At 37.6% G+C, this 72,089-nt stretch overlaps 1 protein-coding gene and 2 pseudogenes across 1 annotated transcript; 2 read left to right on the top strand and 1 right to left on the bottom strand.

The window, feature by feature from the left end:
• Positions 1–4,925: 4,925 nt before the first annotated feature.
• LOC134367938 (E3 ubiquitin-protein ligase RLIM-like) lies at positions 4,926–9,382 on the bottom strand (annotated as a pseudogene).
• A 2,662-nt stretch (positions 9,383–12,044) lies between these two features.
• On the top strand, positions 12,045–12,510 carry LOC134367940 (serine/arginine-rich splicing factor 2-like; annotated as a pseudogene).
• A 5,291-nt stretch (positions 12,511–17,801) lies between these two features.
• Positions 17,802–22,632, top strand: LOC134367941 (E3 ubiquitin-protein ligase RLIM-like). The gene is made up of 2 exons (XM_063084590.1): positions 17,802–18,024; positions 21,035–22,632. Exons 1-2 carry the CDS (start codon positions 17,802–17,804, stop codon positions 22,630–22,632), a joined length of 1,821 nt encoding a protein of 606 aa, XP_062940660.1.
• The last annotated feature ends 49,457 nt before the right edge of the window (positions 22,633–72,089 follow it).

Raw genomic sequence — 72,089 nt, forward strand, 5'->3', positions numbered from 1 at the left:
TAAAGCATTTGTCATATGCCTGGTATCTTTATAGGCACTAACATGAAAACTTGTTCTATGAATTCCTCGCATAAGTAGTGGGAGTTGGTGGCTTATCTCTTTGTCCATGTGGGTGTGTATGTGTGTGTGTATTTGTGTGTTCATAATTATACAAATGTATGCATATGTGCATATTAATAAACAAAATCATCTTTTAATGATAGTATTGAGAAGTGATGTATCAATCCAGAATCATTATTATCTGTCTCTGGGCTGTTCACTCTGCATTATCTCATTAACACAGAAACTCTCTGAGTTAATTTTTATTATCACTCATATTTTACAGGTAAAGAAATTTTGAATTAGAAAGTATGTAACACCTTCTCTTTATTATTGTAAGAACATAACATGAGATCTAAGCTTTCAACAAATTCTTAAGTGTACAATACTTTATTGTTGACAATGGGTACAGTGCTCTTCAGCAGATCACTACAGCTTACTTACCTTGCTTAATGGAAACTTTATTTCTGTGGATTAGTAACTCTCCATTGCCCCCTCCCCCTAGCCCCTGGCAACCAAAATTTCACTTTTTGATTCTATGAACTTGACTGTTTTAGATATCTCATAAGTGGAACCATGAAGTATTTGTCTTTCTGTGACTGGCTTATTTCATTTAGCATAATGTGCTCAAGGTTCATCTATGTTGTCACATATTGCCGGATTCCCTTCTTTTTTAAGGCTGAATACTATTCCATGGCATGTGTATATCACATTTTTTATTTCTATTAAACTGTTGATGGAAATTTACATTGAGTTCACATCTTTCAAGCACATAACTTGTAAATAGCAGAGAGTAACACTCTTAGCTGGTCTCTTCCCTAGGTAGTTTTCAAAGTTTGGCAGGACCATGAGCTCCTTTAGGACAAAGATTGTGTTTAATTTGTTCAATGATAAATTCTACATAGTAGGTGCTCAAAAATATGAATTAAATAGTTTAGTGACCTATTACAAGTTTTAGTCTCATAATTTCTCTAAATTAAAACCATGAGTTGGGTTGGATGTTGAGTATGCATGAGTATTTGAACAGTGTTTCTTTTGGAAGAAAAAAAAATCAATGACACACAATGGTGACAAACTGTTATTATAATTATACTTAATTATGCACAAATATAAAACTAGTTATAAAAATCTGTATGCTTAAAGGTATGTTTTTATACCTATAAAACTAACAATTTTACAAATATTACAAATAAAACAGTAACACTAATAAAATTAAGAAATTCCAATTATGCTTCAGATTATGATTTTTGTCTTAAACACAATCACTTCTCACTGAAAACAGATCTAGTTGTAGTGGTGCAAGTTTTATTTTGAGCATGCCATGCCTATGTATCCCTACACACATGGCACATCTCAATTCTTGACCACCCTTCTTCTCTGAAACGATTGACACACTTTAGTTTATACAATGATTCATAATGTAACTTTCCATTCAGGTAGTAAAAGCCATCCTTTAAATATTGGCCATCCGCATTCTTTTTTATTAACTTGAGATGTAAAAAGTGAAAAGTGGTACTTTATTCTGATGCAGTTTGTTGTTTTCATGAATTATCATTTAAAGAGTCTCAATAACTGAAAGTGCTGAAATTTTCTTTTATTAAGTTATTTTTCATTTCCTAATCACAACTGTAGAAGGAAATTTTAGTTTTCCTTTCAGTTTTTGCATCTGGTAAAATAAGTCAACATGACTATAAGAGTGGACACGGAACAGTTGTCATGTTTACACTAGGACATGCCATCTAGCAGCAGTCACACTCAACAAGATTCACAAACACGCTTGCAAATGTGGACACTGAATTTGTGTGGCTTTATTAAGCTATAAAGAGATCGAGATAATCCTGAAAATGCTTGTAGTCATTTTTTATTTAGATGCAAACACAAGAACAGGTCTATGGATATACTCAAATACAGAGAGCTCTAAATTAGAATTGCATGAATACACCATGTATTCAATAACTATTTCTTGAAAATCTAGTGCATGTCAGGCTTTGTGCTAAATGCTGAATGATTGCAGTAGACATTGACTTTAATATCATGGTCTCATGGGCCCAAGAGTTTGTTTCAGTTTACTTTGTTCACCAATAAAATGTGATATATGCATATCATGTGTGTGTGTGTATATATATATATATTACCAATATAAAATTAATTGCTATTAAGTTGATAATATAATATATACTAATATACTTTGAAATATTTGTGTGTATTCAATACTATTTTTTGATGCCTGTACTTCTATTGTTACAGATACAGAAATTGCTACAGAAGTTCTTATACCTTTTCCTACATAGCAGTATTACTTAGAGTAAGTAGATTTGATGGAATTATGTTAATTAACGTAAAGACAGAATTTCTTGGTTGAAGCTATATAATTTTGTTTCACGAAAATCAAGTGTAACTTTTTTGAAACATGCTAGGGAAAAAGCATGAGTCGTATAAAATATTCATTATGTTTCCACACTTTACCACAATATAATCCAGCATGTTAACAGTGTAAGCTTATATTCAGTGTTATCCTTATTCTTCAAAACTTGACACGAGTAATGTTCTTTCATTTTTTAATTTTCTAAAATTTCTTCCACACTCTCAATGCTTTAGTTGCTGATTTCTTCTATCATAAAAATATAGTAATGACCTCAACCAGCCAATGTTAAAACTCAGTGAAAAACACAATTTACAAAAGTAAAAGTTCTGTAAAATATTTCCTATGTGTTATTCACGTTTACTACCTTCCTTCTGAGCTTTTCATTCTTCAAATCCTGCTCACATATGAAAAATTTTAAAAAAGCAATGTCCTTTTGATTTATTTACTTAAAGTCTTTTGCCATTTTCCAGATATATCTCTGAAAGTTGGAGGTTGGTTAAACCTACTCAGGGGGTTTCAAATTTCTAGGAAATATCTGACTTTTAGTAGCTTCCTGCCAAAATGATTTTAAACCTCATTTATTTTAATTTTAATTAATGGCCTGGGAGATACACGCGTGTGCACGTGCACACACACACACACACACACACACACACACACACACATTTATGTATTTTTTGTGTGTGTTTGTATGGCTGACCGGAGCAGGGATAGAACTCTGGACCATTCTCTAACCAACCGAGCTAGACAGCCAGTGGGTATATACTTTAGCTGTAAAGATTATTAACATTTCACTTTTGCTTATGCACACTGTGCTCCTAAGTTATGATTTCTTACGTGACAAACAACCCATAAGGTCAGGTTCATTAATAATCTGCCAACGCTTAGGCCCTATGACTCCATTCTCTATTAGTAATATTAGCCTTTGATTTTCTCTTGCCAGAAGAGTGCTGATTCTTTGAAATGATTAGCAGTAATATGAATTTAAACAGCATGTAGTTGTATGTGCCAGAAGAGGGATTGAGTGCAAAGACAAAACCTAGCATTTCTTCATAGAACATGGATTGAAGACTTGTTCTAGAGCAACTGGTGGTTTGGGGAAGGAAGGTGAGGCCAAAGTCAGCTGATTTGAAAAGGAAGAGGCTGTTGAAACTGGAAAGTGAAGAGAAGGGAACTACTGAAAGGAAGTATGGAAGGTCAAAACTCTTCACTTTGACTGCCCGTGTGTGTGACAAAGTCCCTGGCCTGGAGCAGAAGGGGAAATCTGTGCTGAGATCAGCTTCTGGAGGCAAAGGATGTTATTTTTTGTACATGCAGCTATTGAAACATTGCCTAGCATTCCTCAGATCTTAAATAACCATCAAGGACTAAAATTTGCAATCATAACTGGAAATGTCTGTTCCATATTCAAGATAATCTATCTAAAATTGCTTCCCTATTTCTCCAGGTCTCTATCAAATATCAGTGCTTTTAGTTACCCCTGAATCAAAATTTTGGCTCTGAATCAAATGTATTTCTCAATTACGCTGTAGAGAATAATGCAATTTTCCCTATGCAGGCTTCCCCCCTTAATTTTATCTCCCCCGCATTAATAATCTCTAATATTAGAAAAAAAATAGTTTATAAGTGAATCAAGGTGTACAATTCTCCAAATCATGAAAATCAATTCCTAAATTATTACTGATTGACACATATATTAATTAAATCAGTGTAAATATATCAGTTAATCAGTTTGTCTACAAAGATTGCAACTACAAGAGGAAAAACATGAGGGTACTTCAAAAAGTTCATTAAAAGATTTGTATTATCTTTTTTCTGATTTATTTATTTTGATTACACATATGTATGGAGTAAAGAATTGACTATGAGTATTTATGTACAGTATGTGTTGATCAATTCAATATTATTAGCATGTTCATCTTAAAAATAGTAATATTCTCTGTGTCCCTTGCCCAATTACTCCCTAGACAGCAGTTTTAGTTCTCTCTTATATTGACAGTCCGGAGAAAGCAGGCAGAGACAATGTCGCTCAGGCACACAGTTTCTTTCTTTCCAATTTATTGTTTCACCATTTCTGAGATCAATCCTAAACCAATTTACTAGCAACACATCAGAATTGAAGCCCATAGGAAGGGGGGAAAAAGGAAGCAGAGGGCAAGCAATTTCCTTTAAAACGGTGACCAAGAAAGTCACACATACTCGGATCATGTCCTCTTGGCTCCTGAGGGGTAGAGTTATTTTCTAGTCCCCCTTTTTACTCAGCGTACCTGCTAAGTTTCTATCGAAGTTCCGTGACCTGCCACTGTGTAGAATTGGTCTTTCTTGTCAGATAGAACACATTTTCTTTTGGCTTTTTAATATTTGCTTTTATTTTGAAACAAACTGGAGAATGTACAATCATTCTTCAGGAACCGACAATTAAGGTTCATATTTAATATATGTATCACTTCAAAAGTGGACATAAGGCAAATAACAGTTATGTCTGTCAGTATAGTAGTTTTTATAGATGAGAGTTCACATCTCAGGTAGAATTTTCTCTGTAACTAGAGTCTATTACTTTACGGCAACAAATAGGACGGGTAGAGTTTTCAGGCAGCCAGCGATCAATGCAGTGGACATGATATACATGGGAACAAGGTAGTATGCGAAGCTTGTGGCCTTCTGTGTATTCTGTAATGCAAACACAACAGGTTGTTAATGAATCAATTTCACCAAAAGTTCTTACTGCCAAGTTCTAAATCTGTGCTTTGTTGAGTCCTATAGGTTGGTCATGATCATCTTCATTGAAGATGCAAAACTGAACAAGATTAAGAAAGGGCCAAGAGTCATCTTCATCAAAGGTCCTATGTTGCATTTCTTGCCTGGCGTCTGATGGTGAGTCTGACGATGAGTTTTCTTCATTACTGCTTTCAAACATCATTAAGCTAATTTCTGAATATTCACTACTGGAGCTGGAACTGGACATAGGATGAAAACTGGAACTAGACATATACCTGGAGCTTGACCTGGAAATTGGTGAGGAACTTGATTGGGGTCTAGGATTTGAATCGGAACCAGAACTCCTACTGCCATTGGAACCATCTTTTCCATTCTGTGACTCTGTCCTTTCCATGTTCTGACTTGGGGGTGAGCAAGTAGGCTCTAAATCACTATCACTGCCCGAAAGGTTACTTGACTCATCAAATCCTGTCATTATTTGCCTTAATGTGCTCTGAGTTGCAGCAGATGTTCTATCATTTAAACCAGGATTTGAAATTCCATGAACAGGAATTCTGATGGTTGTGACATAGTTTCTCACTCCTATCTACTCAGAATGTGAAGATGTATTTCTGAGTCCTCCTTGTTCACTTTCTAAAGTGACAGTGTTGTTTGGTGTCTCAAATGTTAACTGAGGATTACTAGCTATGCAGTCTCTCGAAGAAAATTCTCTTCCTTCAACATCAAAGACACTGGAATAGTCTTAGTAATTTTCTCTCTTTTGTTGCCTGTATTTAAGAAAGAAAATCATGAGGCTAATTCCAGTTTAATGACAGTAACATACATTACATGAGACAAAAGGAATAGAAAAGATATTTGTTTACTAAATTGATTAATAAATAAAGATACAGAGCAATAATATTTGTGTGACTGATTAATGCTACAACAAGTAGAACTCTGCCTTGATGATAATTTTATTTTAATTGAATGATTGGATGTTTGAACCAGTTCAATGTTAATCCTGTCAAAGATGTCGGCTTCAGAAAGAATGCAAGTGAAGCAGTACAAAGAAAAAGAACAGCAGCACCTAATCAGATAAATCTGTCAAAGCAATCTAGGATATTTGGGGGTAGCAGAGGCAACAAGCCATGTTTTCCTCAAATTAGATGCTAGTGGCTCAAATATTGCATCACTTTCAGTTCTCTTGTCACAAACATGTAAATACATGTACACATACAGTTACAAAGGAAAACAGTAGAACTTACTAATTCACTAACCATATTTTACTGGAAATTCTTTAGAAAATTAACTATATTTTTAATGGTTTACATATGTAGCATGTGTTATTAACAATTTCAACTAACTGATTTATAAATTACAATTTTAAACAATTTTAAAAACTCAAACATAACTAATAAAATGTACCAATTTTAGAAATGCAATCCTAGTAATGTAAGTGTAAAATTTTTATCGTAAGACATTGAATTAGGAAAAACAACAACAACAATGACAACAAAAATATGATCTCATCTTGAAGAAGTACTCTGTCTTACATGATGAAGTTGTTCAAGGTTCGAATGGGGATAATTTACTTTAGAAAGATATTAGAAAGATCTTAGGGCTTTTCCTGTTTTCTATTTTCTTCTCTCTCTCTGTTTATACATACATTCCCTGTCATAATTCTTTGCCAGTACTTCCTAATAGATGGAAGAAACTAAAGAAACCTAACAAAACAATGTATGGAATCACAAAAGACCAAGAATAGCCAAAGCAATCCTGAGCAAAATATAAAGCTGGAGGCATAACAGTACCTGACATTAAACTATAGTTAAAAGCTATAGTAACCAAAACAGCATGGTACTAGCATAAAAATAGGCACATGGACCAGTGGAACAGAATAGAGAATCCAGAAATCAACCCATACACCTACATTCATCTGAACTTTGACAAAGGCACCAAGTCTATGCACTGCAGAAGAGACTGCCTCTTCAGCAAATGGTGCTGGGAAGAACAATAATTTTTAAAAACCCATCACAAACTATCACATAGATTTGAATTAAGTCAGACCTTACCACAGAAAGAAAATGTAGAGATCAGAAAAAGTCTGTATAGGTTGTGCAAGAATAATACCCAAATTGCCCCTTACCATTTGAAGAGAAAAGGGAAATGGATCCTACATTATCTCATGTTAAATCTAAGGGCTGTTTCCTGTCAGATCCAGACCTCATCTGTTTCCAATTTCAGATTTCTAAATAGCTCTGACAAAAATCTTTAAATGCCTATGAATTCTCATAACACTACTCAAACCACGTTTCATATTCCTAAATTTTCAAATCAGTGAAAACCAATACTTATTAATGCAACTCATTCCTTGGAAATTTTAGTTTTTCATGATAAGAATTAACGTTAACCAAAATAAAAGTAGATATGATCAATTAAATCTCTTAGGAGGAAAAGGTATTATTTTCCACTTAACTCAGTGAATTCATTGCAATTAGAAGAAATATTGTGGCCTAACATGAGTACTGAGAAAAGTATACAGTTTTGACTAGTTGACAAATCTCCATTTGTTATGCAGTAAATCAATGTAACCTAGATTGTAACCGATGGTGTTGCTGCAGCCATAGTGAAGTCTGAAAGGCCAGGTTTGTTCAAGTTACTTGGTCCTCTAATTAGAAGACGAAATATAGTTTTAATGGCCCAGTAGAAAGATTAATGGATAGAAAATTTAAATACCCCATAATCAATATTGAATGATGTTTCAGAATTCTGTATGGAACACAAAAGTTGCATAGCATTTTGAGGCAGAACACTTATTCACTTGGATTCAGGAAAATTTTGATATTGTATTATATGCCAAGATCTATGCTAAGTATGATCTTAATGTACAAATAGAAAAGTAAGAAATCTTGCCTTTGAAGAGCTCATAGAATAGCATATTTTAAAAGTGTGTATAAAAAGATTCTAACACAAATTATAATGGAATCAGCACTATAGAAACATTTCAAGTTGCTATGGATGGGCAGATGATAAAAATAACTTCTTTTGCCTTCTAAAGCTGTAAATGGATTTTTATAGGAGACGGCGTTATTTGAAGGGTCCTTCAGTGACTGACAGCCCTTTCACAGATAGAAGTGGAGCAAAGAGAAATGTAGAAAGATTCACTTTCTTTCCCTTTTAATAATTCATCATACATATTTTTGGGATACAGAGATGAATATCAATAACTGTATACAATGTGTGATGACCAAATCAGGATAATTAACATTCACGTCATTACAAAATGTAATCATTCCTTTTGTCCATTAACCAATTACTCATTAACATCCCACCCCCATCACCCTTTCCCAAGTCTAGTAACCACAGTTCTGTTCTCTCCTTCTGAAAGTTCAATGTATTACTGTGATGATTACATTTCTTTCTTTTCTCTTTTTTCTTTTTTCTTTTCTTTTTGTTTCTTTCCTTCTTTCTTTTACTTTCTGTCCTTTCTTCCTTCCTTGTTACATTCTTTCTTCCTCCCTTTCGTCTCTTTTTCTCTCTCCTTCCTTCCTTCCTTCCTTCTTTTAGCATGTTTTTTCACTTCCTTCTATCTCTCTCTCTCTGTGTGTGTCTCTCTCTCTCTCCTCCCCCACTTGTGAGTAGTGATAGGGATATGCAGTATTTATCTTTCTCTTCCTGGCTTGTTTCACCTGACATAATTTTCTCCGAGCTCATTCATACTGCTGTGAATGGAAGAATTTTGGCTATTGAAATAGAACTGTGATAATCCTGGGAGTGCAGGTTTCTCTGACATATCGAGTTCCATTTCTTTGGGTATATTCCCAGTAGTGGTATTGCCGCATCATATGGTAGTTTTATCGGTAGTTATCTGTCAAACTTCCATACTGACTTCCATAATGACTGTACTAATTTACAATCCCACCAACAGTTTGGAAGTGTTCCCCTTTCTCCTCAACCTTCCCATCATTTATTATTCTCGGTTTATATCATCTATCTATCTATCTATCTATCTATCTATCTATCTATCTATCTATCCATATAATATGTATATATAATAGTATGTCTAACTGTGGTTAAGTGATATATCAGTGTATTTTTGATTTTCATTTCTCTGATGATTAGTGATGTTGACTATTTTTTCATATGCCTGTTGCTCATCTCTGTGTGTTCCTTTGAAAAATGTCTATGCATCACCTTTCACCATTTTGTAATTGGAATATTAGTTTTCTTACTGTGAAGTTGTTTGAGTTCCTTGTATATTCTGGAAATTGATACAACCATGGTGGAAAACAGAGTGGATTTGCCTCAGAGAACTAAAAATACATCTACCTTATGACCCAGCTATTCCACTGCTGGGTATACCCAAAGGAAATGTAATTAGCATATCAGAAATACACCTGCACTACCATGTTCATTTTAATGCTATTCAGAATAGCCAAGAGATGGAATCAACCTAAATGCTCGTCAACAGATGAATGGATAAAAAACTGTGGTGTGTATATACACAAGGAAATACTATTCAGCTAGAAAAAGAAATGATATCCTGTAATTTGCAGCAATATGGATGGAACTGAAAACCATTTTGTTAAGTGAAGTGAGTCAGTCACAGAAAGACAAATACCACCTGATCTCACTCATATGTGATTTATTAAAAACGTAGTTGTCATACAAGTGGAGAGTAGAATAATGGATAGAGAGTCTGGGAGAGGAGTGGGGGTAGAGAGAGGAGAAATGGTGGACTAACGGGTACAAAACTGTGCTATCTACCCTAAGTGAATCATTGTGCAGTGTATGCATGTATTGAAACAATAAATTGAACCAACCAAAAATAAATAGACATAAATTATTTTTTAAAAGGAGAATTTTCCCCCATAAGATCAGGAACAATACAAAAGTGGCCGTTCTTACCACCTCTATTCAATATGGTCCTTGAAGTTCTAGTCAGTTTACTTAGAAAAGAAAATGAAATAAAAGGCATCTAAGCTGGAAAAGAAAAACCAAAACCATCTTTATTCGTGGATGAGAGGATCTTGAATATTGAAAATCCTAAGGAATCCACTGAAAAACAATTAGGACTAGTAAATGAGTTCATTAAGGTTGCAGGATACGAGTTCAATATAGTACCATCAATTGCATTTCCCTATTCTAGAAATATCAATTTCATTTCAATATACTAGTAATGAGCCATTTTAAAACAAAATGTAGAAAAGAATTGCACATGCCATAGTATCAAAAAGAATAAAATTCGTAGGAATAAATTTAACCAAAGATGAGCAAACATACTACATAAACAGTATTACATTGCAAAAAGAAGTTAAAATCCTAAATAAATGGGAAGACATCTCATGATTATGTATAAGAAGACTTAATATTGTTAGGATGGCAATATTCCTCAAATATATCTACCTACTAAATTCAACACCTATCAAAATCCCAGCTGACAGAAGTCACGTTACATACTGACCTGGCCCTCGTCTTTATGCCGAAAGGTACTTCTACTATGGTCTTTTTTTAAGCTTGAGTGGCTATGTAAGAAATCTGTCTACCCTGCAACTGCCAGGCTAAGCTAGACGGATAGGCTGTGGAGAGGGAGTGGGGAGGTGGGAACCAGCCAACGCTTAGTGGTTCCAGACTGATCTATTAGAGTCATCCCAGCTAATTCACCATATATAATGGAGCACAAACAAGCCCTCCTGTCCCCTCTCTGAGTTCCTGAGCCTCAGAATTATGATAAAGTAATGAGGAGTTGCTAGTTTCAGCCACTAAGGTTTGATGTAGGTTTAGTTATGTAGCAAAGGATAACCGGAGCACATAGATATGCATTCGCAATGTGCAGATGATTTTGTGGCTTGCAAAGAGTACACAATGTTCATTGAAGGTGGGAATGTTTAATAAATTACTATTTTTTACTTCTCCCAATCGTCATCAAACTCATTTATTGGAGTGCAATGAATATGATTCTGGAGAAAATATGTCAACGATTTGATGAAATACAGTTATTACCTGTAAAATTATTTTTCTATATTATAGTATTATTGAAGTACAATTGAGAAGTAAAATTTGTACATATTTAAAGTGTACAACTTGAGGTTTTGATATATTATGCATTGTGAACTAATCACCACAGTCCAGCTAATTAATGTATCCATCATCTCTCACAGTTATCATTTTCCTTTTGTTGTGGTGGTGGTGATGGTAAAACACTTTTTAGAAAATGACGGTCCTATCACAGGGACTTACTCCATAAGATAGTACATCGTGCAAATTAACGAGAAAGCAGTGAATTCTAATAATCCGGGTTGTATTCGATTCTATCATTTGGAATCACAGATTAGGACACCTTTGGCTAATTGATTTTTCGAAGCAGCCTATAGCAGAGAAGGAGACCCATACTGAGTTTCTGCCTACAGGTCACACCCTGTAGGTGGCTCTCAATCTTTCTTTGCCTGTTAGTATTATTGAGTCACCCTTAATTGCTCATGATTTGTCTGTTTTATGGTTTTCGATGGAAAAAAGACAGATTCTTCTGGCCTACACGAATCAGCATTGCAAGGAATTTCAAATCACGTCATTATATCTCTATCTATGTGTATACACTGTACCCATAATTAAAACTGCATGTTTGGATTTATGCCGGAAAAGTCATGAAATGTTATATGGTTGTGGACACTCATTACAATAAATGTGTAGAGTTGTCTCTCTGTTCCTCAAGTGGACTCAGCTCTGGAGATGGGTGAGGCTGCAAGGAACACTCTCAGGTCTCTAAGCATCCACACAGGGAAGCCAACTGCCAAAGAGGCAAAGAGGCAGAGCCCGACCACAACGAACCGAGGAAAGCGTCGCAGCCTCCTGCTGTGCTCGCTGCTCGCGTTAGTCCCTGGTGTTGACCTTCTCCTGCTCAGTGTGGAAGAGGGGAGGAGCCCAGGCCACGTTCTCAAAGGCCATGAGTTACAGTCACCCCCCTGTCTATGTGGAGAGCATGACCTCTCTCAAGGTGGGCCACGTGACCTACCGCACCTCAGCCAACACCCTGCGGCGAATCTTTGAGAAGTATAGGTGCATCGGCGGCGTGTACATTCCGCGGGCCGCTTCACTAACGAGCCTCGTGGCTTCGCCTTTGTCTGCTTCCTCTACAAACACCACGCCCAGGACGCCATGGATGCCCTAGACAGGACCGTGTGGGATGGCGCGAGCTGCGAGTGCAGATGGCCCACTGTAGTCACTCCGCATATGGCCACCACAGGTGCCGTCGGGGAACGCCACCCGCAGGTACGAGGGAGACAACTATGAACGTCAGAGCCACAGAACAAGGCCTCGTCTTCCCAGCCGTTCCAGTAGGAGGGGCCGATCCAGATCCCGATGCCGACATGGATCCCGACCCAGGAGTAGATCTCACGTCAGCTGCTTGAGGTCTAGGTCTCGCTCCCACTCTCCTTCTCGCTCTCACCGCAGATCTTCATCAACCCCTAGATCCGGGTCCACCCAAAGATCCATATCCAAGTCCTCCTCGGTGTCCAGATCTCGCTCGTGGACGGGGTCAAGCTCTGGGTCCAGAAGTCTTCCACCTGGGTGCAAGAGGGGTTCCGAGTCCGGATCACGATCCAAGGGTACCTCCAAGTCTCCTGAAGAGGAAAGAGTTGGTTAGTGACTCATCAGCAAGCAACCTGAGGACTGGGCTGCGGGGGGGAGGGGCGGGACGGGAAGGTAGAGTCATTTGATCAAACAGTCCTTGAAACAAGCCACTATGACTTGAAAAGGTGATTTTGTAACGTGTTGTCTAACTTTTTACCTGTTCTAAGCCTTGCCTCAGGTGGTAAACTTCAGTTTTATATGGTATTTTGCAGTTGTTATTTGAATAATAGTTGAAAATCTTGTTAGGGAGGTGAAAGACTTCAATTTTCATTACTGGTTTGAGTATCTGAAATAAGGTTTCATTTTCTTCAGAGTGCTGACTTTTGTGTGTTTGTTTGAAAGTAAACTATTAACCGCATTTGTGGCCTAGTTATTTAAGAAAATGTGTACAGCCATTTCCTATTGAGTAGTGCAAAACTGTCAAGTGATTAAATCATTATGGCCTTCATTCTTTAAAATTATAAACCTATAATAATTGGTGTAAATTCATTTACATGTGCCGTTTACCTTCCGGCATAAATGATAACCTGAACCTGCAATTGTACAAAGACATTTTCGGTGAAAATAATTGATTTTTAAAGGATTATTTATCCAACAAAATTCCAACCTCGTAATAAGTTTTTGTGCACCAGACACAGTTGTATATCCGTTGAGTAAGACTAGTTGGCTGTTAAGGTGATGATTTGTAGTGCAGAGTGCTTGGCGAATTTATGTTTTCTCCTGGTCGTTCCTATATAAGGACGACATGCTGTACAGAAACAGATGGCTGTCCAGTTTACTAAAACGTCTGACAGCTGCACTTCCCTTCTCCCAGACCTTGCATATGTCGTGCAAAGCATACAGTGAACACATCTAGCGGATGACAAATATACCCTTATTTTTCCTTCTCACCCCTAAAATGGTAAATCTCATCATCCTCATTTATGAACTTAAATATGAAAAATGTTAAGAAACCAAATGATTTGTAACTTAATATATACTGATAACATACCTTGAGTTTTTTATTTTTTCTCTTATGCTTATTCTGTACTATAACCACTTTCTGAAGTCTTAAACATTTTTCATATTTCCTGCTGTGTTAAAAAAAATAAAAATTAAAAGTTCAATTTGATTATAGTCTCATTCATAACATTGTGAAACAAAAAACATCGAGATCATCCATCTCAAATGTTTCATTGTAAAAAAAAAATTCTCAAGACAACAGAGCACCAACCTTCTGTGACCTAAGGTAAATATTTTAATTTAGCAAGCTACAAAGGGTCTACTTGGTAAATTTGTAGCTGCCTGACAGCTTTGGTCCCCACAGTTGTCATGACCTTCTCCTAGCTCAGCTCTGAAGCTTCTTGAGTTGCCTTCTACAACTCAATACAACATTTCAAAGTAGTACCTTTGAATTAATGTTCTGGAAGATGGTGGATCCTAGCTTGACTTTGCAGGTTGGGCCAGCTCTGATTCCCTTGTTTCTCTTGTTGCTCAGCATCAGCTGGCACCAACACTTATCCCCACTCAACCTTTCTGCTGTACTTTATGGTTGTCGATTCAGCACCCTGGCTCAGGCATTATTTTCAATCCCCACCGCCCAACTCCCTTTTTCTGAGCAATTGACCTAAATCAAACTTTAACAAATACGTTCAACCTTCTCATATTAGAGTTTATGAAACTGAAATCTGTAGAGATTGAGTGATTGGACAATTACTGGTAGACTTCAGCTTGGGTCTTACAGTTCTCAACTCAGCCTTATTTCCTACATATTGAAGTACCTCATAAATTGCCCTTTCATACATTGAATTGAAATGATGTTAGGAACATCATTTGTGATGCTTGGGAACAAATGTCAGAAGAAGACGTTTAAATAGATAATAGCAGTAATGTTATAAGACCTCAAGTTTTGAAATGAAGTACATTCTCATTGTGAAGAACTTTCAAAACTTAAGTGAAATAAATGTATTACTAGTCGCCAGAAAATACGTTAAAGTCAGTGATTATTAATTTTACTAAACATCTCTTTTAACTCTTTAAACACTCACACCACACACATGCAAATACATGCTCACACATCTTCTTACACTAACTAAGACTTTGCTAAACTTAATCACCTTAGAAATCCCACCAGGGAGCAGATTGGTCATATAACATTATCTCACTTCCTATTGAGCTGTCAGTGACAGACATGCTAATTTCCACCAGGACCATTTTCTTTCTTAAAATAAACCAGAAGTTTTGTGGTCTCTTATGTCAAGATATTGTCTTTACATTCAAAAACTAAATGAGTATCATTGGGCTAAGGCTTCAGAATAAATTACACAATATAGAAAATAATATGCAAAAATAGGAACATGTTGAAAGGACCACTTGGTACAAAGAGCTCGGAAATGGATTTAACAGAACTAAAATTATATGTTATGACCATATTTTGTTCATAATCAGATGAAAAAGGTTGTTCATTTCTTTCAGCTTCGTTATATTCAATTTCAGTGCCTAACAAATACCTGGTAAACAAGTGATTGACAGAAAAAAAAAAATCCATGCTCTTTTCTGATTTTTTTCGTACAAAACCAAGCCCAAATATAGTCTAACTTGTATAAACATGTTGACTTTATAGAATGGACAACAGCAAATAAGTTTTACCTGACAAATATGTTTAAAATGACTTTTTGACATCTGATTAAATCACTGATCATACTACTCTCCTCTTGCATCTATTAGGGTCCTTCCTTGTAATTGACAGAAATCTTTCACAAGCTCACATTTTTAAAAAACGGAATACATTGGCCTACAGATCTAAAATCCTAAGGCACGTTTAGCTTCAGGAATGTTTCAAAAATTTTCTGCATTATCTTTTTCTCTGTATTTGTTTTCCTCTGTCTCTTTATGTCGGTTTCCGGAATTACTGGGTAAACAAGATTTCCAAAAGCATTCTTTAGGTTTGCATCCCACCAGCTCTGCAACTGCAACAGAAAATAGTTTCTGTTTTTCAGTAGTTCCAGCTAATATCTCATATTTAACCCTTCACTGGACAGTGTTTGCTCACATGCTCATTCTTGAGCCAATTACCATTTGAGATAGCTGATTGGGCATGGCTAAGTCATGCGACCATTCTTTTAGCCAAGGCAGTGAATTCAGCTGCATCCAAACCTTCTGGACTAGGACTGGGGGAATGAGTACTTCCCCCTGGAATTTCAGGGTGCAACTATAAGTTATGTAAAGTTGATGCTAAGGAGACAAAAGTAACAAAGTACAATGCTTGTTCTCAAAACATAACACTTTACTTTGTGTTATTTCTGGCAGGAAAAACATCAAAACCTTATTTCCAGTCTGTGTCAATCCTTTTTGCATTAATTTTACATTTCCATCTCAGCACCAAAGCTATGGCCATAGCTTCTCAAACCAGCCAACAACTTTTTCAAGTCTGTTCCTTATGTGGGACTTAATTTCCCTCCACCAACACATGCCCAACTTCCACTTTTTACCTGGAAAAAATCATAATTTTACTTAAAACTCAGGTTTAAATGTAATATCTCTGTGAAACATTTCCCAGCATCCTTTAAATAACTAATGTCACTAAATTGTCTTTGCTTACACAATCTTATACATGTATATATAAAACTTTTACGGCATATAAATGTAGTATTTTGATAATTTTACGTGTTTTAATACCCTTACAAGGAATGTGATTTACTTGGGAGTACAAACCGTTGCAACATTTCACATCTCTACATTTTTTCCCCCCTCTTTTTGGTCTCCCCTCTGAGAGCATGTACATTTGACAAATCTCTAGTAGCTAGGATAGTTTACACTGGATGTATTTATTTTACTTAATAAGTCAAATTGTGTAACACGTTCGTACTCAGTAGCCAGATGTGGTCTTTATAGAAACAAAATCAAATGAAGGATCCCCAAGCAAGTGTTAAGTGTGGCTGATAATATTAATAAGTCCAGAGATTCTTGGAGGTCTACTTTAGATAGCATTGCAAATGAGCACCATTTTCACCAAGCAGTCCTTCGTGCACTAACAGCCAGGGAACAAAATCAGGAAATTCAGCACTCATTACGGTAGGCATAATAAATAACTGATCAGGATCTGGTTTTTATGTGTTTTTTGGTTTGTTTTGGTGGCTGGGCTGTGCAGAGATCCAAAAACTTGACCTTGGTGTTATCAATGGACCAGTTTTTTAAATGCCTGTTATGTTCTGGTTAGTTTTGCTTCAGTATTTATAATATTTATGAGAAAGGTAAACAAACGAACCTGGACGCCTTTATAGAGAATTCCTTAAGGGATCCTCTGGGTTAGCAGGAAACCTGCAAAGCTTTTTAACAGAGCTTGAGGGGTTGTGTAATATCAGATGAAGCCATTAAGAGTTAAAAGTGAGAGGACCCAACTTGAGGAAATTCAGCTCTGGCTTTGGGGAGTTACGAAAAACTTGTGGGCTTTTTTAGTTAGCATCTATGATTTGAGGAATTCATGAAGAGAAAAGACAAAGAGAAGTCACTGGACACCTGAAAATAAGAACTGCCGCATTTAACTGGGATGACTTTGGCACAGCGGTTTGAAAAAAAAGCAGTCTCTGTAATGTAACTAGCTGCATTCTGGTTCTGTAAATTGGTTTACAAATAACTGGAGCATATCAGAGCTTGAAAAAGCCCCTGAGAGCCTGAGAATAGGCTCCCGTCGGTGAAAGGAGGTGAAGGGTAGTGCTTGGTACACCATAAGCACACACAGATATTTGCTTATTTTGAATGAAGTGCATGCAACCTAGCAAACTAGCCTGAACCCCGTCTCTGTGCGGTGGTCACAATAAGGAAGATGACAGCAGCTGAGGCGATGCCTCCTCGTGCATGCTGGGTAGCGGTGTGTCTCAATCTCACGAGAGCCTGATTAGCTGCAGAACGGTGGCCCGGAGGAGGAGGAGCCTTTGCGGAAGTGGAAACTACTGACGTGGAAGTGGAAACTACTGACCCGGAACCTGATGCTCATACTCAATCAGGAAGCGAAGACAATGCAGATGCAGTTCTAGTATTTCAACACTATGTTGGTAACAGAACGTTAATTTTCCACTTGTTCATCAACATGGAAAACTCAGATGCTGACGATGAAGAAGGTGAATCTGGGGCCCAGCACGGAAGTCAGATGAACCAGTCGGTTCGGGTAGAAGATTTCTGTGGATTTGTAAATAGCCCGAATGAAGATTACAGGCTTATGAGGGATAACAATTTGCCCGGTACCATAGGTGAAAACACAAGACTTCAACAAATTACAGAGGACCAACCACGAGAATCAGATGAAGATAGAGGTATACTTCACTTTAGGGGTATGGAGCTTGTGGGTGGGGATATTGGATGGGAAGCTTAAGGAACTTCATAATAGTAAATGTCAACCAAAGATTATGCAGAAATGGCACAAGTTAATTTAGTGCTAAGTAATTGCTCATAAAAAGAAAACTGGCATTTATTTGGTCATTGTGAGAATGTCAAGTTTTTTTTTTTGTTTTTGCTTTTTTCCTGATTCTCATTTGGTTTGTTTTAATTGGGAAAGAACGAGAAATAGCCTATTTCTTATTTTTCCTGATTTTCCAAATCCACAGAAAGTTCCTCCTACTTCCTAAATTATTTTTCTATACAGATATATGATTTTCTTAACAGGAAAAAGGAATATTGAATACTGTAATCAAGTGATTCTCAACTGGTACTGAATTTGCTCCTCCCCCACCCACAGTTAGCATTGTCTGGAGATAGTTTTCCTTGTCACAGCTCGTTAGGTGGGTGTTAGTGGCATATAGTGAGCAGAGGCCAGGGATACTGCGAATCGTCCTACAATACACAGGACAGCTGCCCGACAACAAAAAGTTATCCAGCCCTAAATGTCGGTAGTGATGAGGTCAGGAAACCCCCTCTCTAAACTCTGAACTCAAGTCTGAGAAATTTCATGCTGAGAAACACAAGAAAAAAGCAATCTCACAATCTAACTAATGAAGTGTCTATGATAACAGGTTAGTTCTTGGACAGGGCCTGGGTACAGCACGTCCATTTTGTGCTCACATGCGCAGGTGGCTGCCATGATCTGCTGGTCGGAGCCCCTTCTTGGCCAAACTGGGCTCCTGCCTGCTGCTCAGAAGGGTGTGGTAAGGGCCAGTCCCGGAGGAGCCGGGACACCAGAGCAGCACCAGAGCCCACAGCCCCGGGTCTCGGTGCCCTGTCTGCCCCCATGATGTAGGGCCTGCTTACTGCACCCAGGACCGACTGTCTGTGTTCGTTTCTGAAGAACCCAATTGTTGCTCATAGTTTGAAATTTAGTGAAACTGTTGGTGTAGGAACCAAGTCCACATCCTGTTTCATTTTTAGACCAACTTAGCAAACATGTTTCTCTTGACGCCCTGTCCTCCCCACGCCTCCCGAGAATTAAACTGCACGTGAGGTCAGGAAAAAAAAAAATTCTTGAACATGGCCTTATATGTCTTATGTTAGGTTCAGGCCGTACATTTGATCTAACTTTCGTTTTCACGTCAATTCAAAATCTCGGTAACCTTAAGAAGCATTCAAATTATTTTAAGTTTATAAATGTTGTTTCTATTTTGTCAGTAGTTATAATAGTCTTATATTTTAAAATAATCTTATATATTATCGAAAGCACTTCAGTCAAGAGACCAGAAGAAGTAATGTTGTAGACCAATAAGAATTAGACAATAATGTAATTTGAACTTAAGTACTAGCACCATAATTTAACTGGGGTATGCCTTGTTTGATTGGTTTGGAATTTTGCCACTGGACTGAAAAAATATGTCTTGACATGCCCTTTGCAGTAATATGCAAGGGTCTCTGTACGATGAAATATTGAAAATAGACTTTTTCCAAATTCCCTTTAAAAATAATTATCTCAGTTTATTTAGGATTAGCACACTGTTTTCAGATGGAATTGAAACTGTCTAGCTTCTACTTGTAAGTCTAGACTGTGTAGTTTACAAAAGTCTTAAGTCTATAAATGTGACATCTGCTTAAAACACTGAATATTTCAGTTTTCATTTTTTGAAAAAAAAATTGAGCAAAGTTTCAGAGCACTATTTTATGATGGCTCTAAATTTGTTTTTATTTTATTTTATTTATTTTACTTATTTTATTTTATTTTGTTTTATTTATTTTATATTTTATAATTATTTTATTTATTTTTTATTTTATATTTTATTCTATTTATTTTATTTTATTTTTTATTTTATCTTTTATTTTATTTATTTTATTTTATTTTGTCAATATACAATGTGGTTGATTTTTGTGGCTAATTACCAAAACCTCCCTCCCTCCTCCCTCTCCCCCCTGCACCCCAACAATGTCCTTTCTGTTTCCTTGTTGTAGCAACTTCAAGATATTGTAAATGTTGTGTCTTGTTCCCTCCCCGCCCCCCACCGGTTGTTTGTGTGTTTATTTATTTGTTTTTAGCTCCCCAAAATAACTGAGAACATGTGATATTTCTTTCTGTGCTTGACTTATTTCACTTAATATAATTCTCTCTAGGTCCATACATGACATTGCAAACAGCAGTATTTCATTCTTTTTTATAGCATAATAGTATTCCATTGTGTAGATATACCACATTTTCCGTATCCACTCATATGACGATGGACATTTGGGCTGGTCCAACTCTTAGCTATTGTAAAGAGTGCTGCAATGAGCATTGGGGAACAGGTATACCTTCGACTGGATGATTTCCATTCCTTTGGGTATATTCCCAGCAGTGGTATAGCTGGGTCATATGGTAGATCTATCTGCAATCGTTTGAGGAACCTCCATACCATTTTCCATAGAGGCTGCACCATTTTTCAGTCCCACCAAAAATGTATGAGAGTTCCTTTATGTCGGCAACCTCACCAGCATTTATCATTCACAGTCTTTTGGATATTAGCCATCCTAACTGGGGCGAGATGGTATCTCAGTGTGGTATTGATTTGCATTTCCCAAATACTGAGTGATGTTGAGCATTTTTTCATGTGTCTGTGGGCCATTCGTATATCTTCCTTTGAGAAATGCCTATTTAGCTTTTTTGCCTATTTTTTAATTGGGTTACATGTTTTTTGGTTGTAAAGTTGTTTCAATTCCATGAATATTCTGGATATTAATCCTTTGTCAGATGTATATTTTGCAAATATTTTCTCCCACTTTGTTGGTGGCCTTTTAACTCTGTTACTTGTTTCTTCTTCTGTGCAGAAGCTTTTTAGTTTGATATAATCCCATTTGTTTATTTCTCCTTTGGTTGGATGGCTCTAAATTTGATAGTCCCTTTCTGATCATCCCCCTCCCTCTTTCTGGTAACAGGTGGAGGGGACCCTTCAGATGATACGTCCAGTGGTGACTCTGTAATAGAATGGATTATCTCTTTTGGAGATACTGAAAATAGTACCACAGGAAGTGAGCACGGAGAAGACCAATATTGGATAGAAGTGAGCTGGAGTAGTCCGGAAGGTGGTGATTTTAGTTTCAGTACAGGGATAAATTTTCACCATAATAATGGAAGCCTGGGTCCAGGGAATGAATATGCATTATCTCCAAGACGTCCCAGGGCAGAAAATACAGAAAACAGACAGAGGCAAGTGGGAAATCCACGATCTGAGTCAACATATGCAACGCCAGCTAGGTCAGAACAAAGTGCTAATGTAGAAATAATAGAAGTCCCAACAACCAGAACTCAGAGAAGAGCGAGAAGCAGGAGCCCAGACCATCGTAGAACCAGAGCAAGAATTGAAAGTAGGTCACCTCGGAATTCATTGAGTGAAATTTCACAAAGATTTCATCATAGTGTATCATCTCAGACTTTTGATCAGCCTCTGGTAAATGAGACTCAGAGGTTTTTTACCACTGGACAACATGAGAATTTGAGACAGCAGGCAAGTGGACCTGAGTTGCAAAGTAGGCATCTTTTTGAAGCTTCTGGAGCACGTAATGCCTTTCCAGGAGAACTTTCTCCAGACACAACCAGAAATGGTGAATATGGGAGACTGAGACCAAGAAATCCTATGACAGTCTTTGATCTTGAAGTAAGAAGTGAATTTTCGCCGAGAGACCGCATAGCTGGTAGACCTCAGTTAACATTTGAGACACCAAACAACACTGTCACTTTAGAAAGTGAACAAGGAGGACTCAGAAATACTTCTTCACATTCTGAGCAGGGAGGTGTGAGAAATTATGGCAGAACCGTGAGAATCCCTTCTCATAGAATTGCCACATCTGCTGCAACTCAGAGCACATTAAGGCAAATAATAACAGGATTTGATGAGTCAAGTAACCTTTCGAGCAGTGATCATGACTTAGAGCCTACTTGCTCACCCCCGAGTCAGAACATGGAAAGGACAGAGTCACAGTATGGAAAAGATGGTTCCAGTGGCAGTAGGAGTTCTGGTTCCAATTCAAATCCTAGCTGCAGACGCCAATCAAGTTCCTCATCAATTTCCAGTTCAAGTTCCACTAATACGTCTAGTTCTAGTTTTAGTCCTAGGTCCAGTTCCAGCTCCAGTAGTGAATATTCAGAAATTTTGTCATTGATCCTTGAAGACAGTAGTGAAGATAGCTCACCATCAGAGGCCAGGCAAGAAACGACCTCTGATGAAGATGACGCACAGGTCTTCCCTAATCTTCCTCCGTTTTTCATCTTAAATGAAAATGATCATGACAAACCTACAGGACTCACTAAAGCACAGATTGAGAACTTGGCAGTAAGAACTTTTGGTGAAAATGATGCATTAGCATCCTGTTGTGTTTGCATTACAGAATACACAGAAGGCAACGAGCTTCGCATACTACCTTGTTCCCATGAATATCATGTCCATTGCATTGATCGCTGGCTGTCTGAGAACTCTACGTGTCCTATTTGTCGGTGTAAAGTAATAGATTCTAGTGATAGTGAAAATTCTAGCTGAGATGTTAACTCTCATCTATGAAAATTGTTGTACTGTTAGATAACTGTTATTTGCCTTACGTCCACTTTTGAAGAGACACGTACATAAAATATCTACTTTACCTGAACTGTTGGTTCTTGAAGGAATGATTGTACTTTCTCCAATTTGTTTCAGAATAAAAGGAAATATTAAAAAGCCAAAAGAAAACGTGTCCCATCTGACAATAAAGACCAATTCTACACTATGGCAAGTCACTGAATTTCAATAGAAACTTAGCAGGTACACTGGGTTGGGATGTTCCTGATTCCATGACAGAAGTGTCTTACTATGTCATAATCAATTTCAGATAGATCCTAATAGCCATATCCACTCATGTAAATCCCAGATGTCTCATAGTCCTGTCCTGTCTTGGATGTGCATGCAATTAAATCAGCACCCAAACCAAAATAATTAAGAAGCGATTAAAAATTGTATTAGAGCCATTCACATAAAGTCCCGTTATACACATAGCATGTTGGAAAAAGCTTTTAAAGCCTTCTTTTGCTCTCTCCTCAGCAGTTCATCCCACCCACTCATACTATCTTAAGGTTTCTCCCATTCCCAACTACCAGTGTATCAGGATCCTGCTTAAAAAAAAGATGCCACACTTGAAAAGGGCGATCAAATAGTGTTTAATTAAGGGACCACTTACTGAAGTGTGTAAAGAATGAAGGGTAATCAGGAGATGATGAAATACCCTGAGGCTAGCAGTGTGAGAAGCCAGTGTTATCACCATTAGGTTTGAAGGGTCATAGAGAGCTAGTGGTTCCTGCAACCTAGAATGTCTTTTCGTTGTAGTTAGAGTGTTACCCAATAAGAACTGTGGCCTTAGACAAATGGCAGCCACTGCCAACCTAACACTTGGAAGTGGGGGACCAGAGAAATAAATGCCCCAACCTTTCTTTCATCATTCCCTCTCATTTCCTGTTGATAGTTCCCATTAGCCAAACCCAACGTGAAGACAACAGAGACTGGCTGATGAAGCCCATATTGGTGAGCCTTCTGAGATCACAGAGAAAAGCAGAGGCAGATGGAGAGTGGATTTTAAGCTGGCGGCTACCACAACCTGCACCCCAAACTCTCTTCGAGCCCAGTTGGTGCGTTCTTTCTTGCCTCTTCCCCTGCCCTCCTTTCTGCTCTATGACTCAGCACTTTGACGACCCTCTTTCTCTTAAGTTTCGATTCCTCTACACAAATGTTTTATGATAAAGGAGAGAAGAAGTAGCAGGGCACTTTAAAAACTTCATAGAAAGAGTCATATTAACTTTTGATTCTTTTTTTCCATGAACTTTTTGAAGCATCCTTGTACATTTCATCTCATGAAGTGATAAGAAGATGACGAACGCTTAGAACTTTTTACCTGTCTCTTAAACTTGTCATACTTGGCTTTGCTGTAATTGTAAACAACTGAAGAGAAAAAAGCAGCACAGGCATTTCTTCAATTATTCCTTTAACATTTAGATTTCTTTCTGTACATAACTTTGTTCCTAATTATTTTTTAACTGATGCTTGTTTCTTATGAAGGGTTTTGTGTTTTACATTTACTCATAACTCAAACTTTTGGGCATGATCTAAAGTAACCAATTGTTGCCTATAGCTCTGCACATTGTAATCTGAAATTCTTAACCTCCGAGTTCAAAAAACAAACCTAGCTAATTCAATTCTAATTGTACCCAACAAAAGTATCACCCTAAGACCAGAGCTGTTTTATATGAAACTTCAGGTCATGTTTCTTTTCCTAACATAGTGAAGGAGTTTTCTTTTATTCTAATTTGTTCTGAAAACTCAACATGGTTTTTTGTTTGTTTGTTTGTTTCTTTATATGTTGGCCAGTCCGGCAAATTTTGCTTAAAATTATTAATCTTAATTTAGATGATAGTACATTGTATTATAACGTAAAGCAATGGTCACAATTTTGTGGAATGTGTAATCTATATAAATGTGGACAGTGTTCAGTTTAACTCTGCTGTAAGAGTTCAAAGTCAGAATCATCACTGACTTTTATTTTCTATGTGAATTGCTGACAGGCACAGTAATTTCACAGAACTATACATATAAATGGGGGATAGGTTGGACCATGTCTTCGAATACATATTTGAGTCAGCATATTTCTCACACAGAAGTTAACTGCATGGCCAAAACTGAAGACTTAAATAGATCAAACCTCTAAAATTCACATGCCATTCTGAAAGTCTTTTTGTGTTAATATTCTTAAGTTTATTCAGTATTCCTCACAACAGATCTACTTCATTTAGTGTGAATAGAATGATAATAAGTATGTGGATTTCATGCAATCCTAATGGGTTCTGACATTCCAAAGGATGATAATTGCCTGATGAAGTCTACAGTACATTCTTTTACGCCTTCTGTGGCAGTTCGATTCTAAGATGACCCTTAATGACACTCGTAACAGACCTTCTCCTGGGGTATGAGAGAGGGCTATAGATAAGATGGAATATCATTCCCATCATTACATTATGATATGTGGTGCAGTTGACATTGACAACCCTGGATTATCCAGAGTGGACCTGAGCTAATCCGGTGAGCACTTAAAAGACACAGAGAGGACTTCCAGTACAGATAAGATGGCTTAGGCTCCTTAATCCCTTCTCCCCCTCTATAAGTGCAACTATATACTCTGGAAATAACATCAGAAAATCAAAGGAGAACTCTACAAGCTGTAAAGGAGAAGGTGAATTGGGTAAGGAGTCTTAGAGTGGATGGATAACATCATGACAGGGCATCATATGTCCCTCTCCCCAATCAGAAAACGTGACACAGAGCCAGCATTTCCTAACTTCAAGCTTAAGAACAGGACGTGGCTCCAGTAAGCTGTTCCTTCACAAGTTCAAATGGGAGTCCTACACAAAACAGCACATGAAAACAGCAGAACTTTTAAGGAGTAAAAAGTAGAAGCCCTGATCACAATAAGTGGCCAGGGAAAGTACTCTCCTTCCCCAGTGGATCTGAGACTCCCCTCCCTTATCCAGTCATACAGGGTGGCCTAGAGTATAGCAAAAGGCTCCCACCACAAAAAGCTTCCAACCTGGAAAGTGTTCTCCCTCTCAGCTGGGCCCATGACTCCTCTACCCTACCCAGAGACATCAGGAAACTTGGAAGGCCCAGCAACAGGGGTCCCACCACAAAAAGCTCTCAACCTGGTAAAGTGGCCTCCAACCCTTCCAGGCAGAAGAAATCCTTCCACATAAAGCGCATGGCCCAGGAAGCACTCTTCACCCAAATGGGCCTGCAGAAACTCCTTCTGCCCTTTAAAGCAGCACCAGCAAGGATCAGTGGGAACCTCACCTACACAACATAAACCAAGCCGACCAAAACAGCACCACACAGTTTCTGAAAATAAGATTGTCATGGAACCTCAGTCTGCAAAAGCAGGGCATAAACTACATACCAAATGTAAACAGGGGGAATGCCAGTTAAATGTTAAAAAAGAAAACAACAACAAAAAAGAACACATTAAATAGAATCCAGAGTCTGATAACATATTAGCCAAAATTTCCAACATACAGTCAAGTGTTATCAATCATACCAAGAACCAGATATGTCACAACTTGAATGATAAACGACAATCAAATGATGCCAACACCAAAATGATTCAGATGTTAGAAGTATGTGACAAGGGTTTTAATGCCACCACTGTAAACAGTATTTAAGTTTCTTTTCTAATTCTCTTGAAACCAGTGAAAAGATAGAAAATTGGAGCAAAAACCGAAAAGTTATGAAATGAAAACATGGAAAGTGTAGCATGTAAAAATATAATAAATAAAAAGCTCATTGAGTGGAGATAACAGAGGATAGAATCAGTGAATTTGAAGATCACTGATCAATAGAATTTACCTAATACATACTTCAGAGAGAAAGTAAACTAAAAATAAATAAGTAAATAAAAAGAGCCTCAGGGATCTGTTGAACAGTAAGAAAACACCCAAACTTTGTACAGAGTACCCCCCCCCCATAAAAAAGGAGAAATGGAGTGGGGCTGAAAGAATAAGAGAAGAAAAACTTGGCTGAAAACTCAAATGTGGCAAAAGACTGAAAGTTAACAGATTTGAGAAAGTGAGCAAATTCTAAATTGAATAACCCACAAGAAATCCATAATACACATCATACTTAGATTTTTAAAAAGAATAGACAAAAAAATCTTACATGTAGTCAGAGAGAAATGGCTAATCTTCCTGTAAATTTTCTAAATAGAATGTGATAGATGAAACAAAAATTACAACACCAGCAGGTACTCAAATCAATATTTACAAGTTGAGAATGCAAAGGACCTAAATGGAATTAAGGTTTCCATACTTAACTCAAAGTGGTAAAACACTGATACCAGTAGACTGGGTTAAGTCACACATGTATATTGTAATACCCAGAGTTGTAGAGGATTCCTAAAGCAAATGTACTTCGCAGGGCCTGGTTTTCCAAAGCCTTGCAGTTTCAAATATTGACCTTGCAAAGGACAGGAAGTTTTCCCCAGGCTATTGAGTCTCTGTTGCAAGATAAGATTTGTAACACAGCAAGGTTGCTGGCTCAGAGACAGACAAGTTACTGATTGATATGTAAAGATCCTGGGAAATTGTGGTAAGAAGAGAATGTTTGCTAAAATCAAGCCTTTGTTGCAAATTGCATTACAGAAGGTCACCTTACTTGACTTACTGAAGGTTACGAGCTTCTATTGTTAAACTTGTTAAACTGTATTTAGCACAACCCCACCTATGTCTCTTCCTGTTACTTCTTGGTCTGGAGAATAAATGCAGGAAGAGAACCCCAATTCGTGGTTAATTTCCGAAATGGAAGGATGCCTCACTGTTCAGGGTCCTGTTATATTAACCCCTTTTTGAGGCTTCTCCCTGCTCAAAAGAGATGGGCTTTGAGTAATCTTTGGTGGCTCTGTCACTCATGGGAAAAGGAGTGACCAATCCGTGGGAGGCAAAGCAACACAGAGTACGCATCAAGCAAAAAGCACAAAGTGATGGACTGGAAAACCATAGAAATCAAGATGAAGTGATAAACATGTTCAAGGAACACACAGGAAAACAGAAGAGAAATGAGAGCTACCAAAACCAAAGAGAACAAATAGAAAGCAAGTAATAAATTTAAGACTTAGCCCGAAAATATCAACTATTACCTTAATTATAAATTAAAAGAGAGAAATTTGTTAGATTGATTAAAAACATAACCCTATATATATTCCATTTACAAGAACCTCACTTCAAATTCAATAACATAGACAGGTTGAAGGTGAAAATATAGAAAAAGATATACAATGCTAACTTTAATAAAAACAAAATCAGGCTATATTGATATTATATACAGTAAACATCAGAGGAAAAAAAACATATTACCAGAGGCAAATAGACACATTACATGATGTTAAAAGATAAAGCCACGAAGAAGGCATAACCATCCTAAGTGCATATACTCCAAACTATAAGACATCAAAATATTTGCAGCAAAAACTGATAAAGTTGAAAGAATAAAACGACAAATCCTAAGTAATATTCAGGGAATAAAATGTCTCCTTTTCAAACTGATAGCACTACTAGAACTACTAGAGAGAAAATCAACAAGGACCACCCCAAAGGTTTTAAAGATGGCGGTGTCTGCGGCGGTTGGCGCGGAGTAGCTGAGGTGGAAAAGGCGGCCACTGGGCCTCAGGCAGCCGGGAAACTTGTGGACCTTCCTGTTGCCATCTCTTAAGGGAGGACCGCTGCTGCTGGCTGGTCGTGGGGGGTGAACGCCACTTTGCCCCCGGCCGGAGAGGCTGCCTCATTTACAGGCAACAGCTTTGAAGTGTGGAGCAGGAAAAGAACTGTTTCTTAGCTGCAAAAGCGAGTCTCTAAACAGGGAACACGGCACCAGTTCTCCTGTGGGTGCAGACAGGATCCCGGAGGCCGGGGCCGCACTGAAGGTGGCCAGCTGCCCTATTCAGGATTCGAGGTTTCAGGCCGGCATTAAAGAAGATTCCTGGGAGCGCCGGAGCCGTGCCGCGACTGAACAGCCCGAGGCAGCAGCGGCCGAGAACAGGGAAGGCGACAAACCAGAGACAGAGAGTGAACACCTGACCTAGCACAACACTGTGAGTGACCCCGGGCTCAGATCTGTTCGGGGGGATTACGCCCACCCGGCTCCTGCCTGCACCACCAGGCCACTCACCACCCCGGGGCTGCCTCCATTTTCCCAGGTGCTCGCAGCCCCGCCCAGCTCGGCCATCACTGAGCCTACCCACTTGCTTGGCCCGGCGTGGGGCTTTCTGGAGCCTGTGGGCTGGCCTCCCCTCCCACTCCCTCTGTGGTTCTCTGGTGGGGCTGGTGGCGGGGGAAGTCCCCAGCCAGTGTCGGGAGGGCAAGGAAGTACGGGCGGGGCTGACTGTCACTCCACCACACCCTGGACTCCGGCCCCCAGTAAACTTCCTGTTACTGGGAGGCAGATACCATCTCTGCAGCCACCAGTTCGGAAAAAAGCCTAACCAATTTTTGGTTGGGAATAGTGTGGTAGGAGAGTTCCCAGGTCCACTTGAACCTGCCGGAGAGCAGGCTGCAGGTGGGCGCTAGATTCGGTCTATGCCAGGGGGATACAAAGGTGAACAAGCCCCAAGAGAGATCTACACAGTGCTACAAAGGCATCCAGAGAGACCGGTCATCTGTGCCTAGCAGAAACCTGGTAGACTTCCTGGGCGAGGCAGTGCCGAGCAGGGTCTTGAAGGCCCAGCTGATAGAAGAGGGGCTCAGAAGACACGCCCCAGCCCAGCACAGTGCGCACAGAGTGGGGAGACGTACGACCTGGGAGGCGGAGACTTGACAGAAACCACACACCCGGTGGGGGCACCACTGCACGATCCAACAGCCTGGGCCAGAGCACAGGGAACAGGGAGAAGTCCTGCACAAGTAGTGAAAGCTCAACAGAGATCACACACCCTGGGGTACGTGATCCACCAGCCCAGCAGAGTCCAAGCTGACCAGAAAGGTGGCTCCCCGGAGAAGCCCAAGACCTGAGGCAACCACACACACAAGGCACTAGAGGCCAACTGAGCAGTCACGGAGGGAGCCATACGAAATTGGCAACTACAGCAACATCCTAGTTAGTCATCAGTCTCAAACCGGTGGTCTGTGAAACCCCCTGCCACAATGAATAAACACCAAAAAAAAGATACCAGAAATACAAAAAATCAAGAAAGTACACCACCAAAAGTTAATAAATTTCAAACTCTAGATCCTATAGAACAAGAAGCCCTTGAAATGACTGACAAGGAATTTCGAGTGATAATTCTAAGGAAACTGAATGAGATACAAGAAAACTCAGCTAGCATCATGATGAAACGAGGAAAAGTATACAGGATCTGAAAGAGGAAACGTACAAGGAAATCAATGTCCTGAAAAAAAATGTAGCAGAACTTGCTGAACTGAAGAAGTTAATCAGTGAAATAAAAAACACAACGGAGAGTTTAACCAGCAGGCTTGTTGAAGTTGAAGAGAGAACCTCTGAACTTGAAGATGGGCTGTTTGAAATAACACAAGAAGACAAGAAGAAAGAAAAAAGAATCAAGGACATGGAAGAAAATCTGAGAGAGATATCAGACAACCTCAAGCGCTCAAATATCCGAGTCATGGGTATTCCAGAAGGGGAGGAAAATGGAGATTCCATTGAAAACATATTCAACAAAATAGTGGCAGAAAACTTCCCAGGTATAGGAAAAATCACAGATCTTCAGATCCAGGAAGCTCAACGATCTCCAAACGTATTCAACCCAAAAAGGCCTTCTCCAAGACATGTCATAGTCAAATTGGCAAAACTCGGAGACAAAGAGAGAATCTTAAAAGCTGCAAGAGAGAAGCGTCAAATCACCTATAAGGGAGCCCCAATCAGTCTAACATGAGACTTATCACAAACCCTAAAAGCTAGAAAGGAATGGGATGATATTTTCAAAATACTAAAAGACAAAGATTGCCAGCCAAGAATACTCTACCCTGCAAGGCTATCCTTCCGAAATGAAGGGCAAATAGTATATTTCTCAGACAAACAAAAACTGCGGGAGTTCACTACCACATGACCACCCTTACAAAAAATTCTCAAGGGAGTACTGGGTTTGGTTCCTGAAAAATAACTACCACTGCCATAAAAACCCAAGAAAAATCAATACCCACTAGTATAATAAAAATGGCATCCATGAAGAGAAAACAAGCAAACAAAAACACTATCTACAACCTAAGGAACCAACGAACACAGAAACCAAACAGTAAATCAGAAAGCAAGGAACAAAAGACACCTAAGACAACCAAACAACCAACAAAATGCTAGGAATAAATCAACACCTTTCAATAACAACTCTTAATGTAAAAGGCTTAAATTCCCCAATCAAAAGACACAGATTGGCTGACTGTATCAAAAAGGAGGACCCAACTATATGCTGCCTACAAGAGACCCACCTCACGCATAAAGATTCACAGAGACTAAAAGTGAAAGGATGGAAAAAGATTTACCATGCAAACAGAAAAGAAAAACGAGCTGGAGTAGCTATTCTTATATCTGACAAAATAGACTTTAAACTAAAAACCATAAAAAGAGACAATGAGGGACACTACTTAATGATAAAAGGACTGATCCATCAAGAAGACATAACAATCATAAATATGTATGCACCCAATGTTGGAGCAGCCAGATTTATAAAACAAACTCTATTAGACCTAAAGAAGGAAATAGACACCAATACCATAATAGCAGGGGACCTGAACACCCCACTGTCAATATTAGACAGATCATCTAGGCAAAGAATCAGTAGAGAAACACAAGATCTAAACAAGACTCTAGACCAATTGGAATTGGCAGATATCTACAGAGCATTCCACCCAACAACCTCAGAATATTCATTCTTCTCATCAGCAAATGGATCATTCTCCAGGATAGATCACATATTCGGTCACAAATCAAGTCTCAATAAATTCAAAAAAATTGGAATTATCCCATGTATCTTCTCAGACCACAATGGATTAAAACTAGAAATTAATAACAAACGAAACTCTGGAAACTATACAAACACATGGAAATTAAACAGCATTCTACTTAATGACATATGAGTCCAAGAAGAAATCAAGCAGGAAATCAAAAAATTTATTGAAACTAATGAAAACAATGATATATCATACCAAAACCTGTGGGATACTGCAAAAGCAGTATTGAGGGGGAAATTTATTGCATTAAATGCTCACTTCAGAAGAACGGAAAGATGGCAAGTGAACAACCTAACACTTCACCTCAAAAAAGTAGAAAAACAAGAACAATCCAAACCTAAGGTTAGCAGACGGAAAGAAATCATTAAGATCAGAGCAGAACTGAATGAAATTGAAAACCAAAAAACAATTCAAAAGATCAACGAATCAAAAAGTTGGTTTTTTGAAAAGATAAATAGAATTGACAAAGCATTAGCATGGCTAACAAAAAAAAGAAGAGAGAAGACTCAAATAACAAAAATTAGAAATGAAAAAGGCGATATTACAACTGATCCTTCTGAAATACAAGGAATCATTCGAGACTACTATAAACAACTATAAGCGAACAAATTTGAAAATCTGGAGGAAATGGATAAATTTCTGGACACACACAAGCTCCCAAAACTTAACCATGAAGACGTAGAAAATTTGAACAGACCAATAACAATAAAGGAGATTGAAGCTGTTATCAGAAGGCTCCCAACAAAGAAAAGACCAGGACCAGATGGATTCACAGCAGAATTTTACCAAACATTCAAAGAGGAATTGACACCAATTCTTTACAAACTATTCCAAAAGATTGAAACGGAGGCAAATTTCCCAAACTCATTCTATGAAGCAAACATCATCCTGATACCAAAACCAGGTAAAGATATAACCAAAAAAGAAAACTACAGGCCGATATCCTTGATGAATATAGATGCAAAAATCCACACTAAAATACTAGCAAACAGAATACAGCAACACATACGTAAAATTATTCATCACGATGAAGTGGGATTCATCCCAGGGATGCAAGGTTGGTTCAACATACGCAAATCAATAAATGTGATACACCATATTAATAAACTCAAACACAAGGACCATATGATCATCTCTATAGATGCTGAAAAAGCATTTGATAAAGTTCAGCACTCATTCATGACAAAGACCCTCTATAAGTTAGGTATACAGGGAAAATATCTCAACATAATTAAAGTCGTATATGCCAAACCCACTGCCAATATCATCCTGAATGGGGAAAAGCTGAAAGCTTTTCCTTTAAGAACAGGAACTAGACAAGGATGCCCACTCTCACCACTCCTATTCAACATAGTGTTGGAAGTACTAGCCAGACCAATCAGAGAAGAGAAGGAAATAAAGGGCATCCAGATTGGAAAAGATGAAGTCAAACTGTCCCTGTTTGCAGATGACATGATCCTATATATCGAACAGCCTAAAACCAATACAAAAAAACTCGTGGAATTGATAAATGATTTCAGCACAGTAGTAGGATACAAAATCAACACACAAAAATCAGTAGCATTTCTTTTCTCCAATAGTGAACATGCAGAAGGAGAAATCAAGAAAGCCTGCCCATTTACAATAGCCACCAAAAAAATAAAATACTTAGGAATTGAGTTAACTAAGGAGGTGAAAAATCTCTATCATGAGAACTACAAACCACTGCTGAGAGAAATTAGAGAGGATACAAGAAGATGGAAAGATATCCCATGCTCTTGGATTAGAAGAATCAACATAGTGAAAATGTCCATACTACCCAAAGTGATATACAAATTCAATGCAATCCCCATCAAAATTCCAAAGACATTTTTCTCAGAAATGGAAAAAACTATCCAGACATGTAAATGGAAGAATAAAAGACCACGCATAGCCAAAGCAATGCTGACCAAAAAAATAAAGCTGGAGGCATAACACTACCTGACTTTAAGCTATACTACAAAGCTATAATAACCAAAACAGTATGGTACTGGCATAAAAACAGACACACTGACCAATGGAATAGAATAGAGAATCCAGAAATCAACCCACACACTTACTTCCATCTGATCTTTGACAAAGGCACCAAGCCTATTCACTGGGGAAGGGACTGGCTCTTGAGCAAATGGTGCTGGGATAACTGGATATCCATATGCAGGAGAATGAAACTAGATCCATACCTCTCACCGTATACTAAAACCAACTCAAAATGGATTAAGGATTTAAATATACACCCCGAAAGAATAAAACTTCTTAAAGAAAACATAGGAGAAACACTTCAGGAAATAGGACTGGGCACAGACTTCATGAATACGACCCCAAAAGCACAGGCAACCAAAGGAAAAATAAACAATGGGATTATATCAAACTAAAAAGCTTCTGCACAGCAAAAGAAACAATTAACAGAGTTAAAAGACAACCAACAGAGTGGGAGAAAATATTTGCAAAATATACATCTGACAAAGGATTAATATCCAGAATATATAAGGAACTCAAACAACTTTACAAGAAGAAAACAAGCAACCCAATTAAAAAATGGGCAAAAGAGCTAAGTAGGCATTTCTCTAAGGAAGATATACAAATGGCCAACAGACATATGAAAAAATGCTCAACATCACTCAGCATCCGGGAAATGCAAATCAAAACCACATTGAGATACCATCTAACCCCAGTTAAGATGGCTAAAATCCAAAAGACAATGAACGATAAATGCTGGCGAGGTTGCGGAGAAAAAGGAACTCTCATACATTGTGGGTGGGACTGCAAAATGGTGCAGCCTCTATGGAAAATGGTATGGAGGTTCCTCAAACAATTGCAGATAGATCTACCATAGGACCCAGCTATCCCACTGTTGGGAATATACCCAGAGGAATGGAAATCATCAAGCCGAAGGTATACCTGTTCCCCAATGTTTATCGCAGCACTCTTTACAATAGCCAAGAGTTGGAACCAGCCCAAATGCCCATCATCAGATGAGTGGATATGGAAAATGTGGTACATCTACACAATGGAATACTACTCAGCTATAAAAACGAATGAAATACTGCCATTTGCAACAACATGGATGGACCTTGAGAGAATTATATTAAGTGAAACAAGTCAGGCACAGAAAGAGAAATACCACATGTTCTCACGATTGGTGGGAGCTAAAAATTAATATATAAATTCACACACACACACACACACACACACACACAAAAACCGGGGCATGGGGGAGAAGATATAACAACCACAACTACTTGAAGTTGATATGACAAGCAAACAGAAAGGACATTGTTGGGAGGAAGGGGGGAGGGAGAAGGGAGGTTTTGGTGATGGGGAGCAATAATCAGCCACAATGTATATCGACAAAATAAAACTTAAAAAAAAAAAAAAAAAAAAAAACAAGGACCACCCAAGCCGCATAACCTAACTGATATGTATAGAGTACTTGGATCAACAACAGTAGAATGCACATTTTCTTTCAAGCATCCACTGGACGTTCACCAAGACAGAATATATATTTGACCATAAAACAAACATCAAGAAATGTCAACTAACTGAAATCATACAGGATATGTTGTCTGACCAAAATGGAATTAATCCAGAAATAAATATCAGAAAGGCAACAGGAAATCTCTTAACTTGGAGATTAGGCAGCACCTATCTAAATCATCTCTAGGACAAAGAAAAAATCTCAAAGGAAATTAATAATTACAAAGAACTGAATGAAAATAAAACTGCAAAATACCATAGTATATGTAATGCAGCTAAAGCAATAAATGAGACGAAAATTTATAGGATGAAAGGCCTATATCGGAAAAAGGAAAGGTTCCAAATCAGTAGTCTAAGTTCTTGCCTTAAAAAGTTAGAAAAAGATTAGCAAAATAAACCCAAAGCAAAAAATAAATAAATAAATTCACACACACACACACACACACACACACACACACACACACACACACACACACACACACACACACACAATCTGCGGGGGAGAAGAAGACATAAGAATTACAATTCCTTGAATTTGACATGACAAGCATACAGAAAGGACATTGTTGGGTTGGAGGGGGGAGAGGGTGGAGGGAGGGAGGTTTTGGTAATGGGCCACAATAATCAACCACATTGCATATCGACAATATAAAATTTTAAAAAATAGTAAATTAATAAATTAGGAGATAGCTGATTGATAATAAAGCATTTTCAATTCCATATTGCCTTAATTTGCTTGGGCTACTATATAAAATATTATAAACTGAAAAAAATAAAAAAATAAAATAAATAAAACATAAAAAATAAAAAAAGAAATCAATGATATCTAAAAAGTAATGAAACAAAGAAATGAAACAGAGAAATGAAACAAAAGGCTGGTTCTTTAAAAAAATTTAATAAGGTTGATAACCCTCTAACAAAACTGACAAAATATAAAAGAAAACACACATCACCAATTTCAAGATTGAAAAAGGGAATAGCACTAAAGATCCTGTGGCCATTTAAGGGATGTAAGGGAATACTACAAAAAATTTACATCATAAATTCAATAACTTAGAATAAATGCACGAATTTCTTGACAACTGTATCAATTTCAATATCCTGCTTGTGATACTATACTACGCTTTTGCAAAATTTTAATATTTGGGAAAACTGTGTAGAGGATATATAAGATCACTATGTATTATTATGTAGTATATCCTACAATTGCATGTAATTCAAAATAGATCTCGCCAAAAAAGTTTAATTAAAAAAAAAGAGAAGCAGGCCTCCTCCTGATAAAAGATTTGAAGCATGAGGGAGATATTATATGAGAGTGTTCATTGCTGCTTTTGAAGGTGGTGTTAATGGACTCTAGGAGCTGAGAGTAAAGTCCACCCAACAGCCAGCAAGAAAACAGGGACGTCATTTTGATAACCAAAAGGAACAGAATTCTACCAGATACCTCAATGGGCTTGGAAACAGATTCTTCTTTACTCAGTCCTCCAGATGAAAATAGCACTGATTTCAAGCGTATAAGACCTTGAACCGAGAACCCAGTCACACCGTGCCAGTATTGTGACCTACAGAAGAGTGAGCTAATAAGGGGATGTTGTTCTAAGCCACTAAGTTTGCAGTAATTTCTTAAGCAACAATAGTAAACAAATACACCTTCTCATCTAGGATGCATTCTGTGTCTAGCTGAAGATTGTAATGAGTCCTAGACAAGAAAGTGGCTCAATGTCTTGGTTTTAGGCCTCCTATAACCTAAACTTGCTACTGCAGAAAGTACAATTCTTGACCCTTGAGCACCATTTCCCCCTAGAATGGAATACGCTAGAACCCTACAAAATTCCTGTTTTTGAATCTCCACGAAGACAATGTCCTTCTCTTCTGAACATCAACCAATATCTTATCTCTCTAATTTTACCTCACATTAACCTATCCCACCATATCACTGTATGTGACTATATCATAAACCCAATTTTGAACCCAGGCTTTCAAACTACATAGCCACTTGCCTTTTGTCTCAAAGGGATTGCTGAATAATATAATCATCTTTGATATCACATTCCTCTACATCTGCCCTTCCAAATGTTACAAGTTGGGAATATTTCTACCTGACTCTTTGAAGCATTACCTGTTTTCTGTTTTTGGTATCAGTCTAAATCCTCAGCATCAATAACACTTGTGACTATGAACTTAAATATTTACTTCTTAAGAGTTTTATCTGTACTTTCTTTCTATAATTTTATGTATGCGTGCATTCATATATTTATTATTTTAAAATTGATATTTATTTACTCTGGCTTTATTCCAAAAAATTAAACCTTATCTGAGTAACGGACTGTTTCTGAAAGCAGTTTTAGTTGATGGATATGGTCTTTGACGGCAATATAAAGTATATCATTTTAACGAACAATGAAAATAAGTCGTGCTCTCAATCTCCCATGAAGAATTAAGTATAAGGATTCTTCAATACATAAAAACAATCTTGAGCACTTAACGACATGAACATCAAAACACTGTGTGTCTGTGTGACACACACACACACACACACACAAAGACACACACACACATACACACACACACTGGAGATTTCACAAATATGATGTCTCTGTCAAGCGATACCACCTGTCCTCAGTTTTCCTCGAGCTCTTCTGTACCTTCATTTTCAGTATCTTCTTTATAATAAACCAAATATGTTACATATTTCCAATATATGAGAGTTGACTGTGTGAGTGCTTTTGCATTAGTCCATTTCTAATTCTTATAACAAAATACATGAAACTGGGTAATTTAAATAGAAATAAAATTTATTTCTTACAGTTTCAGAGGCTGGGAAAGTCCAAAGTCCAAGGAACACATCTGGTGAGGTTCTTGTTTCTGGTGGTAAATCTACAGCAACACAGTGTATCATACTGCAAGACGGCAGAAGCAGAGAGAGCTTCTCATACACTCTCCTTTTAAAGCCATCAAAACCACAGTATAATATTGGGTTTATGAAATGTCTACCATTAAAACATCACTGTATTAAGACCCTTCACTAGGGCACGGTCCTCAAAATCTGATCCTAACTTCAAGGCACAACCTTTCAATTGCCATAATAATAGGATTTACCATCCTCTTAACACTGTGGAAGTGGGAATAAGCTTCTAACACATGAAAATTTGGGACACAATTTAATCCATATTAGCTTCTCTGAGATGTTTTCTAGTATGAGAGTCTATAAAGGAAATCTGATTTGTATTTCTTTTCTGTAACTTCATATAAGATTTAAAAATTCTTCCCTCCCAAATCTCCAAGCAGACACTCCTCAGGCTCCACTGGGCTGATGGGAACCCAGATCAAGAGGCCATGGGATGAAAAATGTGGGCAGGCCAGGCTAGCCATATGGCAGGGAGAATGTTCTGGTCCTGGTCTGATGGCTGCAACAGAGAGGCTGTAGCTCAGAACTGGGACTCAAGCAGAGTCAAGTATGGGAGGAGGCTCCTCCGTGGACAGCTCTCGTGGGGGGCTGGATAGCTTTACTCCCAGGGCAGGACCATCCAGAGAACCTCCCCCATCCCTACCCTACCCAGATGGGCTAGAGCTGGCTGGTATGTTCTTAATGACAAGGAATCTAGAATCCAACCTCAGTTTCTCCTTCTATAAAGCAGAAGAAATGGATAAGAGGACCTCTCTAGCTTCCAAAGCCTGAACATACATCCTGGCCTTGGTGTGGATTTAGGAGCTTGTTAGCACTCAGTCCAAGGAGTGGGAGGCTGACAGGCGGCCTGGCTGAGATTCACAGAAGGGGAGAACAGTGGAAAGCTATTTTCTGATCTTTGATCTCCACAAGCCCTCCTTTAACCCTTTTCTCCTCATCCGTTTGCAGTCTGGGAGATCTGAAAGTACCTTTCTGAACTGGCAGGTTTGCCAGGGCAGAGGGGCTAGCACACCCCCATTCCTATCAAACCTGTTCCAGGATGTCCCAGGAGGTGCTGAGACGAGAGAGACGAGTCCCCTGCCCCATTCAGGTGGCTGGTGGTGTCTGGAACGAACACTTGCAGCTGGCCCAGAGGCCTCACCAAAGGCCTCTCCTTGGCATTCAAGGCAAGTTCCCGCTGCCCATTGCAGCTCCATTCATTGACGCCAGGGCTTGGCCCAGCCTTCCTCTGAGCAGCCACTAGGACCAGCCTTGCCACATCCTGGCCTCTGAAATTTTGGTTTTCTGAGAAGAGAGCAGTTTTTAGAGCAGCAGTCCCCAACCTAGCTACCCTGCCACGGACTCAGGGTCTCATGGGGTTTCTCACCACCCACTGGTCCCCCTAGGGTGAGTGAAGGACCTTCCCGGAGGTTGAGGGAAGTTTCCTTCTATCAGGGCTGATACAGGGGCCGGCTCTGCCTCAGAGGCCAGGCTGGGATGGGCCCCCGAGGCCGAGACCAAGCCTCTTGACCCCATTGCCTGTGTGGATGCTGCCACAGGCAAAGGCAGTGAGGCCTCCCTGCAAAGGGCACTTCATCCCCTGTGGGCCCAGCCTTGCTGTTCAGAGTGGGCCTCTTTCACATGGTGTTGAGAGTAGCCTGACCAGGCTAGAACCACACATGTGCTGCGACAAGCCTTTCTGGTGCCATTCCCATCTCATTCTCTACAATTCCCTCGTGCAGCCTACAAGTCCGAAGATCAGGATTTGAGTTCCCATACTGCCATTAATCTACTGTGTGACCTCAGGCGTGTCATGGCCTTCTGTGGGCCTCAGTTTCCTTTCTGTACCTAGAAGGCTTCCATGGCTGCTGTCTGGGCCCCTTGAGTACTGACACACTGTTTTGTAGGCCTCAGAAAGGAGCCCTAGTGGACAGAAGTTGAGCATAGTTTGCCATGCCCCTCCTCCTTGTTCTGTTCTGTCCTCTTCTGCCCCACTCTCAGAAGCCTGCTTGCTCAGCCCCCAGTATGGGAGCTCTTAGCAGGTGAAGCCCAGCTTGCCAGCCAAGAACCATTTCCAACCTGACTTCCAGAAATTGTGTACCACGGTCTGGAGCACAGAACCAATTGGCCGGAGCCTCCTGGGAGGGCTCAGACTGCCCCAGTTCATAAGAAAATGCCAGAAAGGGTTTTCTGTCTCCATCAATCTGCTGAGGTTGCTGCAACTAAGTCCCCATGCTGCTGCCTTAGGGGTGGGGTCAGAGTTTTCTCTTACTCAGACCTGAGAGGCAGCCAGCCCCAATGTCCCATTTCCCTCAAGAGCAGCAGTGTTGGTACAATTGGAGGCTTGCAAATCTTGCAAATGGGTGGTTATGTCTCTGTCATCTCTGGGGTGTGCGTGCGCGCGTGTGTGTGCCTGTGCTTTTCTCCATGGGAACATGTGCTCATGTCCCCAGCAGCGTGTGGTGTGTGTGCCCTTCTCTGAGTCCCACGCTTGAACAACTGGAGGTTGGCCTTCTCTGAGTCGGCAAGGTCAACCAGTCTATCTTCTACCTTCCATTCTCTCTGCCTTCTCTCACAGTGCCCCAGGCCCCAGAGCTCAGGGGTGGCGTCTTCCTGAGGGCATTGGGGACCCTCCTCATCCTGTGGATAATCCAGGGACCTTTTGTCCCCTCCTGCTAGCTCCCAAGCTGCGCGCCATAGCAGGCTCTCGGAGGGGAGGTGACCAGGAGCTTGGGTGCAAAGAGCAGCTCTCCTTGGGGAAAGGGCTGGACCCCCTGCCTGGGCCGTGGACAAAGTTGTATGTCTAGGGTTGTGCCAGACTCCAAGGATGGCCAGTCTTCTCACCTCGGTTTATTCTGTAAACTACAACCTGTGAATTACAATTAGCATTCCTTTTGTAACAAAATTAAGTTTTATGAAATACATTATATTTCCTAGTCTAATATAAAAATCCAGGTTATCGAATTTTTTTAAAACAATTTTTTTTAATTGAAAATTAAAAATTCTTTCCCATCTTAACTCAAACTTTAACTATGAAATGATTATACACTCTTATGTGTGACAAATGAGACTTTCCATTTTTAGTCATTACATCAGTGTGTTTAACATCACTGAAAATATGTGGAGACTTGAGAAACATTTTCAGGAAATTTACTTTTCCTTCATCCACCATTCATCTTGGACAGAAAATAATTATCAGCCATCTGTGAGTTCTGGGTTATTCATTCTCACATCATTTGTCACAGTGCAGGTATATGCCACCTTTACCCTTATTATCTTCTATTATGGCAGTATACTTTATTTTTTTAGTACTACTTATGACTTCCTAAAATATGTAGTTTTTATTTATTTTGTGCATATTTTCTTCCCCACTCGTACCCCAAAGAAAAGCTCCAAAATAATCTTTTTTTAAAAAATATCACTGACATAATTTTAAAGATTAGAAAAGTTTCTGGCACATAGTATATACTAAACTAAAACTTGTAGAATAAAAAAATTCTACCATCGAAAGTACTTGGTTGTGTTTCTGAATTTTTGGCTCATGTCAGCATTCATACCTATTTTTTGCTGTTTACTATTCAGAGAAGACTTAATTTAATATGGAGACATAACATTCTGGATTTGATCTATTTTAGCCTAGACTTCTCTCACTTAGTTAACATATCTGTATAGTATTTCTTGCGTGTTAAGTTATAATATCTCCAAACCTTTTCCAAACCATGATTTCATACATTCAAAACATGTATGAGTATACGTACACAGAATGTGCCAGGCCTAGTGGTGAGTGCTAGGGTTAGAGTTAGGAAATACAGTGTTATGAGTAAGAAATATATTACATTTTCATGAAAGAATATAATACATACGTGATGACATTATGTGACGGATGCTCTGACAGGAGGAACAATCCACACTATTCAAAAGTAAAAACTTCCTAAAGTAAGGTGATATCTGAATTTTATCCTGTAGAATGAGTAGCTGCTAGTCATTGAAATGATGTCATTCATTTTATTCTAAGCCAAGTAAGCAATGAGCCCAACAGTAGGGTTGCATCAAAGAATATAGGACACTCAGGGATCAGTAAGCAGTACACTTTGAATGAATCATCATTCCCTGAGGTAGAAGGGGAAGAGGTCTGGTTACACTAGGAGGAGATGAAGAGATGAGACCAAAGAAAAAACAAATGACTTTTGTATCATGCTAAAGAGTTGAAATATGTCTTCTAAGCAATGCACTGACAATGTGATTTTAGTAGTAGGAACAAAATTAATGCATAAAATGGTCATACTTTAGCAGGGATGTGCAGAATTGATTGTAGCAAAGTTAATTATCCCACTTAGGGAGTTGTGGTGTTAAATGGATGAAAGAAGGATGAAGTTGTGAAATAAGGGTGAGGCAGTTGGAGAGCATATGTGTACAGATCCAGCAAATATTAAAGAAGAAGAATCACACAAATTTGGAGACTTCTTGGATGCTGTAAAGAGAACCCAATATTTGTGGTTTAAGTGACTGAGTATATGTTGGGAGGTCCAACTCATATTAAGAAATGCATTGTAACTGTTTTGTCACTGCAGAGGGATAGATGATAATTCAGCTGGGATCTCTGCAATTTGAAATGTCCGTGTCACAGTTTAGTGGCAATGTCTATTTAGCTATCATTAAATATCAACAAAATTACGGCAAAATTGCTAATTGAAATCAGAGAAGTATGAAATATGGTCTGTAAATATAAGTTCAGTGATAATAGAGGATGAAGATGGATGAAATCTCTTGGAACAGGACCAATTTAAGGTAGACAGATAGAAAGGAGAGAGACAAGATAATCAAGACAGAAGAAAAAAGAGGTAAAAATAGAATAACAAAAGTATGATGTCACATAAGCCAAGAAAATAGAACATTTCCAAAGAATACCAAGAGTCTATATAAAAAAGTTTTTCTAGCTGAAAAATAATTAAATATATTTTAAAGTTAAAATTCGTTTCTTAAAAACATGATTTTTAATAGAAGCCTACTATTCCAGCATATGGCTTATACACATATAATTTATAAGAAATTTGTATACTGATAAACTTTAGAAGTTTATTTTTGCTATCTTAAGTAAGACTGAAAAAAACTTTTGTGGATATATGTATATATTCTCTTAAAAGAAATTTAGAGGGCCGAGCCCGTGGCGCACTCGGGAGAGTGCGGCGCTGGGAGCGCGGCGATGCTCCCGCCGCGGGTTCGGATCCTATATGGGACTGGCAGCTGCACTCACTGGCTGAGTGCCGGTCACGAAAAAGAAAAAAAAAAAAAAAAAAAGTAAGCAAGCAAAAAAAAAAAAAAAAAAAAAAAATTTAGAGATGAGAAAATTATCAGGTCAAAGGCTTGAAACCGTTTTAATGCTGTTGATATAATACCAAAATGTCAAAAAAGTTGTTGTAACTTATATTTCCTCCAACGATGTGTCCAATACCAAGCAGTATATTATTACCAACATTGTCTTTTCTTATCACAAATAAACAACAAAAGCAAAAACAATTTTTTTTAAATAAAAAGAAAAGTCACCTGTCAAAATGAAAGGCAAAACATTTATTGCTTTAATTTTAACTTATTTGATTAGTACTAAGGTTAAATTAGTTTGTCATATCACCATTGAAATTGGTTTATTGCTGTTGTGTTATTTACTGTCTTTAATATGACATGATATATTTCCTTCTTATTTTGTATGAGACCTTATCAATTATAAATATATATGTTTATATATTCTATATGTCTACACTCAAAACATACGTATGTTGTTACTACCTTGTCAAACTCATATGTTGCACTTTCCATTTGTTTTTATAAATTTCTGATCTTGTTAATAGTTATGAGTAAAAGAGGATAAGGTTAACTCTGTCATTTATGAGACAAAGTAGACCAGAGACTGAAATCCGGCAGCAAAAGACGATGTCTCCAATCAAAGTGTACAGCTGTGTTTGAAAAGACAAACACCACAAACATTCCTCGAGGCTTCTGGTCCCCAGCGCCATGTTCTTTCAAAAATCAACCAATTTACAATAATTAAAAAGCAACGACAGCCAAGCTGGGTGGCTAGAGCTCAGGGCAAGAGGAGGAAAGACCTATGGAGTGCATGAAGACAGGAGAAACCATGATGAGAGAAAGGAAGAAATGCTCTGACCATTTAGAGCCCCGGCCACTTCAAGGCTGGAGCTGGTGAGTGCACAGAGCAGGAGCTGGCAAAGGCCACAGGTGTGCCCTTCGGATGCAGCTGCTTAGAGGGCCTCATTGGGCCTCAGGCCAGCAACACTACTAATAGGGTTCTCTTAGACCCACATAAGAGCAAGGAGCCACAACAGCTGAAAAAAAGGAGACACTCAGACACCAGTGAGACATTGCAAAGAGCCAGTACATTGCCTGTCCCATGGGAAGTCTTTGGAATATGGGAGGTGTGGGAAACACCAAGAACTAAAATATATATCAATCATTTTTTCGTTATTTCTTATGTTGCTTGTATACATAAAATGTAATTTCACATTTAGAAATAAGGTATTCATGTTTTTAAAAAGCTTTTTAATATGTATGCATTTAAGTCTTTAACCATTCTGAAATGGATGTATTGATTCTCAGATAGAACTTACCTAGTTATCATTGTATAGTATTTGACTCATATCTAGCACCCTATTAATGGTTCTAATTAAATATGATCTCTAGTGAAATACGAACATTAAATGTAAAAGTGTTTTTTTAAAGATGCTCTCCATTATTTTATTTTTTAAAAAAACAGTTTCAATCACTTACAAATTAAGACTTGGAAGTGACACTGAAGTTTGCAAAATGACTTTGGGAATATATCGAGGCTGATTAAATTACTATAGTATAGGTTTAACCATACCTGAATTAATAAAATAAATGGAATAGAGAGCAACCTATAGAAATGGTAAGAAATATTTGCAAGCCATATATATGAAAAAGTATTATTATCCATAATTTAAAAGAAACTATTACAACTCAACAACAAAAATCAAATAATCCAGGCAAATTCGGAGTCCCTTACGTGTTGTTTTTTGCTTTGGTATTTTCAGGATCTTCTCCTCGTTTTTGACATTCGTGAGCTTGATTCTAATGTGTTTTGAGGTCGACTTATCCGACTTGAATCTGATTGTTGACCTTTGATCTTTCTTTATCTGGATGTTTATATCTTTCTCTACATTTGGAAAGTTTTCTGTTCTTATCTCTTTCAGTAAGATTTCTACCACTTTGGCATTCTTAAGATCTTCTTTAAGCACTAAGACTCAATTATTTGCTCTTTTGACACTGTCACATAACTCTCGTAGACTCGGTCCATACCTGCCTTAACCTAACCTCTCTTATGACCATCCATTTATCCACTAATGCGTGAATCCATGAATGGATAAATACATTCGTGAGGGCAGAACCCTCTTGAATCAATTACCTCCCCTAAACCCCACGTTTCAAATACCATATTCAGATTTTTTACCTTTTTAACCCTGTTACAATGGGGATCAAGCTTCAATATGATTTTTGGAGGGACAACCAAGCTGTAACAGAATTTACTGATCACTCTCTCCTCATCCCCATTCTCTTGGGCACCACTAAACTCTAGTAAACGCTATTCTATTCTCCACTTCTATGAGATCAACTTTTTTAGCTTCCACATATAAGTGAGAACATGCAGTATTTCTCTCTCTGTGCCTGGCTTATTTCGCTTAACATAATTTTCCCCAAGCTCATCATGTTGCTGCACATGGCAGAGTTTCATTCTTTTATATGGGTGAATTGTGTTTCATTGTATATTATTAATACTACATTTTGTTTATACACTATAAGAGAGATAGGACGAATTGGATCTAGAGTTTTATAGTAATACAGAGAGACTACAGTTTGTAACTAATTAATGTGTATCCTTCAATAGCTAGTCACGATGATGTTGAATGGTCCTAACACACAGTACTGAAAAATGTTTGAGGCAATGGATATACTAATTACCCTGATATGATCATTGCACACAGCATGAATGTACTCAAATATTATATCATATTTTATTCCACAAATATGTCCAGTTATCGTGGGTCAATTAAGACAAATAATTATAAAAGAGTGAAATGGAGAGTAGAATAGGGGTTCCCAGTAGCAGAGAAAGGGAGGGGAGAGGGGTGTGGGGAAAGGTTGGTAGAATGGGAAAAAGTTGCAAAGATACAGTGACATAAGAAGAATTCATTTTGGCTCCCTAGGGTAATAATAGCTAATAGTATTGTATTGTATATTTCAAGGGAGCCAGAAAAGAGGATCTAGAATGTTATAACTACAAAGAAATGATAAATGTTTAAGTGCGAGATAGGCTAACTTTCCTGACTAGATCATTATACACTTTATCATGTACTGAAACAACCAACTGTACTCCATAAACATGTACAACAAAAAACAAATTTTAAAAATCCATAGCAGTATCTTTTTATCCTTTTTTCCTCTCTACCTGTATAATTTCAAATAGCCTGTCCTTGAGCTCGCTAATTCTTTCTTCTGCTTGATCAGTTCTGCTGTTGATGACCTCTCTTGCTTTCTTAATTTGGTTTCTGGAATTTTTGGCTCCAGAATTTCTGTTTGATTTTTAAAAATTTATTTCTATCTTTCTGTTAAGTTACTCTGACTAACTACCGAGTTGCTTCTCTGTGTTCTTTTTTTTTTTTTTTTTTTGTCTTTTTCGTGACAGGCACTCAGCCAGTGAGTGCACCAGCCATTCCAATATAGGATCTGAACCCGGAGCGGGAGCATCGCAGCGCTCCCAGCGCCGCACTCTCCTGAGTGCACCACGGGCTCGGCCCTTCTCTGTGTTTTCTTAAGGCTCCTTGAGTTTACTTAGAGCAGCTACTTTGATTTCTCTCTACCAGAGGCCACACATCTCCACCACTATAGGGTCAGACTCTGATGCCTTTCTGTCTAATTGATGAGGTCATGGCTCTGTCAGTATTCTTAATGCTTGTGGACATAGATCAGTGTCTGCACATTGACAAACTGGGTATTTATTTCAGTCTCCAGTGTCTGACTTTGTTTGTACCCATCTTTTTAGAACTATTAAACAGATTGGTTATGTGCTCTGAAGCTGTGGTCACTGCCACTGCTTCAGATTTCTCAGCAGAAATTTTACAAATCCAGAGAAAGTGGGATGATATATTCAAATTTCTAAAGGAAAGAAACTGTCAACTAAGAATACTGTACCCAGCAGAACTAAGCGTTGGCTGTTTTCCACCCCCACCCCCACCCCTTTTCCAAGCCTATCCTTGTAGCTTAGCCTGGAAGTTGCAGGGTAGACAGATTTCTTATACAGCCGCTCAGGCTTAAAAAAGACCATACTAGAAGCACTTGTCCACTTAAAGTCTAGGCCCTGGCAAGTATATAAAAACACTTCTGGGCCGAGCCTGTGGCGCACTTGGTAGAGTGCTGCGCTGGCAGCGCGGCGACACTCCCGCAGCGGGTTCGGATCCTATATAGGACTGACCGGTGCACTCACTGGCTGAGTGCCGGTCACGAAAAAAAAAAAAAAAAAAAAAAAAAAAAACACTTCTGCAATACTGTATTCTACTGGTCAGAGCAATGAGAGATCAGACCATGTTCAAAGAGAGGGAACAAAGAATTTCTCAATAAAAGGAGTGCAAAGGATTTGCAGCCATCTTTAATCCACCACAGTCAGCCCCCAGACAGATAATATTTACATTCCTCTCAAGTAAAAACATATATTCATCCTTTTCCACGACCACCAAGGACTTATCCTCTTATGGCAATGGCATAATTTTCCAAGACCTTGTCATATTAATTAGGTCCAGATACAGAAGAGAATCCTCAGAGGCAGTTCCTTAAGTTTTATTCCTCTTAATCAGAAGACATGTGAAGTAGAGACAAGTTATCTGCCCTCCTCCCTTATGGCATACCATATTGTGATAGGATAGATTAGTCTTAATTGACAATACTATTCAAAAGGAAGAAGAGTGCACAGCATTTCTAAAATTCATCTGAGCACATGCTTTCAGATCCTTGGCTAGCTAGTGCCCTATGCCAATCCTGGGACACCAGTTGGTCCTCTGGTACCTTAGATCAGCCTTCTGAGTCATTCTATCTTTCTTCAAATAAATGGCCCATGTTTGTAGCTGAGTAGCTTTCTTGGTGTGCTTCCCGTCTGCAGAAGGTTGAAGGTACCAAGGATTCTTCTCATTCTGAACAGTTTTTTTTCTCTCTCTCTCTCTCCATCTTTCTTTCTTTCTCTCTCATTCTCTCTCCCTTTCTTTCTCTCTTTCTCTCCTTCAGATTGAATATGATTCTTTTTGAGCATTCACTCCATTAAACAAAAGCCACCCCCACAGTACCTTCCAAGACATGTCCTTATCTGCCTTAGGCCATCCATCCATGAGGATGATGCTGGACCGCAGTATTAAGATTCATGAAAATCCTGTTGTCTAGCAAAGAGAGTTTGTGAGAAATGCTTGAAATCTTTGTGAAATCTTAAAAAAGGGTCGTATACCTACACCCTTTATATCATGTTTATCCTGAGACTGCATGCATAATGTCCAGGATTTTTTCTTTGCCCTGAGGTAATTGTTTAACTTTGTACTTTATCTTGGCTGAAAAGACTGTCCTTGACACTCTGGGTCTTAATTACATTCTATTCTAAAACTTTAGTTTTAGAATAATTCCTTCTTTAGTTTATCTCTATCGTCTCAATATATGTCTTATAATATACATTTAGAACAAGACAATTGCATTGTTTTTACTCTTTCTAGAGATTTGCTCAGCCAGATTCATAGGTTTATTAGATACACTTGCTATTTTCCACAATACTCCAGGTAATAATTTGCCAATTGTTTTGCAGAATATAACTTAGATGTCCATTTCTCCATGTACTCCTTTACTTTCTTTCAAATCTTTTGAATTTTAACAATTTTTTCATGGTTTACCAAGAGACATATAATATGTACTCATTTTACTTGTTCAATCTACTTCATCAATTTCTCAATAAAAAGGATTATAGCTCTTAATTACATGAGTTCCCCTAAGAGAAACCATTTGAGATTAAGGTGAACTTATGGATATTTTCCCTAACTAACGAAAGTAACAACATACATGTCAGAAGTGTTTTGTATGGAGCTTTTATCCCTTTGTTATACAATGGGCTCTGTGCCTTTGCCTAAATTAGTTTTGTGAGAAAAAGTCATATATTCTTTGTGAAAATCGGATATTATTCATGTCAGAGAGGACAGACTACTGAATCAGCTTTTGGAGACTTAGATTCCTGTGCCGGTTCCACCACCAATAAGCCACACTTTCTGAGACAAGTTAAATCCTGGCTCAAGTTTTAATCTCTCTTAAGTGAGGGAGTTGCACCAGTTGAACTTCGTGTTCTGTTTCAGCTGTAAAACATTACTGACCTACAATTATTGAAATGCATATTCTTTAAAACTTTGACAAAAAAATCAGACAAATTTGTTGAAGCTAATATTGTAATTAAAATAATGAATCGTTTTTTCGAAATGGTAATTTGATGGCATCTCTGTGTTAGATTCAATTATCTGGAAATAATTTACTCACTTAAAATGATCATAAATATGTGATTTGAATCAAGAGTAGCACAGGCATTATGGAAAACAGTATGGAGGTTCCTCAAACAGCTACAGCTAGAGCTACGATATGATCCAGAAATCCAACTTCTAGGTATATATCCAAAGGAATGGAAATCGTCATGTCAAAGCGATACCTGCACTCCCCTATTCATCGCAATTCTATTTACAATAGCCAAGATATGGAACCAACCTAAGTGTCCATCAGCAGATGACTGGATAAAGAAACTGTGGTATATACACACAATGGAATGCTACTCAGCCATACAAAAAAGAATGAAATTCTGCCATTTGCAGCAACATGAACGAGTCTGGAGAAAATTAGGTTAAGTGAAGCAAGCCAGACAAAGAAACAGAAATAGTTCATGTTCTCACTCATAAATGGCTGCTAGAAGGAAGGAAGGGAGGAACAGAAGAAGACGGGGAGAGAAAGAGGGGAGAAGGAAGGAATGAAGGAAAGAAATAAAGAAAAGACCACAGCACTATGTTGAGCTTTCAGAGGGAGAGAACAAACCTCAGGATACTAGAGATGGCGTGGAGGGTGGGAGGCGGTTTGGGAAGTGATAGGTCAGGCAAAGGGCATAAAGAAATATCAAGATTTGGAAAAATGAATATGCTAATAATAAATAAAAATTTAAAGTAAAGTAAAAAAGAATCATTTTATCTAAGGGACATATCACGATCTAGAAGTCAGAAAATACATGTTTTCTGTTTTGCTTTCTCCCTTCACTGTCTGTGATTTGGAGCATTACCCCTTAACAAATATTAACAGCTGTTGTAATAAACAGGGTCCTGTGTTTTATGAGGTGACTTGAGAATTGTCTAAGTATAGAATCAACTTGGTCCTTGAAACTCAAATAGTGTGAAATCTAATGGAAATTTCTCCCTAAAGATTTTATACTACTCGCTCAGTATTTCATCCTCTTTATCTTCAACAAATATTTGTAGCCATACTGCCATGTATACAGAACTGTTCTAGACACCACCTATTTCTCAGTTTATCTACTACATGGACGAATTAAAATGAATTGTTTAAATACTCTCTTGGGCTGCTTTATAACCTCTTTACTTGATATGAAGCATTGGAAACGTTAACCATCAGGAGAATGCTGTAGTGTACAGTGTAGTGGGGGAATTAGAGACTGGTCATGTGAAGATAGGGAAACAAAATAATATTGTAAGATATAAACTATGAAATTAACATATTGGCTCAGAGAATAAATATATGATTTTGCAAATTTAAGATACAGATGTGACCCCAAAGTCTTGTCCATCAACTGATTAAATGAATTAATATGTGAAGAAGCTATTGTTTACCAGTCATTGAGCATGTTATACAAGCCAAACATTGTGTCGAGCAATTGAATAAAATTATAAAGAAAACAGACATTGTTCTTTTCCTCCTTGAACTGATAACAATTACAACAATTGCTTGATCGGAGAAACAAACAAACAAATGATATTTATTTATCAAACAGTATTTCAACATAAAGCATAATTATTCACCACGAAAGCATAAAAAGGAGAGGTTAGAGACAATTATCAGATAAAGGCCTTCATCTCTGTCCTGTGAACAAGAAATTTGAGTGTAATGGCAGATCTGTGACTTTGATATGGATATACTAGCCACTAAGATGTTTCAGGTAACTTTTTGCTCCAATTCCATGTCATCAAGTAACCTTACAATTGTACTTTGGCCTCCCAAGTAGATATGTTTCCTGGGAGAAAGCATGCTAAACAATATATACAAGGAACTGAAGCTCATTTGAAGGTAATAATTACAAATGTAATCCAATAAAATCATTTTTTGTGGCTCATTTCCAAATTTCCCAAATTTCTTATAACTTTAGGATTGTGAGCCCAAACTCCAAAACCAAAAAACTCTGTGTTTAGAAACTAATAAGTAATATAGTCTAAAGGCCCAACATGTAATCCTGGAGCATGGTGACCTCCTTAAAGTCAAAGCTCCCTTATTGTCTTGTCATCCTTAAACTGCAACACAGCATACACTGGGTGGAAGGTATTAATTGTCTTGTGGTAGGGCTGCGATTTGCTTGAGTCCAGTCTCTTCAGTCCTGAAAAAAAAAAAAAAACTGTTTGCCTGTCATTGAGTATGCTGTAGGTGGACTTTTGGCAGAAAATATCTAAGAGGGAGACCTTAGAAAATGTTCAAGACACAAGTCCAATCATTCTACGAACACAAGGAAGTTGGACTTCAATCCTCAGCTGACCCTCCAGTGCATTCCCTAAGAGAATTATTGGTCTCAGGAGATGATCTTGGAAAAATAGGATTTATGCTGAGATATGTTTGGTAAGCTCTACTCATGCTTATTTTTCTTAGCAACTGACAGAGAATATTAGCATATTTAAAACTGAATAATAGAAAACAAAAATATTTATCTAACATTTGTGGCACCAGCATTTCATCAAAGAACACCTTTCTCCTTCTCCCAAACACAACACGCACACACACACAAACACTCACTCACTCAAACGCACACAGAGACATACATACACACAGTTGTACAAACTAAAATATACCAATATGTTCTTATTAGATTATTTATTTTTATTATGAATATTCATGAGATACAAAGCTAATTGTCACCCCTCGTGCCCATGATGTGGGTGCCAGATTCATTATGGAGGCATACCCGTTACAAGAAATTGCTTTTGTACCTGGTGTCCCCTCCCAGTTATCCCACAACCTCCCTCTCCCTCCCCGTTTGCCGTCCACTCAACTTTGTAGTACTACGAATGTTTCTACCCTGTATAAGACCAACCTACTACTGTGCTCTTTCTTTCTTTCCTTCCCTTCATTCTTAGCTACCACATATGAGTGAGATATATGGTATTTATCCCTCTGTGCTCTGCTGACTTCACTCAAAATAAGTTTCTCCAGGTTCATCTATGTTGTTACAAATGGGAGTATTTCATTCATTTTTATGGCAGAGTAGGATTCCATGGTGTATATATATCACAGTTTCCTTATCCAATCATCCATCGGTGTATATTTAGTTTGGTTCCATATCTTGGCTATTGTGAACAAAGCTGTGACGAACACAGGAGTGCAGGTATCCCTTACACATGATGATTTCCATCCCTCTGGATATATACCCAGAAGAGGGATTGCTGGATCGTATGAGAGACCTATATGTAGTTGTTTGAGAAACGCCCATAATGTTTTCCATAGTGGTTGTACTAATTTACAGTCCGACCAACAGTGTAGGAGCATTCCTTTTTCTCCACACCCTCACCAGCATTTGTTATTAACCATCTGTTTGATCATAGCCAGTCTAACTGGGGTGAGGTGGTATCTCAATGTAGTTTTAATTTGCATTTCCCTGATGGCTAGTGATGTTGAGCATTTTTTCATTTATCTGTTGGCCTTGCGTATGTCTTCCTTTGAAAAATGTCTATTCAGCATCTGTGCCCATTTTTCAATTGGATTATTTGGTTTTTTACTGTATAATTGCTTGTGTTCTATGTATATTCTGGATATTATTCCCTTGTCGGATGCATAGTTAGCAAACATTTTCTCCAACTCTGTAGGTTATCATTTCATTGTGTTGATTGTTTACTTTGCTGTGCAGATACTTTTTAGTTTGATATAGTCCCACTTATTTATGTTTTCTTTCGCTGCTTGGGCTTTCAGGCTCATGTTCATAAAGCCTGTGCCCAGACCTATTTGATAAATTGATTCACCTATATTTTCTCTTAGTAATTTTACAGTTTCAGGTCTTACACTTAAGTCTTTAGTCCATTTTGAGTTGATTTTAGTGTATGGTGAGTGATGCATATCTAGTTTCATTCTCCTGTAGATAGATATCCAATTTTCCCAGCTCTACTTGCTGAAGAGGAAGTCTTTTCTCCAATATAGATTTTTGTTGCCTTTGTGTAATATCAGACGGCGATAAGCCTGAGGGTTGATTTCTGGGTTCTCAATTCTACTCCACTGGTCTGAATGTCTACTTTTATACCAGTACCATCCTGTTTTGGTTACAATAGCTTTGTAGTATAGTTAGCAGTCAGGTAGTGTTATGCCTCTGGCTTTATTTTTTTTGCTATTTTCCTTTTCCATTTGAAAGGTAAGATTGTTTTTTTCCACTTCTGTGAAGAATGTCATTGGTGTTTTGATGGGGATTGCATTGAATCTGTAGATCACTTTGGGTAGTACAGACATTTTCACAATGTTAATTCTTCTAATCCAAGAGCATGGAATACCTTTCCATCTTTTTGTGTTTTCTTAAACTTCTTTCAGAAGTGGTTTGTAGTTCTCATTGTAGAGGTCTTTCACCACCTTGGTTAAATTGATCCCTATGTAACTTATTTTTTCATGACAATTGTAAATGGGCTTACTTTCTTTATTTCTCTTTCGGTTAATTCATTATTTCAGTACATATGTACGACTGATTTTTGGCATTTATTTTGTATCCTGCAACGTTACTGAAGTTGCTAACCAGCTCTAGGAGGTTTTGTGATAGAGTCTTTGTTTTCCTCTATATAGTATCATGTCATCTACAAACAGAGAAAGTTTGACTTCATGTTTTCCAATCTGGGTTCCCTTTATTTCTTTCTTTTGCCTGATTTCTCTGGCTAGTAACTCTAGTACTATGTTAAGTAGAAGTGGTGAGAGTGGGCATCCTTGTCTTGTTCCTGTTCTTAAGGGAAAGGACTTCAGTTTTTCCCCATTCAGAATGATAGTGGTGGTGGGCTTTTCATAAATGGCTTTCATTGTGTTGAGATATTTTCCTTCTATACCTAATTTGTTGAGAGTTTTTATCATGAAGGGATGTTGAATTTTGTCATATGATTTTTCAGCATCTATTGAGATAATGATATGGACTTTGTTCTTGAGTTTATTCATGTAATGTATCACATTCACTGACTTTCATATTTTGAAACATCCTTGCAGCCCTGGAATGAATCCCACTTGATCATAGCGTATAATTTTTTTTAATATGTTGGTGTTCTGATTGCTAATATTTTGATGAGGATTTTACCATCTAGGTTCATCAAGTATATCGGCTTATAATTTTATTTTTTTATTTGTCTCTTTATCTGGTTTTGCTATCAGAGTTTTGTTGGCCTCATAGAATGAGCTTGGGAGAGTAGCATCTATTTCAATTGTTTGGAATACTTTGAGGAATATTGGTATTAATGCCTCTAAAAGTTTGAGAGAATTCAGCTGTAAAACCACCTGGACCTGGGCTTTTCTTCGTTGGAATATTGCTAATTACTGCTTCAATCTCTTTGGTTCTTATTGGTCTCTTCAGGTTTTCTATCTCTTCTTGGTTCAGTGTGGCTTGTTCGAATGTATAGAGAAACTTATCTATATCTTCCAGATTTTTGTATTTGTTGTCATACAGTTGTTTATAATAGTCTCTAATGTTTCTTTGTATTTCTGTGGTATTGGCTGTAATGTCTCCCTTTTCATTTCTGATTTTTGTTATTTAGGTCTTCTGTCTTTTTTGTTGTTGTTGTTGTTAACCTAGGTAATGGTTTGTCTATTTTATTTATCTTCTCAAAAAAACAAATTTTTGTTTTGTTGATCTTTTCTATTGTTTTTTTGGGTCTCCATTTCATTTAGTTCTGCTCTAATCTTAATTATTTCTTTCCATCAACTACCTTTAGGTTTGGGTTGTTGCTGTTTTTCAAGTTCTTTGTGGTATAGTGTTAGGTGATTTATTTCAAGTCCTTCCATGCTTTGGATAGAAGCATTTATTGCAATAAATTTGCCTCCTAGTACAGCTTTTGTAGTGTCCCACAGGTTTGGGTATGATGTATTTTTATTTTCATTATTTTCTACAAATTTTTTGAATTCCTGTTTAATTTCTTCTTGGACCCATAGGTCATTCAGGAGCCCATTATTTTGTTTCCATGTATTTGTATAGCTTACAGAATTTTGCTTATTGTTTATTTCCAATTTTGGTCCATAGATGTCTGAAAAGATAGTTGGAATGATTTCAGTTTTTTCAACTATGCTGAGACTAGATTTGTGACCTGATATTTGGTCTATCCTGGAGAATATACCATGAGCTGATGAGAAGAAAGTTTATTCTTTAGTTGTTGAGTGAAATGTTCTGTATATATCTGCCAAGTGCAGTTGGCATAGGGTGTAGGTTAAATCCTGTGTCTCTTTGTTGACTTGCTGCCTGGAACATCTGAGAGAGCAGTGTTCATATGACCCACTATTAATGTATTAGGTCCTATTTCTTTTTAAGGTCTAAGAGTGTTTACTTTTATATCTGGGTGCTCCTGTATTGGGTGCATACATGTTTATGATTATTATGTCTTCTAGCCGTATAGATCCTTTTATCATTATATAGTGGCCTTCTTTGTCGTTTTTTATGTTTTTTTGGTTTAAAGTCCATTTTGTCTGATGTAAGAATAGCTACTCCTGCTTCTTTTCTGGTTTCCATTTGCATGGTATATCTTTTTCCATCCCTTCACTTTTAGTCTATGAGTGTCTCTATAGATGAGGTGGGTCTCTTGAAGATAGCATATACTTGGGTCTAGCTTTTTAATCCAATCGGCCAGTGTGTGTCTTTTCAATGGGGCGTTTAGTCCATTCACATATAGGGTAGTTACAGACAAGTGTTGCTTAATTCCTGTCATTCAATTGCTTCTTGTTTAGATGTTTTAAATATCTTTTTGATCATTATTTCACCTTTCATTTCTCTTCTTCAATGTTATTTGGGAATTTAAGGTGGGATGTTTTAGCTTCTTTCTCTTTCTTGCTGGCATTTTTGTTTTAATAGTGGGTTCTGCTCTTTCTTGTGTATTTGTGATAGGGGTCACCATTATTCAGATTCCAGAGGAATGACTCCCTTGAGAATTTCTTGCAGAGCTGGTCATGTGGTGGTGAACTCCAAGAACTTTACTGGTCTGGGAAACACACTATTTCTTTCTCATTTCTGAAGGAGAGCCTTGCTGGGCAAAGAATTAGTGCTTGGCAATTTTTTTCTTTTAGTATTTTGAATACATTGTTTCACTTTCTTCTGTCCAGTAGGGTTTTGGTTGAGAAGTCTGCTGTTAGATTGATAGGGGTTCCCTGAAATTGACCTGATGCTTTTCTCTTGCTACTTGCAGAAACAATAATAATGATAATTCTTCATGTCCATTAACCAATTTCTCACTAACCCCTCCCAATTTTCCCTTTCCTATCTGTAGTAACTGTAGTTTTGTTCTCTCCTGAAAGTTCAACACATTGTTGTGATTGTTGTTTCTTTCTCTCATTCTTTTTCTTTCTTTCTGTCCTTGCTATTACCTAAAAATTACTTAATTGAGAAAGAAAAAGAAGCTCCTATCACTTTCTGTTCAGCTATATTTTCTATTTTTCTGGTCACCTGGAACTACCAAGTTTCTATCAAAATTTTTCAACAATTATTTTCTTCAGTAAATATTTCTCATTTAAATGATCTTATTTGATCATTAAGTATTTTGTGCATTTTAAAAACCACCATACTCATAAATCAAAGCCAGACACAGATATTTGTAACTAACCATAATGAACTAATAGAGAATTTAGTCTAGAGGGTTATTTTAAGCTCACTTTTGCTTTTCCAAGCTCCTCATTTTCATTAAGAAACTTTCTAAGGCCTATTCATTCTTCCCAAAATTTCAATTTGTTTCTTTATATTCTTCAGAACTTATTATTAGAACCAACCCCTACCTTGGGGATGGAGATTAGCACATTAGTTATAATGAAAGGGCTAAGGCTATCAGTCCTTTCTTATTATACAGGTTTGATATTTCTCAAACTCCATAGGTTTTCCTTTTCTCAATCACTCACCTGAAGGACGAATGAGAGATTAAGCAATGTTGGAGGACCTTGGTGTCTACTTTCTTTTTAGGAAGCAATAGCAAGTTTTTAATATTCAAGAGAAGTAGGATATAGGAGGGAAAGTCATTGGTAATGAACGGGGAGGGGAGAAAAGAAGAATGAGGTCATTTTAACTTACTCCTCATTATTTTTTAGAAATATTATTGAAGAGTTTATTAGTGAGTTCCTTAGAAGGCAATGGTTCCTCTTTATCATAGTTTCTGTGGCTAGTAGCTCACAGAATGTTATGTAAACAACAAGAATGCCCTGAATATTTTTTTTATAACGAACGATGGAGGCATGCTAGTGACATGTTCCCAGAAGTTTCAAATCTAACTAAATTTTAAAGCAAATATGAGTAATATAAAAAGTATTGCTCTGATTTTAAAAATCATATTTTAGGTACAACTTAATGTTTGAGCTACCAGTTAGTTTATACCTCTTGGATCATATTAAGGAAAAAAGTTATTCATGACATTTGTTAAAGACAGTAAGGTAGATTTTATTCAGGGAAAGCACTACAATGGTGTTTTTTGTAGGGGAGAAAAATTGAGCTTAACTCTCAATACAAGGACAAATAGGAATTTATAGCCAAGGAACAAAGTGAAGATGAGTGGATGGAAAATTACTGAGAGGAAATATCTGGGGCAAGAGGGATTCTGTTTAAACAAAATTTACCAGAGCATTATTGAATGCAGGCCAATGTGAAAAGATATGGAGGGTTTGGGATGAGGAATTTGATTAGATATCAAGAGTAAAGGATTTTTACTAAATTGGCCCAGCAGGATTCTTGTTAAAATTGGAGTAAATGGGCCAAGGACAGAGTCCGACGGCAGGGACTAGTCAGAAAGAGGACACAGAGGAGCCTCACCCAAGCTTGGTTGAAGGTGACAGCCTTTGATAATTACTAAATTTAATAACATAGATGTCATTGAGCTCTACGAGTGGATGGGCACTCTAGATCTTTATAACAGGGTATCTCAAACTGTAATATGCTTCAAAATCACTCGGAGAACTTGTGAAATGCAGATTCTCACTCAGTAGGTTTTGGGTGAGGCCTGATATCTTGTATCTGTAACATGCTCTCAAATGAGATTCATGAGGCTCCACCTACCCACATACTTTGAGGAGCAAAAGTTTTATTGTTTGGGATTTGGTATTAGGCAGATCAGAATTTGAATAGAGGTTTACTCATTTATGGTCATTTTATTTTCATGAGTTTAAGTTTCTGTGTTTCCGTTTCCTAATCGGTCAAACAAATAAAAGTACATCTCTGATGGCATTTTTGTGGCCGTTAAATAAAATACTATTAAATGTTGTGAATGCTAAATGAAGTACTTGGAACATGCGTTTATGTCATTACAGTGCATGGCAAGTTTTTTTAATTGGTAGTTACTTTTATTTTTAGGTAAAATGTTTTATTATATTTAACATATCTTTGTGTTTACATCTCAGGATGCTAGATAATATGGAGTTAATTTTTTTGGACAGCATTGCCGACCTTGTAATGCATTCAGTTTTATTCTTTTATCTAAAGCAGAGAAGAAAGAAGTACTAAAAAGGGATAGAAGTTCCTGACATAATGGATGAGTGCCCTTGAAGTTCTCAGCTCTCAGAAAATGGTCTGCTTTAATCCTATCAAATGACATCAAGCTTGTCAGATCAAAACAAGTGCAGGGACATAGCAAACACAGAAAAAAATTCTGATGCCAAGAAGTACAGTTGGTCTATTTTTTAAAAGAACACTACAAAAACCTAGAGGTTTAATTATAAATGAAATAATCCCTTATCACAAGATGGAAAAGTAGGAGAGGGCGCATTATTTCCTAAAACAATATGCCCTTACATTGTCAGTGCATTTTGTTGATTTTTTTTTCCTTATTTTCTTTATCTTTTCAAAACTCGTAGCTCCCTCCTGTGTTTATCATGGAACTGGACTTTTCCCATCTGCCTGTGCTGTGTCTCTTTATCGGGTCTACAGACTCTGTACCTGAAAGAACTTCATCGTATACATTTCCCAGTCAAGTTGAAATTAAATTTTGTAGTCCCTCGCAAGTGGCAGGAAAGTAATGGGAAGAAATTTTCTGGAAGAAAGTGCTGGCATTTATTCAAAATAAAATGTGTATTCATTCATTTTTCTCTTTCTCTCTTTAAATATGGTTTTTCAGTTATAGAAACTACTTGTGTTAAGTAATATTATTTTTATCAACATATTTGGAAGCTATTGACATAGAGTCTGAGTCTACATTCCTAAAATTACTTCACCATACATTTACTAAGTAGCTTTATCGAATTTATCATGCAAAACACTGCAAGAAAAAAAATCAAAGACCCAGTTCCTTTCTCTAATGCTTATAATTATGCATGGGGGAATTTTGCCATGGAAAGAGCACATTATATAGCCTCGGTTTTGACAGTCTCTAATTACCTATATGATCTTGATTATTTTCAGACAGCAAATTACAGTTACCTCACCTATGTAATGAGGGAAATAGACTGGCTAGTATTTAACAAATGTTAGTGGTTATGAAATCACCTGGGATGTTGTTAAAAGTACAGATGCCCAGGGTGCATCTCTGAAGTTGGTGACTTAGGGCAGCATTCAGGAATGTTTATTTTACTGTACAGTTTTTGAGTTCTTTATATATTCTGGATATTAATCTCTTGACAGATGTATAGTTCTCAAATATATTCTCCCCTTCCATAGGTTGTTTTTCTGATCCATTGATTGTTTCCTTTGCTGTGTAGAAGCTTTTTAGTTTGATATAATCCCATATGCTTATTTTTTTTTCTTTTGTTGCTTGTTCTTTTGGGGCTTTATTCATAAAATCTTTGCCCAGTCCTACTTCCTGGAGTGTTTCCCTTATGTTTTCTTGTAGTAATTTTATGGTTTCAGCTCTTATATTTAAGTCTCTAATCAACTTTGAGTTAATTTTGGTATATGGTGAGAGTTTCATTCCTCTGCATGTGGATGTCCAATTTTCCCTGCACCATTTATTGAAAAGGCAGTCTTTTCCCCAATGTATGGTTTTTTGTTTGTTTGTTTGTTTGCTTTTGTCAAAGATCAGTTGGCTGTATGTATGGGGATAGATTCCTGGACTTTCTATTCTGTTTCTTTGATCCAAGTGTCTGTTTTTATGACAGTATCATGCTGTTTTGGTTGCAATAGCTTTATAATATGATTTGAAGTTAGGTATTGTTAAGCCCCCAGCTGTAGTTTTTTTTTTTTTTTGCTCAGGATTGTTTTGGCTATTTGGGATATTTTTTTGTTCCATATGAATGTTAGGATTGCTTTTTGTATTTCTGTGAAGAATGTCATTTGTATTTTGTATTTTTTAAAAATTTAAATGTATTTATTATTATTATTATTTTACATTCTAAGATGTTGTTGTGGAGCAGTTGGAGGGGAGGGAGAGAGAAGAATAGGGAGGGGGACCAGGAGGGTGGAGGAGGAAGGAGGGAGGCCATGGTCAAGGCCTGTGGCTACCCCCTCATTATGGCAGGGGAGCCAGGTGGCTTCCAGTCACTGCTAGGCTGGATGCAGACTTCAAGAGGGCATGGCTGAGGTATTCAGCCATGCACCGAACTGGGTCAGGAGTCTGGAATGCTTCCAGAAGCAACTTGGTGGTTATTGATGGGCTGGATGCACATATCACAGGGAGTGGCTGAGACCCACAGCCCCCCACTACCTTGGCTTGCAAGTGTGAGGTGCTTCTGTTGGCAGCACAATGGTCAACGCTGGACTGGATGTGGGCATTGGAGGGGTATGGCTGTGGCCCTCAGCCCTCCCCCCACCCTGGCTTGAGAGCCTGGAGCCTGCAGGTCATTCTAGGTTTACAGGTGTTCTCTGGTGGTGTCAGACCTTTACTGGTTAATATTAGAACTTTGTCTCTGATCTGTGTTTGTTTTTTTTTTTTTTTTTCGTTTCATTAAGTTCTGTGTTGGATTTTGCTATTCCCGCCATTTAAATTCTGCATTGGAACTAATTTGTTGTCCTTTGCTTAGTTCTAAAATTGGGGAACTTCCTATGGGAACCATCACTGGAGCCCTGTGGTTGAGCTACATTGCTGCTTGGCTGCTGATTCTCTGGCGGGAGGCTTTTTGTTCAGCTCAGGGTTTAATTGTTGATCTTGTGAGTTCTGGTACACCTGGGTTGTGTGGAAACTCTGGTCTGGGCCTGAGTCTTTTCAGCAAGCTTCACCCTCTCCAGTTCTATATTCTTGACCACTCTCCTCTAAATGGGCCTGTGCTGATTAAAGGACAGATAAGCTGTCCATGCTGTTCCCCAATATTCGCCAGGTGAGCCCATCTCCCTCAACCCTCACACTCCAAACAAGTCCCATGGGATGGGCCATGCACCAGCCCCTCACAATGACTCACCAGCCTCTGAGTGGCTCCTTTTGTCAGTTGTCTGTGGCCCCTCACTCCTTTGTGGGTCCATGGGAACCCTGTTAGTGGTCTTGCTGGCTTGGGGGACACCAAGGCCCTCTTTTCCCCTGTGGCCTCCAAGCAACTTTGTGTGAAGGGTATGGCCATGGTTTTTGCCAGCTTTAGCTCTGTGTGCTCACCAGTTCGAGGCTTGAAGTGATTGGGTCTCAAAATGGTTGGAGTGAACCTTTCTTTCTCTCATTGTGTCTTCTCTTGCCTTCATGAACTCTTTAGGTCTCTCCTCTTCTTCTCCTGAACTCTAGCAGTCCCATGTTGGCAGTTGTTGCTATTTTGTAGTTGTTAATTGGTTGACTATAGAAGAGGAGTTTGCTGGGAACTGTCTATTATGCCATCATTACCAAAAGACTGTCACTGGTATTTTGATGGGGATTGAATTGAATTTGTAGATTTCTATGGGTAGAATGGACATTTTCACAATGTTATTGTTCCCATCCAAGAGCATGGCGTGTCTTTCCACCTTTTTTTGTTCTCTTTAATTTCTTTCAGTAGTATTTGTAGCTCTCATTGTAGAGATCTTTCACCTCTTTGGTTAAATTCATTCCTAGGTAGTTTTTTTGGGGGGCAACTATTATAAATGGGTGTCCTTTCTTGATTTCTTTTTCTGCTATTACATTATTGGAATATAAATATGGTACTAATATTAGGGTGTTGATTTTGTATCCTGCAACATTACTGAAATTGTTAATCAGCTCTAAGAGGTGTTTGGTAGCATCTTTAGGTTTTTATATATAAAAGAACGTGTTGTCTGCAAACAGGGACAGTTTGACTTCATCCTTTCCAATCTGGATGCCATTTATTTTTTTCTCTTTCCTAAATTCTCTGGCTAATATTTCCTAGTTGGGATGACATTGCCGATTGGTTTGTCATAAATGGCTTTTATTGTATTGAGATAAATTCCTTCTATACCTACTGAGAGTCTTACTGGTGAAGTTATGTTGAATTTTGTGAAATGATTTTCCTGCATCAATTGATATAATCATATGGTTTTTGTCTTTGGTTTTGTTCATGTGGTATATCAAATTTATTGACTTGTTTATGTTGACACAGCCTTGCATCCCTAGGATGAATCCCACTTGATCATGGTGTATATTTTTTTTGATGTGTTGCTGTATTCTGATTCCTAATATTTTGTTGAGGATTTTTGCATCTAAGTTCATCAAGGATAATGGCCCATAGTTTTCATTTTTTGTTGTATCTTTATCTGGTTTTCGTATCAGGGTGATGCAGGCCTCATACGATGAGTTTAGGAGAATGGCTTCTGTTTCAATTTTTTGGAGTGGTTTGAAGATTTTCTAATTTTTTAAAAATTTTATTTATTATTAGCATATTCATTATTACAAATTGTAATATTTCTTTATGCCCTTAGGGGCCACTTTGGTACAATTTATTTGGAGTCCTCTGTGTCTGTAGCTAGTGCAAATGTATTGAGAATGAGAAGGACAATATTCCTGTGACTCTGTTATTTGTGAATTTATCTCCAGTGCCTAATTTAGTGTTTGATTTATATTAAGGGAATAATAAATATTAATAAACTAAGGAAGAGAGGGATTTTATGCAGTGAGATTCAGATATTGAATTTCATGTCATCATATTAGATGTTATCAAGTTTTTGCCTGGTATAATTATACATTTTTTGTATAATCCAGCATATGTCCTACTACTTCTGATTTGCTTCTGTGTATCATGCATTGATCTTACTTATACATTGTCTATGCTGGAATTGCAGTTTCTTTATTTAAGGAAGTTAATAACAGAAAATCTTCAGTCATTTTCCTTGTTTTTTTAATTGTTTAAAAGTTAGACATTAAACTCAGAAACACTGCCTACATTGTATTTCTCCAGTGTCCGCTCCAGTTCACTTCAGCTTTTCAGGCCTTTGCTGGCTGATAGCATTCTGTTCGGCCCTTTTTTTAATCATCGATTTTCCTTTCCAGAAGCCATGGAAAGCTAAACCAATTCTTTGACAACATAAATTACAACTTTCAATCTGAACTGAAAAGGCATCTCCGTCCCCTTTGTGTAGAAGTGTGAATTCTATGTAGCACTTTAAATTTATTAACTGATAGCATAAGTAAATTTAATTCAAGGGTTTTGTAACTTAGACATTGTACTCCCAAATCTAGATATGCTATCTCAGAAGAGCTAATACCCCAAAGATGCAACCCTTAGCTATGTTTCTATTACCACCAAGCCCATTCTATTTGTATATGTGGGACGTGGGACTTGTACCACTTCAACATGCTGGGTGGTACTAAACTTCAAGCATCATAGCTAATATCACAGTTGGGTTTAACTTTCCTCAAATTAACAGTTCTCCAAACCCCATAAGCCCCTTCTGAAAAGTTGTTAAATGCTCTATGGTTTCCCGATAAAATTTGGCTGTTAGTTGGTCATTGAACACGGAACATCTAACGTGTACTCTGAGCTGCACCTAGTGGCAAAAACGTATATTAGAAATTATGCATGTGTTCTTTTAAATTTGGCTGACATGAAGACTGGAAAATGAAAAAAATTAGGGGGCTGAAATCCAACTGGTATTAATTTGGGGTAAAATTGTCACAAAGAACCTGAAAACAAATTTTCAAACTCTGCATTCTTAAATTCCATTAGTGCGGTTGAACTTAAGCAAAGAAAAAAGGCGGGGGAGAAAGTAAAGTGAGAAAGAAAGTTTTAAAAAAGACAAGTAAAATGCATGCGGGGAGCCTTAAGTGAGGTAAAGGAGGACAAAGAGAAAAAGAAGACTAAAGAACAAATTAGGGACAAATTCAATGTGTCCAGTGTCATGGGTAGCGGTATAAATATATGGAGAGGAGAAAATAATAACATTTCTTAATTTTTATATTTCAAATATCTGAACCTTAATTTAAACCTGACAGAGACCTAATAGGATATGTATCATCCCCCTTCCTTCAGAGACAAAGAAGGGAACAGGTAGGCATTAGGGAAAATGCTTAAGATGCCTAAGTCAGTTGGACCTGATTGTAAAACTCAATCTCTTTCTTTAACCTATTCCAGAATATCACTAAAAGAAATCTGTTTGCTGTACTAAAACTCTGGTTCTCAAACTCAGCTGAACGTTGGAATTACTGAGGAAATTTTAAAACATTCTAATGCCTGGGTCTCGCTGAAAGAGATTTTGATTTAATTGGGCTGGGTGCTCTGGTCTGATTATCTGCATTTGTAAAGCTCCTGGGTGATTCTGGTGTGTACTGAAGATTGAGGATGACTCTACTTAAGTACTTGACTTTCTTGCTTTCTCCAGCTAGTTACATAGTTCAGCAGGTTCCTAAAAACTTCGAATAATTTTATAAACATTTTCAAATTTAATTAATTTAATACTTTTATGAAAGTAGAGATTCTGTTCCAGATCATTCATGTCAGGAACTTTTTGCTTTTCTCATAGCTCTCCTTGTGCCAAAATGCATTTCTTTTCCTTTTTCAATTTATCAATCGACAAGTAAAATTTGTATATATTTATAATGTGCAGCATGACGTCTTGTTATACGTATGCTATTGAGAAGAATTAAGGAGAATTAATGTGGTTGGCAATTCTTTCTCCTTGTCTCATATCTGGAGGCCACTTCTGTTCTCTTTTCTCTGGTAAAGTGAACTGTATCTCTGTCATCACAAGGGTCAGAACACACCACCTATGTTTCTTTTAGGACTGTTTTTTTTTTTTTTCCGGTGACAAGGAATATAGGCATAGCTGCTATCCTGACAGCAGTTTCCTCTTCTTCAAGTGTCCAGGCCTTACGTACACCCTCGGGCAGTCTATCAGAGAGTACCACTGCACTTTTCTGTCAAAATGTAAGGTTAAAAATAAGTTTCTTCAACCATTTCCTATACACAGCTATTTTGTATCAAATTAAATTTGTCCTCAGAGGAGTTATTAATTGAGAAATAAAAAAATAGAGTGGTATTATTTTGAGACCATGGCCTACTTTCAGAGTGTCAATCCACTAAATGAGCGATTTAATATCAAACACGTGTGTGTTTTCCAAGGCCCAAACTCCATCAAGCTGTTTGCGGAACACACATCTGTGTCTATTTATCTTTGGTTTCTTGGTCCCTTTAACAAGTGGATTCATCCCCTAGGCTTCAGCGGTTTGTTTTGCATACATGCAGGACTTAAATTGCTATACATCCAGTTAGAATTGTCACTTATGCTCTGCTCTGTTCTGATAAATCCCAGAGAGGACTGCATACCACAGAACAATTGCATAAAAAATTACATATTTTAAAATTTCACGATCAGAGATCCAAGAGTTTCTTTACAGCTCTAAAATTATACATGTAATGGTGTGTTCGTATGAATTGTCTTATTAAAAACAACAATGAGAACTACAAACCACTGCTAGAGAAAGTTGACAGAATACAAGAAGATGGAAAGATATCCCATGCTTTTGGATTGGAGGAATCAACACTGTGAAAATGTCCATACTACCCAAAATGATATACTAATTCAATGCAATTCCCATCAAAATTCCAATGACATTTTTCTCAGAAATGTAAACAACTATCCAGACCTTGATATGGAATATCAAAAGACCACACATAGCCAAAGCAATTCTGAGCAAAAACAATAAAGCTGGAGGCATAACACTACCTGACTTTATACTATAAAGCTATAATAACCAAAACAGCATAGTACTGTCATAAAAACAGACACACTGATCAATGGAATAGAATAGAGAATCCAGAAATCAACCCACACACCTAGAGCCATCTGATCTTCGACAAAGGCACCAAGCCTATTCACTCGGGAGGAGACTGCCTCTTCAGCAAATGGTGCTGCGATAATTGGATATCAATACGGAGGAGAATGAAACTAGACCCATACCTCTCACCATATACTAAAATCAACTCAAAGTGGATTAAGGAATTAAATATATACCCTGAAACTATAACACTTCTTAAAGAAAACATAGGAGAAACACTTCATGAAGTAGGACTGGACACAGACTTCATGAATACAAAAAAAAAGCACGGGCAACCAAAGGAAAAATAAACAAATGGGATTATATCAAACTAAAAAGCTTCTGAACAGCAAAAGAAACAATTAACAGAGTTAAAAGACCACCAACAGAGTGGGAGAAAATATTTACAAAATATACATCTGACAAAGGATTAATATCCAGAATATAAAAGGAACTGAAACAACTTTACAAGAAAAAAACAAGTAACCCAATTAAAAAATGGGTAAAGGAGCTAAATAGGCATTTCTCAAAGGAAGATATGTGAATGTCCAACAGACATATGGAAAAATGCTCAACATCATTCAGTATTCGGGAAACGCAAATGAAAACCACACTGAGATACCATCTCACCCCAGTTAGGATGGCTAATATCCAAAAGACTGTAAATGATAAATGCTGGCGAGGTTGTGGAGATAAAGGAACCTTCATACATTATTGGCGGGACTGCAAAATGGTGAAGCCTCTATGGAAAATGGTATGGAGGTTCCTCAAACAACTGAAGATAGATCTACCATATGACCCAGCTATCCCATTGCTGGGAATATACCCAGAGGAAAGGAAATCATCAAGTCAAAGGTATACCTGTTTTCCAATGTTCATTGCAGCACTATTTACAATAGCTAAGAGTTGGAACCAGCCCAAATTTCCATCATCAGATGAGTGGATACGGAAAAGGTGGTATATCTACACAATGGAACACTACTCAGCTGTAAAAAAGAATGAAATACTGCCATTTGCAACGACATGGAGAGACCTAGAGAGAATTATATTAAGTGAAACAAGTCAGGCACAGAAAGAGAAATATCACATATTCTCACTTATTTGTGGGAGCTAAAAATAAATCAATAAATACACAAACAACTTGGGGAGGATGGGAGGGAAGAAGACACAACAATTACAATTCCTTGTAGTTGACACGACAAGGAAACAGAAAGGACATTGTTGGGGGGAGGTGGGAGAGGGAGGAGGGAGGAAGTTTTCGGTAATTGGCCACAATAAACAACCACATTGTATATTGACAAAATAAAATTAAATTTTAAAAAAAAGATTATAAAGTTATATTTAAGATGTGTTATTGTTTTAATAGTATATTCTAAAGAGATTTGGTAATACTATAGTCAAGCAAGAAATAAAAATAAATCTCTATAAAAATCAAACCTGAATTCCTCAAAATTCCATTTTCTTATAATCACCACTTCAAAACAGTATTTATGTGTTTTATTTCAAGTATGCACTCAAACATTGAAAATTTATGTATTACGAATTCTTGTATTTCTTTTACTTCTATTAGTTACAAATTTAATACTTTGCAAAGCTGTGTGTGTGCGTGTGCGTGTGTGTGTGTGTGTGTGTGATGGTATCATTTTAACTATTGGGAGAAAACACACAGAAACATTCACACATATAGTAAGCAAAAGAGCCATTGATGACGATATGTGTACATGTGAGGTGCTGTTGCAGTCAATGCCATGGCAGGATCCTAAAGGAGTCAGCTTGGGCTGCCCTCTCCGAGTTGGCAAGGCCACTGGAGGGAGAGCTGCTGGCAAGGCCACAGCTACGAGCACTTGCTACAACCATCAGGGTTCCTGCCTCGGCTTCGTGGCTTTTGCCTTCTCTCTTTCGATATTTTGGTTAGCGTGGCAGTTCTCTGAATTCCCAAAAGATTATAAAAATAACACAAATAACTATGCAGTCATTGAACTAAACATTAACACAGAGGATCCGAGTAAATTGGACAATTTAAAATTATCCCCTTATGATAAGTTGACCACACCAACATATGTTCCAAAAGCACCGCTCATGACTAAATATGAGCTGCAGCCTAATGTAAGTTGGCAAACATCATTTATTGGAGATTATACTAATGGCAAGAGAATGGTTGGTATTAATGGGAAATTATATGATTGGGACAAATTAAGTATATGGGAACGAAACTATTGAACCCCCTTTACTTGGTGGTGTCCAGTTTTAAATAAATCATTAAGAATCAGGTGTTGGGATAAAAATATATGCTGTGAAATTATTAAACCTGCAAAATTAGATCTTAGAAAAATAAGAGAGTACACCTAGTTTTGTGAGGGATGGTGCTGTGCACAATGACACTTTAACATTTAGATCAAGATTATAGGGCCACAGCAAATGCATGACCTCAAGATGTGCATGATAATGCTGCTCAAATATCCACTGTTCTTTTTCCATATGAACAGTAGGTTCATTCCATTAGAAAATAAAATCATTACACCCCCATTAGAATTTAAATGTTAGCATTTTTCCTTTTAACAAATTTGTACTTACATTTAGCAATAGACATAGGTCATATGATAGTACTGTCTATCACTTTGCAACTGCAATAGTCCCACCCTGTTAATAGGGTAGATATTAACCAAAGCTTGCCAACCAGAAAAGGTCACAGGTTAACTTCAAGACAATGAGAAGATGGTCCCGATCTGATAACCTGATACCGAAAGGAAGAAGCACGAGCTAATCACCTGAGACGTGCTAATGAAGGGAAAAAAAAAAAAAAACTGGCTTCCCCTGTCCCTTTTGAATTATTAATTCAAGCTTGCTGATGTAATAAAAATAGTACCCAAAAAACCCCTGCAGAGAAAAACTAAATAAAAAGCATTGTCTCATGCTCTTCTGTACTCCAGCTGCAACACGCTGACAGCCCGCAGAGAGAGAACATGCATACTGATGCATTGAGGTCTCTGTCTGTGTTTTTTATTATCGCCAGCTTCCTCATCCCTCTTTCAAGGACCCACAACTCGACTGGAGCTGGTCTCCGGCAAGGGGCCATACTATTATTATATTGTCTTTAAAGTGTTCAGTAGGTGACACTTATAAACACACCCTAGGCAACAGAATGTACTTCCTTTTCCCTAAGTGGAAGAATAGCTTTTTCCTTAGGCTTGGAATCATTTTCTGGCATTTACCAACACCATTATGTCAAGCAGTTACTTTATTTCTTCATTCTTTGCATATATATTGTTCACTTTCAACACTACTCTTTGACATATTTCTACCTTTCCTCTTTCAATAAAGGATATGACATAAATGTACATCATTAGATAATTTGGAACACATGCATATTTTTAAAGGTTAATTTAGAAAGCAACATTGTTTTGGAAGGTGGAAGTGTAAATGGGAAGGATGAGAAAGTAACTCAAAGTATTTAAAAGAAAAAAAAAACACCTAAATAAGTTGAAGATGAGAAAATAAATACATTTCATTTAATAAGATAAGAAATAAAAAAGTGAAAGAAAGACTGCCAATGTCCACATTCCATTGGCATGGTGGTTCATATAACACAATATTGTAATATAAGTTCCCAATTTGGTTTTTTGGTCTAAATCTGCTTCTATAATGTACTGTGACTTTGGGGAAATCACTAAACTTCTCTTGGCCTTGTTTTCCCCTTAGGTATAATGTGTTTACAGTAGATAAGTGATGTTCAAACTGAAGAAGCATATCCTCTAATGGTTAGGAACACAGGCTCTGGAGACTGAAGGCCTAGATTTGAACCTTATCTCTGACATTTGCTAGTTGTGTGACCTTCTCATCTGTGAAATGGATATAGTAATAGTACTTTCCTCATGCAGTTCTTGAAAAGACCAACATATGATATGTTAACATCTAAGATATGTTAGATGCTTGGGGTTCTACCTGGAAATGGCTGCATTAGCTACCATTATTGTTATCATTTCAAACTGTATTCAGCTGAGTCAAATGTCTCCTTAGCGCTTCATCAGGAGCTCTATTGAGTGAACATGGGAGAAAAAAGTTGCTATTAAGAATACCATAATTGTGAATAATTCTGCAATGAACGTGCAAGTGCAGGTCTCTCTTTGACATACAGATTTTATTTCCTGTGATTATAAATGGAAAAGTGAGATTGCTGGATCATGTGGTAATTCTATTTTTAGTTTTGTGAGGCCCTTCCACACTATTTTCATAATGGCAGTACTAATTTATGTCCCCACCAAAAGTGTACCAGGATTCTCTCTTCTCTACATTTTCGCCTACACTTGTTTTGATAATAGCCATTCTCATAGGTGTGAGATGATATCTCATTGTGGTTTTGATTTGCATTTTCCTGATGATTAGTGATTTTAAGCATTTTTCGTATACCTGTTTGTCCTTTGTCTTCTTTTGAGAAATGTCTATCCGGGTCTTTTGTCTATTTTCAAATGAAGTTATTTGTTTTCTTCCTATTGAGTTGTTTGAGTTCCTTATATATTTTTGATATTAACCGCTCATCAGATATATGGTTTGAAAATAATTTCTCCCAATTTATGGGTTGTTTCTTCACTCTGTTATTGTTTCCTTCGTTGTGCAGAAACTTTTTAGTTTGATGTAATCTCATTTGCCCATTTTTCCTTGTGCCTGTTTTTGGTTTTGCCTGCAATTTTGGGATCATATCCAAACAATCATTATTCAGACTCATTCATGAAGATTTTCCCCTATGCATTCTTCTAGTAGTTTTACAGTTTCAGGTCTTACGTTTAAATCTTTAATCCACTTTGAATTGATTTTGTATATGGTGTAAGATAAAGGTTTAACTTCATTCTTCTGTATGTGGATATCCAGTTTTCTGAATATCATTTATTGAAGAGACAATCCTTTCCCTGTTGTATGTTCTTGGCACCTTTGTCAAAAATCAGCTTACTGTAAATGCATGGTTTGTTTTGGGCTCTCTAGCCTGCTCCATTGATCTATATGTCTATTTTTATGCCAATACCATGCTGCTTTCATTAGCTTTGCAATATATTTTGAAATCAAGGAGTGTAATGCCTCCAGCTTTGTTCTTTTTGCTCAAGATTGCTTTTGCTATGAGGGGTCTTGTATGTAGTTTCCTGCAAATTTTAGGATTATTGTGTCTATTTTTTTGAAAAATGTCATTGGACTTTTGACACAATTGCATTGAATCTGTTGATAGTTTTGGGTAGTACAGACATTTTAACAATATTCACTCTTCCAAGCTGTGAAAAAAGGATAACTTTCCCATAGTTATTTGTGTGTTTTTCAATTTATTTCATCAATGTTTTTATAGTTTTCAGTATATAGATCTTTCACCTCCTTGGTTAAATTTACTCCTAAATATTTTTTGATATTATTGTAAATGGGATGGTTTTCTTAATTTCTTTTTCAGATACTTTATTGTTAGTGTATAAAAATGTTACTCATTTTTGTAAGTTGATTTTGTATCCTGCAACTTTACTGTATTTGTTTATCAGTTCTAAC

This window comes from Cynocephalus volans, chromosome X, assembly GCF_027409185.1.
Source record: "Cynocephalus volans isolate mCynVol1 chromosome X, mCynVol1.pri, whole genome shotgun sequence".
Taxonomy (NCBI): domain Eukaryota; kingdom Metazoa; phylum Chordata; class Mammalia; order Dermoptera; family Cynocephalidae; genus Cynocephalus; species Cynocephalus volans.

What these genes read in the sequence shown, in the direction of transcription:
- LOC134367941 (XM_063084590.1), top strand. Translation starts at nt 17,802, where the DNA reads ATGGAAAACTCAGATGCTGACGATGAAGAAGGTGAATCTGGGGCCCAG. An exon ending in AGAATCAGATGAAGATAGAG is followed by an intron (nt 18,025 to 21,034) that starts GTATACTTCACT and finishes TTCTGGTAACAG; the next exon opens with GTGGAGGGGACCCTTCAGAT.